Raw genomic sequence first — 72089 nt, forward strand, 5'->3', positions numbered from 1 at the left:
TATTTGAATCAAGTCATGGTTTGGTATTTTTAGATTGTGTGTTTTTTCATGATTAGGTAAAGAAATAATTGACAAAAGAAATTTCTATGGGATAGTTGGTTCCATTTAGATCTTGTTGGTATTGACCAAATCTTGCCCATACTCACTTTTTTTTTACTGTGTTTGATGCTGTTAGTAGTTGTGTTCTCTTTCTTAGCTATTATTCTAGTCTCACAAAGTTGATTTTGATTGAGAAAAAATTATCATAGGATCCTCTCTTAATTTTGATACATATCTAATTTTACATACAACTTGTCCTCTCTCTACATATAATAATTATTTAATATACAAATTTTTTGAACATATTTATTACTTTTTACTTTTAAGATAATTACAAATTAATAAATGTAGTGTAGAATTCACTCTAAATATATATCATATTAAGAAAGTTTTATTTTTAATTTTTTAAATATAAAAATATTTTATATATTAAATTATTGTAAATTTAAATTTTATGCATTTAACAAAGTTACCTTAAATAATAATTATTAAATTTAAAATTTTATAATAATTATTTTAATTGAATATTAATTGATGTTCAAGTTAATTATATCTTGAGATCCGATAAAAGTAAATATTTAAGATTCAAACCATCGTAAAATTTATGAAATTCAATAAAATATAATTTAACTTAGATTAAAATGATCCGAAAAGATCACAATTTAGATACTCGATAATATTATACCATATCATATTATTTTAGAATATATGAATAATATAATACATTAAGAAATAATAAATTAACTCTAATAAACAAACAAATAAACAAAATTAAATACCCAAAGGGTAAGTATTTTGTGTGTGAGATTTAATATTGAGATTCAATAAAAGAATTTATTAATATGATCTTAAAATACTCAATTGTAACAGCCCGGTTTTTAGTTGTGTCAGAAATGGTAGTTTTAGAATTTCGTTTTCTGATGATCGAGTCATTAATGTTTACTAGCCTATTATTGTGTTATATTGAATTCTTGGTCTAAAAATTTTAGTGATTGGATAGTTAGTTAAAGTACAAGTGTTTCGACCCTAAAGTCAATGATTTTGGAAAATAAGGTAACGGGACCTCGATTTAGTAAACCGAGCATGTAAATTTTTTATTAAATATTTACGAAGTTGTTATGTAAGTGAATTGAATTTTGGATAAGTAATTTTATCAAATTAGTGATCAATTAAGGTGCAAGGGCTAAATATCGCTATTGAATTTTTCTAACTAAAAGGCTTAATTGGAAATGGTTCAAGGGTTTAAATGAAAAGTAATCCCCTTTTAATTATTATGGACGGTAAATGCTTGATTTTATAATAAATAATAAAATTAAATTTTTAAGTTAAAATTTTAAGTAAAACATAATAAAAACAAAAGAAAAATGTCATCTTCAACCTTAGTTCTTTATTTTCACCGTTTAAACACTTTAAAAGGAGTAGACATTATTCGATTGTAGTTTTCATCCTTTGCATGTAAGTGGTTTTAAAGCTCGTTCTTAGTCAATTTTATGTTTTTGATATCGTTCTAGCTTAATCTAGCTAACCCGAGTTTAAATCGTAAAAGCTGTTAAAGTTTTAAAAGTTTTTCATTGATGATTTTTGAAGTTTTTATGTTTAAATATCTTAGTTGTAAGGTGAAATTGATTAGCTTTGAGTTTATGGATTAAAATAAAAATAATTTGTAATTAGTATATTTTTTGTAATTTTAGATAATAGAAGGATATAGAAGGATAAATTTGAAAACGGATTGAAAAATGAAGCTTAAATGTGAAAGATATGATAATTTCGGTTTTAGGGACTAAATTGAATAAAATATGAAACTTTAGGGAAATTGTGTAAAATCAAATTAAGTTGTCATATGCCTTTTAAGGTAACTATCACTAATATTTTGAAATAAATTACCGTATAGATTAAGAATTGAATCAATCAGTAGATAATTAAGGAAATGAGAAAATTACAAATTAGTCCCTAACACTTCTATTGTTGTTGTTTGTACCTAATAAGTTCATATGGTGTAGCTATGTTTACAACTGTATTTAATGTGCTTAAATCATGAGTTTTTGTTGTATAAATTGTATTTTGAAATGTATTCAAAATGATACAAAAGGGTGAGAAATGACTGAATTGTAAAAAGTTGTTCTGATATGTGTATTGAGCTAAGATAAACATAGGATAGAATACAATTGACATGAAAATAGGGTTAGTTGCATGCTTGTATGGAATTTTCACTACGGTGCCTACTAATTCGCACTTCGGTACCTATTGATTCACACTTTGGTGCCCATTAATTTGCACTACGGTGCCTATTGCTCAAAGTTTCAGTGCCTATTGTTTAAGCACTTCGGTGCCTACTAGTTTGGTGTAGTTACCCATGTATCTATATCTGTTAATATAGTTCATCGGACTAATGATTTTAAAAAGGAAATGTATTGTCTGATTTCGTATAGTGATTGGAAATGAATGTGTTCATACGGTATATATGTTCCTATATTTTGATTGAGCAAATGATGTATTCATTTGATAGTTCTGATGGAATGATACTGAATTAAATTGTACGAACAAATTGGTGGATTATATGGTTGTATATGAAATACTCACCTTACGATTGTAATATGTTGTGATAGGAAACGTAGTTAAACTTGTTGTTTTGATATGTTTAATTAAGAAATGAGGTATGTTTACTGTTTTAACACCTATGAGCTTACTATGCATATATAATGCTTAACTTGTCATATTTTCCTGTCTTTAGTTGTCTTTTGGGGAACGTGATGATCGGATCAACTCGGAGCTCACACTATCCAGTCTTCGATTCGGTACTTTTTTATTCCTTTTAGTCTCAATTATGTGGCATGTATATAGGAAATGTTAAGCACATATGTGAACCCTTAATACATGAAGTATTGAATCATGAATGTGGTCTGGACTTTTGGAATGGTTAGATGTTTCATACTTTTATGAGTTAGTTGATAATGTTTCAAGCTATGAAGGAAGCATGTGTGTAACAAAGTTGATATTAGAATGCTTAAATATGTGATACTTGTATATATTCCTTATTATGTTTGGATGTAATCTTAAATGGTTCCAATTTTGGACCTTATATAATGCTTAATTTTAATGATAAATGTGTTACGTATTAAGATGTACACTTTGGCATGTTGTTAGGCAATAGATAAAGCATAAATGACATATTTGATTATGATTTGGTTAAGATTGGAATGTGAAAGATGAATGGTAAGCTATACTTGAGTAGTTGATGAATACATAAATTGAAAAGCTTAGCGAAATATCCATTTCATATGAGATAGCTTGAATGGTCTTGTGGTTGATTAAATGAATACGATGGTATCCATATTTAAATTGGTTTTGTGCAGGTTTGAATGGCCAAATATGTAGCACCCCTAACCTATATCTGTTGCTGGAATAGGGTTACGGAGCATTACCAGAGTTTACTTTTCAAAACTATCAAAAATTTTAAACATTTAATTCACAACATTAATCATAGTAAAAATCAATCAATAACATACATATTATCCCTTATACGAGCCATCAAGGCCATAAAAACACACTAGAAACAAGTCAAGACTAAATAAGAAACATATAGACTATTTTTTTTAGGAAAAAAAGAAAGATTTTCAAACTGCATAGGTCATATGACTGTGTGACACACACGACTAAGACACACACCCGTGTTCCAGGCCGTATGGGCATTCGAAATAGGGACACACGACTGTGTTCCAACCTGTATCCGTGCCTGTGTAACTTTTTGACTTGAGTCACACGGCCAAGCCACACGCCCGTATGCAAGCCGTGTAACTCTCGAAATGCAACCTTTAAAAACCTATAGGGGACACATGACTGTGTCACATGACCATGTGTCATACATGGCTGAGACACACGCCCGTGTCTTAGGCCGTGTGGACAAGAAATAGGTCAAATTTAAGCCATTTCTTTCACCCTAAACATACCCACACATTCTAGCCATTTTGTACCTATTTCAAGCTTTCAAAATGCACTTAAAACATGCATAAAAAAAAACTAGATCAATATGGCATATTTGCATACAACCAGTATGCCCTATAAGGCACCTCAAAAGCAAGCATACAAATTCACCTAAACATGTATACTTACCACATCTTCATCATACTTATATTATTCAATACTACTACTAAAACATACTATAATTATGATTATTAGAACTTCCACACAAACATACCATTTAGTCACTCAACATGTACCAAAAGGTAACAATATTTCATCAATCAAAATGACATATACATGCCAAACTCATCAACAAACATTCAACCATAAGTCCACCTATACATGCCATTATAACCTTGACCAACACTTTAAAACTACCGATTAATCACTGAATAGTGTGATAGATCTTCGATGAACTTCCAATCCGATCGAACCTCCGATAATCTGTAAAGTAAGGGATAAACAACTACGTAAGCAATGAATGCTTAGTAAGCTCGTACAAACTTTAAACATAATATTCCAATTCAATAATGAACTTTATATGATAAATATAAAACTATACCAATGCATCAAAATTTATCAACTACGTAACCACCAACTCATAAATGAGTAAGCTTGTCAACATCATAAATATTTTCTATAAAACTAAACCAATGCCTCAAAATTTATCAACTACGTAACCACAAACTCATAAATGAGTAAGCTTATCAATCATAAATATTTTCATTCCTAACATAATAAGATTTTATAAAACATTTTACACCATCATTAACATTTTCATAAAACTACAAATAACTTCCTTTACTTACTTTCCATTCCATTTACTAAGACATCAATTAAATAATTAATATATTTATTCATAACATAGGTAATTTCAACCATAACATACGTAATTTCTCATATATAATTACATTATTCAACTCATCAATCCCTTTTTCATCATATCGCATTTTAATTATGAACTTACCGTTTCATTACATTTCTTACTGTTTCATTTGTATAATACCAGACATAAGTATATACATCAATCATAATCTCAAGCTTCACATAAGCTTAATCACCATCATCAATACACAAGTTAGTGCATGTATGTAAATAACTCATTTAGGGTTAATCACATGATAAACCATTTTATAAGAAATTACACCTTTTGAGTCTTACCAACTTTTCATGAACATAAGCATATTTTCATTCGGCCAATTACCATTTCAATGTATATCATTAATATTAAACATGATATAATGCAACCAAAAGCTTAGCACAAACCTAAGCATCATCCACAATCTCAACTGATGAATTCATTTATGTTTAGGTCAATTTTCAATAAATAACAAATTTTTCAAATTCATTAAACAAATTACCTTACCGAGATTTTTCATACGAATAAAGACTTACGATAAGAGTATATCATCAATCCAACCAAACACACCAGATGCTCACATGAGTTAATCCCTCTAACACACCAATGCTCATAAGAGCTAATCCAGCCAACATACCAAACAGAGTATATAACACGAGAGTTCGCAACAAATACCGAACCTTAATTTAATCGGGTAATATGAATATACATCACACCATAATCATCTCCACTCTAATCCCCCGTTACACACCAAATCACGATTGTACTCTATCCGTGTTCAATCTAATCCGAGGAATCAAATTCAATATTATATCTCAAATTACCTGATAAACATGTTAATTTACATTTTTTTTGTGTTTAATTTGGTTTATTGTTGAATTGAACCTTGCTAATTAAGTGTTTTTATGATCTAATATTGTCAGGGATGCAATCAGTCAAAAATAAGCTAAAAAGGGCTAAATTGAAAGACAATCATTAAATTGGGACCAAATCAAAAAGATGGAGAAAACCAAGAAGTTATCAAATTTTGTTGACTTTGTAAAAAGCCAAAAATAGGAAGATATTATTTTATTTTTATTTTTATTTTATTTTAATTTATTAAATTAGTAGGTTATTTTTAGTAAACCCCATGTATATAAATAGGGGTATTTTGTTCTTTAAAAATCATCCATTAATTTTGTATTCTATTTCATGTTGGAGTTGAATTACTCTCTCTTATTTTTTTTCTATTTCCATTTGGAATTGAGTTATTTTCTTTTCTCTTTCAATTTGACATAGGAATTTTGTTCATTTTATTCCAATTTCTTTTTTCTTTTTAAATTCGTTCAATTGCTCTCAAAGCACTTTCAATCCCCAATTTCTTCCATTATCATACAAATTCAATCACCTTCCACAACTCACAAGCATGAATAAATTCATGCTTCACTAAATTTCATCTTAGCTTTAGGCAGGTGTTCTTTCCAGTTGGGAATCGTGAGATACGAATTCATGCTAAAATCTATCTAATCGGTATTCATTCTTTTCCTAGGTATCAAGATTGACAACTCATCCCTTAAGGTTAACTCGATTACAAGTCAAAAAGTACATGTTGGGTTAGAGTCGTGTTAGCTGACAGTTGGAGAAACGAGTAGGCCGTGTTATACTCGGATGTCCGACAACAAATCGAGGAAGAGGTGATCGGATTTAAACGACCCAAGCGGTTGAGGCCGTTAATTCGAGTTGGGTTATTCAGAATGCAAGGCTACCGAAATCTTGAATTAGGAACACGTGTATCTCAGTTAGATAATTGGTAAGGGTTGGTTTGTAGGTCATACCAGAATCAACTACGAGAGGAAGAATTGGTGGTTAGGACGTTCTTAACTGCTATAACAAGCTTATCATTTAGAGGAGAAGATAAATTTTCAAAAATCGATTCTTGATACGAAATTTACAGAGTCTAAAGTTAAAACTTATTTTATCTGTTGCAAAATTCTAAATTTATTTTCTAATTTATTTAATTAAATTATTTATGTTGTTTTAATTATCTAGCTTCTAAACATTTCAAAAAACCCCGATTTACTTTTATTTCTAATTTTTGCAAGTACGATTGGAGTCGTGGGCATGACTATTGCCACAACTTGCGACATAACAAACAATCTGATCATAAGTTATACACGGAAGTAGATTATAGCATCCAATCCTTGTGGGCAAGACCCTACTACCACTCTTACTACTAATAAGAGTTATTTTATAGGAATTATATTTGGTGGTTTCGATGCCCATCAAATTTTGGCGCCGTTGCTGGGGATTGGGGATATTCTTCTAATTTCTGTTTATTTTCCTTATGACCATATCAGAACCGGGAACTTTAGAATTTGAACCAGAAATTGAGAAATTGGCCCGACAACTACGGAAAGAAGCCATTCAACGCGGTAAATAGCCAAATCCCAGATTCGAAACTATATCGTATATTGAAGAAATTTTCTCGTTTGACAAACCAAACGAGATGGCTGAACAAACGATACGCCAACTCGCTGCGGCACCAGATGAACACCAGCCTTTACGTATAACCTATCTGGCAGGAGGAACGCCGTTCGAGTTAAAAGCTGGTTTGATTCATCTACTACCCACTTTCCGTAGATTACAGAATGAAAACCCGCACATCTTAAAGAATTCCATATGGTGTGCATAAGCATGAAGCCTCAGGGAGTAACGGAAGACCAAATCAAACTTCGTGCTTTCCTTTTTTCATTAGCCAACTCTGCTAGAGAATGGCTATTTTATTTACCTCCTGGAGTCTGACATGTCTCGTTTGTTTCTTAAAAGGTTCTTCCCTGCAGCCCCAGCAGCCGAACTAAGGAGGGACATTGTGGGAATCCGTCAAAAAGATGCTGAATCGCTCTACGATTACTGGGAGCGATAAAAAAAGTTGTGTGCAAGTTGCCTACAACATGGACTGACTGAACAACCACTCTTGCAGTATTTTTATGAGGGATTACTCCCGATGGAAATGAAAATGATAGATGCTGCAAGTGGGGGAGTACTAGTTAATATGACGCCCCAAAGAGCGAGAGAGTTGATTTCGATCATGGCTGCTAACTCTCAACAATTCCTACCGGCCACAGAACCCACGAGACGGGTTCATAGGTTAAGTTCTCTATCTCTAGAAGATAAAATTAATAAGCTGACTAACGTTGTTCAAACTTTTCTTATAGATAAAATGAGCCCAGCACGGTTGTGCGGAATTTGCGCTAAGCCAAACCACCCGATGGACTCTTGTCCAATTTTACATAAGGATTCGGCAGAACAAGCGAATGTTGTCGGGAACTTTCCAGGACTGTCCCAAATGCGATATGACCCCTACTCAAACTCGTATAATGTGGGGTGAAAAGATCACCCAAATCTAAGTTATGGGTCAAATCTTCAGTTCAATCAACCTTACCAACAAAGGCTGCCTCCGAATCAACAATTATCAACCCCAAAGTCATCTTTGGAAGCCATAGTGGAAATGCTAGTAAATAGTACTGAGAAGTTTTAGCTAAAAACTTAAATGCATTTGTAGGAGTTAGATAAGCAAGTGAGCAAGCTTGAGCTCACGGTTAGCCATTTGGAGTCCCAAGGTAAGCTGTCGTCCCAAACTTAGCCTAATCCAAGACATAATATAAGTGCTATGACGTTAAGGAGTGAGAAGGTTTTGGAGCCCGTACTTGGCATGAGTCGTGCCCACAACGTTGGTTGAGATAAGAAGAAACTTGACATAGAGGCTCTAGTAGAGTCAGCATCACAAAAATCATTTGTAGTACCACCTCCGTTCGTTTCCTGGAAGACTTGTCCAATGCAAGAAGGAGCGAGAAGAAAAAGAGATCTTTGACACCTTTCGAAAGGTAGAAATCAACATACCTCTTCTTGATGTGATTAAACAAATTCCACGGTATGCAAAATTCTTAAAAAAATTATGCACAAGTAAGAGGAAGCTCCTGGGCTCTGAAAAAATGTTCCCCCATTTTGCAAAGGAAAATACCACCTAAATGTAAGGACCAAGGTATGTTTTCTATATCTTGCAAAATAGGTAGTGTCGATATTAAAAAAGCCATGTGTGACTTAGGCGCATCAATTAATGTTATGCCTTTGTCAATTTATAAACTACTTAATGCAAGTCCTTTGAAGGAAACAAGTGTAATTATTTAGCTTGCAGATAAATTTGTAGTGCATCTGAAAGGAGTGTTGGAGGACGTTCTTGTTAAGGTAAACGAGATAATATTTCTTGTAGACTTCTACATTATCGACATGGAGGATGACAACTCGGCCAATTCGTCTGAGATACTTCTTGGGAGACCATTCTTGAGTACCGCGAATGAAAATTAATATTTGGAATGGAACACTCACCATAGAATTTGACGGTGAAATGGTCAAGTTTAATGTTTATGAGGATATGGGACATCCCAATGATAAGTTACAAATCGTTCCTTGTAGGAATTTAGATCTCGATGTTAAGCAAGATGAATTATCAATAATCCAAAAACAAATACGTGAAGTTGTCAAGAAGGCCTCGAAATTAGAGTTGAAATCGTTTCCAGAACGTACAAGAATTCCGATAGAGAATAATGCAAACTTAAACAGAGAAGCTCAAAGACACCTCAATCTGCTAATGATAAGAGAATCCAAGAAGGACTTCAAAGATAATGGGCAAAAGTCGAAACTTTTCTGCAAGAACATCTAAGTGCACGAGATGGAAAAATTAAGTTTCAATGACCCAAACGGATAACATTTATGGTCGTCGAGCTAAAGACGTTAAACAAAAACGCTTTTTGGGAGGCGACCCAAATTTATTTTCATTTATTTAATTTTGAGTTTTAGTAAGATTTAGGTTGTAAATAAATAAATTTTTATTTAATCTAGTGAATTTGCGTTTTCAGGAACGTAATTGAGGTTTTCTAAAAGTTAGATAAAGATGGTGGTGTGGGCACGCCGTGCTAAATGCTGAAAATTATTTCCCAACACCGACAACATCGATTGAAACACATGGGGAGTATTCTTAACCTTTCTCTTTGCTTGTTGTTTGAGTTACTAAACTTTATTGCATATAACACATGCTTGAGGACAAGCATAGATTAAGTAGGGGGTTGAGTTGGTAAGTAAATATGCATGACTTTTGCTGCATGTCTCTCTTTTGCATGTGTTCAATCTTACGTTGAATTCATTCAATAGTTTATTTGACATTGGGCCCTTACTCTCATACTTAGTCAATTTGGACAATTGGGCAAATTTTTTATTTTAAATGTTCAAGTGTATAGATTAGACATTTGTGTTTTAAGTTTGATATATGTAGCTAGATTTTTGTATAGATTGATTGTTTGGAAAAATATTTTCTTGTGCATAAATAAATTAATAAGATAAAAAATTTTAAGGCTCAAGTTATGAGTGAAGTTTCGAAAACGTGACCGAATTTAGTAACCGGGGTAAGGTGCTTGGGTTGTCATATTATCTCGCGTCTAAAGGTTCGAGTGACAAGTCGATAACTTACAAACATTCCACTAATTGAGTCTTCAAAAAAATAATAAATAATAAATAAATAAATACAGACTGTTTGAACTGAGTAACTGGGATAGGGTGCTTGGGTTGTCATCCTAGTTCGCATAAAAAGGTTTGACCATGTCTAAAATTTTTTGTTTTACTTATGCGTAGTTAATTAACAATGCCTTGCAAATTATTAGATTCAAACTCAATTTGATGAAATTGTTTAGTCCATATATTTCAGCTTTATGACACTTGTTGATCAAACTATATATTCTGAACATTCATTTATTTATTTTTGCCTATGTTGTTTGCATTGATTTTAGATGTGGAAAAGAGGCTCGATTTTTAATAAATTATAGAATGAATTCTAATGTTTGAAAGAACGACATGCTTGAGGGCAAGCATGAGCTAAGTAGGGGGGATTTGATAAACATGTTAATTTTATTTTTTGTGTGTGTTTAATTTGGTTTATTGTTGAATTGAACCCTGCTAATTAAGTGCTTTTATGATCTAATATTGTCAGGGATACAATCGGTCGAAAACAAGCTAAAAAATGCCAAATTGAAAGATAATCATTAAATTGGGCCAAATAAAAAAGATGGAGAAAGCCAAGGAGTAATCAAATTTTATTGACTTTGGAAAAAGCCAAAAATAGGAAGATATTATTTTATTTTTATTTATTTTTAATTATTAAATTAGTTAGGTTATTTTTAGTAAACTCCATGTATATAAATAGGGGTATTTTGTTGTTACTTTTGTATTCCTATTTTAAGTTGGAGTTGAATTACTCTCTCTTCTCTTTTCCTATTTCCATTTGGAATTGAGTTATTTTCTTTTCTCTTTCAATTTGACGTAGGAATTTTGTTCATTTCATTCCAATTTCTTTGTTCTTTTTAAATTCGTCCAATTGCTCTCAAAGCCCTTTCAATCCCCAATCTCTTCCATTATCATACAAATTCAATCACCTTCCACAACTTACAAGCATGACTAAATTCATGCTTCACTAAATTTCATCTTAGCTTTAGGCTGGTGCTCCTTCTGGTCAGGAATCATGAGATACGAATTCGTGCTAAAATCCGTCCAATCGGTATTCATTCTTTTCCTAAGTATCGAGATTGACAACTCATCCCTTAAGGTTAACTCGATTACAAGTCAAAAAGTGAACGTTGGGTTGGAGTCATGTTAGCTGACAGTTGGAGAAATGAGTCAGCCGTTCTGTATCCGGATCTCCGAGAACAAATCGAGGAAGAGGTGATCGATTTAAACGACCCACGCGGTTGAGGCCGTTAATTCGAGTTGGGTTCTTCAAAACGTAAGGCTGTTTGAATCTTGAATCGGGAACACGTGTATCTCAGTTAGATAATCGGTAAGGGTTGGTTTGCAGGTCGTACCAGAACCAGCTACGAGAGGAAGAATTGGTGATTAAGACGTTCTTAACTACTATAACCAGCTTATCGTTTGGAGGAGAAGATAAATTTTCAAGGATCGATTCTTGATACGAAATTTACCGAGTCTAAAGCTAATGCTTATTTTATCTGTTGCAAAATTCTGAATTTATTTTCTAATTTATTTAATTAAATTATTTATGTTGTTTCAATTATCTAGTTTCTAAACATTTCAAAAACCCCCGATTTACTTTTATTTCTAATTTTTGCAGGTACGATTGGAGTCGTGGGCACGACTATTGCCACGACCTGCGACACAAAAAACAATCTGATCATAAGCTATACACGGAAGTAGATTATAGCATCCAATCCTTGTGGACTCGATCCTACTACCACTCTTACTGCTAATAAGAGTTATTTTGTAGGAATTATATTTGGTGGTTTCGACGCCCATCATAACCATTAATTATCAAAAATTAAAAATATATATACAAGTTGTGCTATGTTAATCTACTAAAAAATATTCATATTGATGTTAAATTCTAGCCGTACAAACTTACCTGGCTAAATTGTAGAAATGTCAAAGTACAAAGGCATTTTGGTAATTTTCCATTCTCCTCTATTTTCCACTCGACCTTTATCTAAATTAATAATTTCATTCAATTTATTAATTCAGACAGTAAAAAAAAATTGTTTTATGAAATTTAGTATTTTTTAAATTTTTACAAAATTATCCCTAATATTTTACTTTTATTCAATTTGGCCTCTAAGCCTAAAACATGCAAATTAACCATTTTTAATGCAAACCCATGCTAGCCAAATATTCATGGCATTCAATAGATCCCATTTTTGCAATAATTTCACAACAAAACCTTGTATTTTACTATTTTAACAATTTAGTCCCTAATCAAAAAATTCATCAAAAATCCCTTAACAAAATACTTTTAAATACCAACCAACATTTCAAATTCATAATTTCATTTCAAATTCATAATTTAACATAAAAAATCACTAGATTCATCAATGGAAACAATTAAAATCTTTGACAATTTCAAAATCGATGGTACGGGCTAGCTAGATCTAGTTGCAATGATCTCAAAAACATAAGAATTAAAAGAAATAGGACTAAAATGACATACCAATTAAGCTTTTGAACATGCCGAAATTCCTAGGTCTAAAATAGCTCCCTTTTCTTCTTTACAATCGGTGAAGAAGACATGAAAATGGTGATAATGGCTTTTCTTTTATTTAATTAAAGTTTACTTATAAAATTACAATTTCGTTCATTTAAAATTTAACCAATTTTCAAGCTTTTAATTACCCAAAATTGTCTACTAACTCCTTAAATGGTTTAATTACCATTTAAGTCGTTTTTTTAATTACCCAAAATTGTCTACTAACTCCTTAAATGGTTTAATTACCATTTAAGTCCTTTTTTCTTTATTCAATCAGCCATTTAATCACTCAAATAAAAAAATGATTAAATTTTACATCTTTTACAATTTAGTCCTTCTTAATTAATTAACTATCGAAATGTTAAATTTTTTTAACAAAAATTTTATACCACCTTAATGGCACTCTGTAAATATTTTTATCAGTTTATAGAAACAATGTCTGATACCACATTTTTTAAAACCACTTGACTTTAGGGTCTTACCACTCAAACTTAACAAATTATTTAAATAACATAAATTATCAAATCAAAAACCTTTTTAAAATCACATTTGACTCATAAATATTAAATAATAATATTTACTAACTTACTTGTCGAATTTGGTGGTCCCGAAACCACTATTTTGGACACCACTAAAAAAACGGGCTGTTATAAAATATGCATCATTTGAGCATATGGTTTGGCTTGGCACGAAATAGGTATCAAATGATCTTATTTTCCCAAAAACAGAGTGATCGTGATTTTGTGTGATAAGTTTTATAAATTTATAATTAATCGTTCTTGAAACTAACTATTATCACGATGTAGGCAAGTGTACCTATCTAACAGTAGTATAGTTTTAGCAAGACCGGATTGTCGAACCCAAAGGAACTAAAAGTACTAGTAATGACTGTCTTTTTATTATTTAGCCTAAGAATAAGGGGGTTTGTTTTAACTAACTAATTAACTAAACTAAGAACTCACAAAAAATAGAATTGGGGGATTACTTTTGGAAAACGATTGAATTAAGACAATACCTAAAGGAGAATCCACCTAGACTTCACTTGTTATTCTGACTCCGAATCGGACGATTTATTCATTGAACTTGTTCCGTAGAGATCCCTAAGTTATGTTATTATCCCTCTCGAGACTAACAACGTCTAACCCTAGGTTGAATAATTGAAATCATTTTCTAATTAACTCCCTAGGGTTGCATTAACTCGATCTATAGATCCCCTTATTAGGTTTCACCCTAATTCGGCAAAATCTTTTCACCCTATCTCTAGGTGCGCAACCAACTTCGCTTAATTATGACAAATGTACTCTTAGACGGGGTCTATTCCTCCTCTGAATAAAAGATTAACTTGAATCAATATCCTGCAATATTAAGACTAGAATTAAGAACACATAATTAAGAACAAGCCAAATATTTATCATACAATTTAGAAAATAATAACAAGATTCGTCTTAGGTTTCATCCCCCTTAGGTATTTAGGGGATTTAGTTTATAACTAAAAAGGAAAACATCTCAGAAGAATAATGAATACAAAACATAAAGAAAACCTAAAACTCCTGAAGGGAAATTGAGGGGAGATCTTCAGTCTTGATGATGAATCCGGCTTCTGAGATGGATCAATCGGCTTCCTTCGAGTAATTCCTTCCTCCCACCCTGTGCCTCCTCTTTTTCTTCCTCCTCTAGGGTGTATTTATAGGCTTTGGAATGCCTAAGAACCCTCAAAATTGGCCTTTTCTGAATTGGGCTAAACTTGGGCTCGATAGGGACACCCCGTGTGCGATTACTTCAGGCCATGCTCGAGCCTATTAGAATGGTACGGGCATGTGTTCTACCCGTGTGAGTCGTGCTTCGATTCTGCCAAATTGACACGGCCGTGTGGTCTACCCGTGTGAGGAAGTCCAGACTGTGTTGATTTCGTACGTTGGCCCATTTTCTCCGTTTTTGGCCCGTTTCTCGTTCCTTTCGCTCTCCTATGCTCGCCTAAGTATAAAACATGAAATTAAGGCATTAGGAGCATCGAATTCACCAATTCTAAGGAAAAATCATCCATAAAATGTGTTAAGCATGGGGTAAAAATATATATAAATTACGGTTTATCAAATACCCCCACACTTAAGCATTTGCTTGTCCTCAACCAAAATTCTCAACTCATAATCAAAATAAATTCTTCTCAACTTATAATTTCTATCGAAAATATCTCAAATTAATTCATGAGTAGTCGTACATTGAGAATTCAATTAAAAGAACATTAGAGCTTCAAACATTCCAAGTTTAGTATTTAATCATGCAAAACTTAGGCATCTCCCCTTAGCTAAGTGGTTACCTCAATTCGAAATCTCACGGAGTTTAACATCCTCATTAAAAATTCACTCAAATCACTCAAAGTGTTTAAGGACAATGAAAGTAGCACTCATCAGACAATATGAAAAGTTATTACCATAGGCTTGCATGATAACCAAATCTCCACCACAATAAATTGAGATGATACATCAATCAAAAAGGTCTTTAGAGGGTCGTAACGAGGCTTGGTTAGGGGGTGTAGTTACAAGCTGAAAGAAAAAGTTAGAATCGAGATTGAATTGAAAAATTACTTAACTAGAAAAAAAAATTTAATCATTACTTGCATACAACAGAGCTTTTTCTTAGAATATGGAGTTAGCTCTTTTTTTTTTAAGAACAAGTCAAATAACATAGACTAACTATTAAAAACAAGACATAACTAAGTATTTATTCAACTCAAATCTCGAAAAAAATAGAGATCAAATTAATTTAGGGGATTTCAACAATAATGAGTTATGGGTTAATATTAAGGGTAAACCAATGAATGGGTTGTTAGGCTTAAGGGGGTTCACTAAGGGTTAATTGTGAAGGTAGGCTTTTCATGGCATGAGTGGGTTAATCCTAAGTGCCTTTATCATCTTGACATATCAAAGCAAATGTTGTGGTCTTGACTGCATAATCAAGCAAGTTCTAGAATAACAATTCAGTACTGACGCACTCATAATGAAAGTGAGCATGAAAGAAATAACAGATGCTCTAAAGGCTCAAGATCTCACAAAAATTATGGCTTTTTTATGTTTGAACTTGTGAATTTCAACTCAAGATAATACCTAAACTTGGGGAAATAACCTAAAATTTTAAATTCTTAAAAATCAACTTATCATACTTAATTCTCTAATGTCTTAAAGTTTAAAAAATCAATGCATGAATGCCTATGTTTTAATTTAAGATATATCAATAAAAATCATAAATCAATCAAAATTTATCCTAAACATGATATGAGAGCTTTTCAAGAGAACAAGGCAATCCATTCAGGGATTTTTCTGATAGTGAAAGGAATACCCCCCCACACTTAAGATGTACATTGCGCTCAATGTACAAAGATAGATATATAGAAAAGAATATAAATATAAGATAGGGAGAGAAGTGAAACTTTCTGAGTGATGAATGAATTTCCTTGAACTGGAGTTTGGAGAATAATAAGCGTGAGGGTGGAGTAGGATACTCCGGTGGTGGTAGAGGTCCGTTAGGCCATAAGTCCTGCGCGAAAAGAATATTATATCTAGTGGTAGCTATGATCGTGGTCGAGTAAGACATGATAGTCGTGGAGAACCTTTCCCAGTGGAGTTTCGAGTCCGTGAGCAATAGTGAGCTTTGGAGCTCTTTATAACTGTGATAGAATCAGGAACTCTTTAAGAGGTATACTGAAGCATGCTTACTCATAATGAAATAGCCGAAGAATAGGAATTGCAAAAACTTAGGATGAAATAGTATTAAAAGGAAATAAATAAAAAATAATTTCAACATATAGAGATAAAAATAAAATAAATAATAGGTGTTTATAGAGAAATTAGGGCACACGGCCGTGGGGCACGCCCATGTGCTCTAAGCTCAGACCGTGCGTTTCGTATTTTTCGAAATTAGGCGGATTGGTGTACACGGCCATGTTGTACAGCTGTGTCGCTCTCCGTTCGCTTCTCCCACGCCCGTGTAGGAAGGCGCACGCCCGTGTTAAATTGACAGGTTTGATCACGGTTTCAAAACACGGGCGTATTGCATGCCGGTGTTATTTTGACAGTTTCGCCTACAGCCATATCGCACGGCCGTGGTCATTTATCGCATCCCGTGTTGGGGAAGAAATTTTTGCCCTGTTTTCACACGGCCGTATCGCATGGTCATGTTGCATCCCGTGGTATGTGCACAGCCTACGGTATGCCCGTGTGCCTGGCCGTGTGGTTTTGAAAAGCCTGTGTTCAATGATTTGTTTACTATGTTAGATTTTAAAAACTAAAATTTAAAGAAAGTAATATTGTTAGTGTTCGGGTTGCCTTCCGAGAAGCACTTATTTAAAGTTTAAGCTAGACTTTACCGTGTGAGTATACTTAAGGAGATTCGTGGAGTCGTAGCTCCTTCTTGTCATCTTTAAATTTCTCACCGTTGTAAGGTTTTAGGCAATGTCTGTTTACTTTGAAAGTACCTTGCGATGGGTGACTTATTTCTACGGTGTCGTATGGGAAAACTATTTTGACTATGAACGGACCTGACCATCGTGATTTAAGCTTCCCAGGGAACAATTTGAGTCTCGAGTTATATAATAGTACAAGATCTCCAACTTTAAATTGTTTATTTTGTTTTAACCGAGCATCATGGCGTCGTTTCGTTTCTTCCTTGTATAGTCTTGAATTTTCATATGTATAGGTTTGGGATCAACCTGTTTTCACCTGCAAGTTTGGGATCAAAGTTTAAAAATTTTATAGCCCAGAATGCTTTGTGTTCTAACTCAAATGGTAGATGACAACTTTTTCCGTAAACGAGTTTGTACGGTGATGTTCCTATGGGGGTTTTAAAAGCAGTTCTATAGGCCCATAGTACGTCATCTACTTTTATTGCCCAATCTTTCCTGTTTAATCCTACCGTCTTTTCTAGGATACGTTTGAGTTCTCTATTTGTCACTTCGACTTGGCTACTAGTTTGAGGGTGGTAAGAAGTAGCTGTTCGGTGGTAAACTCCATATTTCTTGAGGGTCTTTTCAAATTGAGCGTTACAGAAATGAGTCCCCCTATCGCTGATGATTAATCTAGGTGTTCCAAATCGAGAGAAAAGTTTTTTAAGGAAACATACCACTAGTCTAGCATCATTTGTAGGCAGAGCTTGGGCTTCAACCCATTTAGACATATAATCGACAGCTACTAAGATGTATTTATTTCCAAATGAACTAGGGAATGGACCCATGAAGTCGATACCCCAACATCAAATATTTCACATGAAAGCATATATGTCTGAGGCATTTCATCACGGTTAGAGATATTACTTATCATTTGGCATTTGTAACAAGAAATAACATACCTGTTGGCATCTTTGAATAAGGTAGGCCAATAAAAACCTGATTCAAGTATTTTATGTGCGGTCTTATTTCCACCGTAATGTCCTCCAGCTAGTCCTGAGTGGCAGTGTTCCAAGATTTTTAATGCTTCTGTTCTTGTAACGCATCGCCGAATAACTTGATCTGAACATATACAGAAAAGAAAAGAATCTTCCCAAAAGTAGTTTTTCACATTAATAAAGAATCGTTTCTATTGCTGATGTGTCAACCTTTTTGGGATAACGTTAGCGGCTAAAAAATTCGCGATGTCTGCAAACCAAGGTATCTCCGAAATTGGTTCTTCAAGGAACGAATCATTTATTTCCACTTCATCTAGCTCTTTAGTACTTGAATTTTCAAGCCTGGATAAATGATCAGTTGCGAGATTTTCTGCAAGTCGAATTCCTACAATAATAAAATCCATCGAATGAGTCGAGGTTTTGCATCAGTCTTAGTTAACAGGTAGCGAAGGGCAGAGTCGTCAGTATAAACGACAGCTTTAGATAATATTAGATATGACCTAAATTTATCAAATGCAAAAGCCACAGCTAACAATTCTTTCTCCATGGTCGTGTAGTTCTCCTGTACGGCTGTCAAAGTTTTCCTAGCATAATAAATAGGTTGAAAGTGCTTGTCCTATTTGTCCCAAAAGCGCACCTCTTGCAAAGTCACTCGCATCACACATTAGTTCAAAAGGTAAATTCGATCAAAAGCTATTATAATTGGAGCATTAATCAATTTATCCTTTAGAGTATTAAATGCTTATAAACATTCCTGATCAAAATTAAAGAGCATATCTTTTTCTAGTAATTTGGTCAAAGGCTTAGCTATTTTAGAAAAATTTGTAATAAATCTTCTATAAAACCCAGCATGTCCTAAAAAACTTCTAATAGCCTTAACCGAACTAGGAGGTAATTTTTCAATGATTTCGACTTTAGATTTATTAACCTTAATCCCTTTACTAGAAATTTTATGTCCTAGCACAATACCTTATTGAACCATAAAGTAACATTTTTCCCAGTTAAGTATAAGGTTCGTTTCCTCACATCTTATTAGAACTCGTTTTAAATTTTTAAGGCAAAGATGGAAAGAGTTACCGAATACTGAGAAATCATCCATAAATACCTCCATGATATCTTCTACGAGTTCGTCAAAGATAGCCATCATGCAGCGCTAGAACGTAGTAGGAGCATTACATAATCCAAAGGGCATTCTTTGATAAAAAAAATGTACCATATGGACATGTGAATGTCATTTTTTCCTGATCTTCAAGAGCTATTGGAATTTGAAAATAGCCAGATAGTCCGTCCAAGAAGCAGTAGTACATGTGCCTTGATAGTCTTTCCAACATTTGGTCAATGAATAGCAAGGGGAATTGATCTTTTCTCGTGGCATCATTTAGCTTCCTATAGTCAATGCAAACTCTCCAACCTGTAATTGTCCTAGTTGGAATTAGTTCATTCTTCTCATTGGCTACCACAGTCATGCCTCCTTTCTTCGGAACAACCTGCACTGGACTTACCCAAGAACTGTCAGAAATAGGATAAATAATTCCAGTATCTAGAAGTTTAATTACCTCGGCTTTAACAACTTCCTTCATGTTAGGGTTCAGTCGTCTTTGAGCTTGCACAACTGGTTTATATTCACCTTTTATTAAAATTTTGTGGGTTAAAAAAGAAGGGCTGATCCCTTTAATGTTAGAAATTTTCCAAGCTATGGCCTTTTTACGTTCTTTTAATAATTGGATTAATTCCCCTTTCTCCTTGGGTTGCAAGTTATACGCAATAATAACTGGTAATGTAGAATTATTTCCAAGGAATGTGTAGTCTAAGTGATTTGGTAATTGTTTGAGTTCTAGTTTGGGAGGTTCTTCAATAGAGGGTTTTTGTTTAAAATCATCATTCCCTTTAATGTCCTCATATTCTAGTTGTCTTTGGGAAGATTCATTGTCATCTATTTCCTTTCCTTGGGCATGGCACAGTTCCAACATGTCTTTATGTGTGATTTCCTGAAAAGAATCTCGAGCAGCCTGATCAATAGTGTCAATAAAATAACATGAGTCATCTTGTTCCCTAGAAAATCTCATGGCATCATAAATTTTAAAAAAAAATTCTTCGTCACCTACTTTAAGTACCATTTTACCATCACCCACATCAATAACAGCCCTAGCAGTGGCTAAAAATGGACGCCTTAAGATTAAAGACACTTTAACATCTTCATCCATATCAAGCACAACAAAGTCAACAGGGAATATAAATTTATTTACTTTTACAAGTATGTCCTCTATAATACCCTTAGGATATTTAACAGATCTATCAGCTAGTTGAATACTCATCCTAGTGGGTTTAGGTTCCCCAAGACTAAGTTGTTTAAACATTTTATATGGCATCAAATTAATGCTAGCACCTAAATCAGCTAGTACCTTATCGACATTAAAACTACCAATTAAGTAAGGTATAGTAAGACTTCTTAGATCTTTTAGTTTGGTTGGCAGTTTGTTTCAGAGTATAGCCAAACATTCCTCATTCAGTTCCACTGTAGATAAGTCTTCAAACTTCCTTTTGTTTGTTAGAAGTTCCTTTAAAAATTTTGCGTATGTAGGCATCTGCGATATAGCTTCAACAAAAGGTAAGTTAATATGTAGTTGTTTAAAGAGTTCAAGGAATTTACCAAATTGTGCATCCATGCGGTCTTTCTTCAACTTTTCTGGGTATGGAATTGGTGGTTTATATTCCTTCGGCATTGGATTGGCATTGCTTTCGAGTTTTACCTCCTCTCCTTTGCTTCTGTCAGCTTCTTGTTGTGGCTTATTTTCTGATTCAGCTAACACTTTCCCACTCCTTGCTTTTGGATCGGGTTCGGTGTTACTAGGTAGATTTCCTGGTGCTCTTTCTGAAATCATCTTAGCCAGCTGTCCAATTTGAGTTTCGAGCCCTTGGATCGATGCTTGTTGATTTTTGAATGTCTTCTCGGTATTCTGAAAATGATTCTATGACACTGAGATGAATTTGGTTAGCATCTCCTCAAGGTTCAGCTTTTTCTCCTGCTGGTATGGTGGTTGCTGAAAGCCTGAAGGGGGTGGTGGTTTCTGATTTTATTGGCCTCCCCATGAAAAATAATTTAGGTGATTCCTCCAACCTGTATTCTAAGTATTGCTATAAGGATTGTTTTGAGATCGAGGATTATTACCCATGTAATTTAATTATTCGTTCTCCATACTGTGGCCATAGGATTGATATTCTGAATTGCTTGATCCACCTCCACTGACTTCACAGTGCATTACTGGATGAACCTACGAAGAACCAAGTAAACCATCAATCTTTTTATTTAGAAGTTCTACTTGGTTTGACAGCATAGTAACCGAATCGACGTTATAAACACCTGCTGTTTTAGTTGGCTTAGTCCTCATGACTTGCCACTGATAGTTATTCAGTGATATTTCTTCAATAAATTCGTAAGCCTCTTCAGGCGTTTTGTTATTGATGGTTCCCCCGGCTACTGCATCAATCATCTGTCTTGTCGAGGGGTTCACACCATTGTAGAATGTTTGAACTTGTAACCACCAAGGCAATCCATGGTGAGGACACCTTCGCAGTAGGTCCTTGTATCTCTCCCATGCATCGTAAAGAGTTTCTAAGTCCATCTGCACAAACGAAGAGATATCATTATGTAATTTGGCCGTTTTAGCCGATGGAAAATATTTTAATAAAAATTTTTCGGTCATTTGTTCCCAAGTAGTGATTAACCCTCGTTGTAACGAGTTCAACTATTGTTTAGCCTTATTTCTTAACAAAAAGGGAAACAACCGAAGACGTATGGCATCATCAGAAATGCCATTGATTTTAAATGTATCGCAAAATTCTAGTAAATTTGCCAAGTGAGCATTGGGATCCTCGTCCTGCAAACCATCAAACTGAACAAACTATTGTATCATTTGAATTGTGTTAGGTTTTAGTTCAAAATTATTTGCAACAATAGCAAGTCTAACTATACTTGACTCAGTTCCTATTAAATTAGGTTTAGCATAATCATACATAGTGCGCGGAGTAGGATTCTGATTAACAGCAATCGTCGGGGGTAGTAGATTTTCTTGGTTTTTAGCCATCTCCTCGGTCGTGGTTGAAGTATCGTCCTCTTGCTCGTTTTCTGTGTATCTTAAGCTTTGCCTTATTTCTCTTTGGTTTCTATGAACTGTGCGATTGATCTCACTATAAAAAAGTAATGGTCCTGATGGGTTTCTTCCAGTCATAAACTATAAAAACCTGCCAAAAGAAAGAAAAAGTAAATTATTAAATAATAAAAAAATAAAATTAACTTGCAAGAAAAATAAATGGCTAAAGTAATAAAAATTGAGTTTTCCTAATATCTTAGTTCCCCGGCAACGGCGCCAAAAACTTGATCGTGATTTTGTGTGATAAGTTTTATAAATTTATAATTAATCGTTATTGAAACTAACTATTATCACTATGTAGGCAAGTGTACCTATCGAACAGTAGTATAGTTTTAGCAAGACGGGATTGTCGAACCCAAAGGAACTAAAAGTACTAGTAATGACTGTCTTTTTATTATCTAGCCTAAGAATAAGGGGGTTTGTTTTGACTAACTAATTAACTAAACTAAGAACTCACAGAAAATAGAATTGAGAGATTACTTTTAGAAAACGATTGAATTAAGACAATACCTAAAGGAGAATCCACCTAGACTTCACTTGTTATTCTGACTCCGAATCAGACGATTTATTCATTTAACTTGTTCCGTAGAAATCCCTAAGTTATGTTATTATCCCTCTTGAGATTAACAACATCTAACCCTAGGTTGAATAATTAAAATCTCTTTCTAATTAACTCCCTAGGGTTGCATTAACTCGATCTATAGATCCCCTTATTAGGTTTTACCCTAATTCAAAAAAATCTTGTCACCCTATCTCTAGGCGCGCAACCAACTCCGTTTAATTATGACAAATGTACTATTAGACAGGGTCTATTCCTCATCTGAATAAGAGCTTAACTTGAATCAATATCTTGGAATATCAAGACAAGAATTAAGAGCACATAATTAAGAACAAGCCAAATATTTATCAAACAATTTAGAAAATAATAACAAGATTCGTCTTAGGTTTCATTCCCTTTAGGTATTTAGGGGATTTAGTTTATAACTAAAAAGGAAAACATCTTAGAAGAATAGTGAATACAAAACATAAAGAAAACCCAAAACTCCTGAAGGGAAATTGAGGGGAGATTTTCAGTCATGATGATGAATCCGACTTCTGAGATGGATCAATCGGCTTCCTTCGAGTAATTCCTTCCTTCCTCCCTGGGCCTCCTCTTTTTCCTCCTCCTCTAGGGTGTATTTATAGGCTTTAGAAAGCCTAAGAACCCTCAAAAGTGGCCTTTTCCGAATTGGACTAAACTTGGGCTCGACAGGGACACACCCGTGTAACACGCCCGTGTGCGATTACTTCAGGCCATGCTCGAGCCTGTTAGAATGGCACGAGTGTGTGTTCTACCCGTGTGAGTCATGTGTCGATTTTGCCAAATTGATATAGCCGTGTGGTCTGCCCGTGTGAGGAAGTCCAGGCCGTGTTGATTTCGTACGTTGGCCCATTTTCTCTGTTTTTGGCTTTTTTCTCGTTCATTTTGCTCTGCTATGCTCGCCTAAGTATAAAACATGAAATTAAGGCATTAGGAGCATCGAATTCACAAATTCTAAGGAAAAAATCATCCATAAAATGTGTTAAGCATGGGGTAAAAATATGTATAAATCACGGTTTATTACAGAGTCATTGTCACAACGTTGGCTAATAGCTTGTGACATCCTAACATCAACTGGTTCGATGTCGTAACATGAATCATTGTCTGGCGACGTCACGACATGGGATTGGCTCATCCTGAAGTGGAGTCCAAATTTTCTAAATTTTACAATTTGGTCCTAATTTATACTCAGGTCATTAATAGAGCTTCCGTAAGCTCGATTTAGTCTCGATTTCTATTTGAATGACATCATATTATTATGATGAGATACGAGTGATTATTTCATGATTATTTTAATATTTTTAGTTTTGATTACAATAGTAACATCTTGTAGCTCGGTCCAACGATCGAATCGGGTAAATGGTGTAACACTAATAATAACATGCCTCATCATTCTTTTTAGATTGTATGAATAATATAGTATATCAAGCAACACCAAATTAACTCTTATGACTATATTTTAATTCTATTAAATAAAGAAACAAACAAATAAAATCAAATACTAAAAAGGGTTTGTCTATCCTCATCATCCATAAGTCCTAAGAGGAGTTACAACTAAATTTTAACCAAATATTTTTTTTTGGTGTAGTTTTTAAGATTGAAATTTAATAAAATTAATTTATTTCTTAATAAGATTCTAAAACCCTAAAATCCTAGACACGTGAATACAAAACCCTAAAACATATACTCTAAATATTAAATCTTAAATTTTATCCTCATTAAATCTTAACCCCAACCTTAATCTAACATTTTCTTAAAAACATAGTTCTTAAAATTCAAAATTCTAAAATATCATAAACCATAAATCTAGTTTAACATAAAAAAAGTAAAAATCTTGCATTATTATAATTATTTTTATTTTATTTTTTTAGATAATATTAATGGATAATTTATTAGCAAAATAAAACAAACAAAACATAAGGGCCCAAAACAACAGAACATGCCAAAAACTATAGAAACCCCAAACGATAACCAAAGTAGCATAAAAAATGCATAAAGGAAACCTTGAAAAGCAAAACAATTAATCATCCCAGCCTAGTTTGAAACCTATTAGATCATCTTCATTTCTATAACTCTCTTTTTGCTCTATAAACAAATCAGCTCCCCAAGCACAGGTTCCTTTTCAAATGAACTCCATTTCTGCACTCCTACACAGTTTCAAAAATAGTGACTCGCTTGTTTAGTCTAGTTCACGTTCCTAATGAGTCCTGAGGCCCCGTGACATCCTAGCAAAATTCAGAAACACATCCACTAGGTACACTGCTACTTTTTTTAAAACTTTCAGATGCAATATCATGAGCCAAATGATTAGATGATTTGGGTAGATATTTAAAATGTATTTCTTTGAAGACTCCCTTATTTTGTTGGATATCATTGATTATATTACTGATCTCAAATCTATCTACTTCATCTGATATGCATTTTTTAATAACTTCTAACGAATCCCTTTCTATCTCTACCTGCCCAACGCTACAGCTTGAGAGCATGCAAGTGTTTTTATCGCAAACGGAGATACAACTCCCCATGCAAAGTCAATTTAAACATAATAACTCCCCCTACCATTTCTGGCAACTACATCTGACCCCGACCTATACTCTTTGGGGTCAAAAGAAGCGTCAAAATTTATCCGAATAAAAAGATCTAACAATGGAACCCATTCCAAAGTGAAACAATTCCTGGTAAATACAAGATTTGCTAACCCATCTAACTCTAAAATGTATTTGTCTACAGCTTCCGTTGCCCATCGTCTGGAGTATTTAGAACCCTCGTGAAGAGCTTTGTTTCTTTCGTTCCAAGTTACCCATAGCGCACAGCATGTCTTCCTACACACATTATTCGAACCGTTCTAGAAAACCCGGGTTAACCATTCCTTAATATTGAATTGTGATTGAGATAGAATCAATAAAATATTAAGCCTATTCCACAATTCCTTTGATACAGGGCAATCTTGAAACACATGGTCAATCGTCTTTAGACCTTCTCCACATCTAGGACAAACTAACTTAACTCCAGTTCTTCTGTTGTAAAGATTGACTAAAGTAGGTAAGTAATTCCAAGAAATTTTCCATGTAATTTTCTATTTTGTAATTAAGTTTAAGTTCCAAAATTTTCTATAAAAGCCCTTCATGGAATTTTAAAGAGTTGTAAAATGGAAATCTCGATTACAATCAAGAAGTAACATATAAGCGCTCTTTACCTAGAAGACTTCTAAAGGTTCCCCTCTCTGCACGATCATATCCTCGTGTTCCAACCTAGCTAAAGGAATTCTCAATATTTTTTCAGCAACACTTCCCTCAAAGGTACTCCTTATTAGATCCACATTCTAATTCCTACAAGAATGGTCAATCAAATCGTATACCTTAAATAAGCTACTATCACTAATATTCCCATAAACATTGTAATTTGCAGCCCTAACCAACCACATGCCCTCTCAAATTGAAATTCGGTTTCCTTTTTCCACATGCCAACTAAGGTCATCTCGAAGTAAACCCTTTGCAGAGCATATACTGAGCCAGTATAAAAAGGAAGTCCCCCCTAACCTTGCCTCAAAAAAATCACAACTTGGATAGTGTTTTGCTTTTAAAACACGACTCAATAAAAAATACGGATTACTAGTAAGGTGCCAACCCTGTTTGGCTAACAAAGCAAGATTAAAAGAAGATAAACAGTGAAAACCCAAACCTTTTATTCTCTTTGAGCTCACACAGCTTCACCTATTAACACCAATGAATACCTCTTTTACCATGACTTTTTTGCCACAAAAATCATGCTATTATACTTTCCAACTCACTGCATAATGACTTAGGCAACAAAAAACAAAACATCGTATATGTTGGAATAGCTTGTAAAATTACTTTTATGAACACATCTTTACCTCTTTGCAACAAGAGCCGAGTACTCCAATTATCAATTCTCTGTTTGACCTTGTCCTTTAAAACTAAAAAAGAAATCTTCTTCCGTTAGCCCACCATAATCGAAAACCCTAAGTACATTTCTATCTTATTGGATTGACGAACCCCCAACAAACATGAAGCTCGAATCCAATCCTCTTTAGAAGCATTTGGACTGAAACACAGTGAATTTTTCATAATTAATGCACTGACCAGAGTAGACTTCATATTCCTTCAAAATTTGTTTCATAGCAATAGCCCCTCTATCCGTAGCTTCACCAAAAAGAACACAATCATCTGTAAATAAAATGTGTGTTATTTACGAACCTCTTCTACTAGCTTTTACACCCTTAATCAATCCTTAATCTAAAGACAATCTCATAAGAGTAGATAAGCCCTCACTACAAATAAAAAAAAATGAATTTAAAGGATTACCTTGTCGAAACCCCCTACTGGGCACAAACCTCTCCCCCATGATCCCATTTAATATCACCGAGTATGAGACTGATGAGATACACCTCATTATGGTTTCCAATCATCTACTAGCAAAACCCATACGTTTCATCATCTGCTTTAGAAAATTACATTCCACTCGATCATAAGCTTTACTCATGTCGAGTTTAAGTTCCATAAAATTTTTCTTCCCTACCCTCTTCTGATGAAAAGAATGTAAAATCTCATATGCCAATAAAACATTATTTGAAATTAAACGTATCGGTATTAAAGCACTATGGGCCTCATCAATACAATCCTCTAACACCCTTTGGAATCGATTGGCTACCATCTTAGCAACGACCTTATAAAGAACCTTGCATAAACTAATAGGCCTAAAATTCACTATATTCATTGGGTAGAGAATTTTAAGAATAAGCATAATATTTGTAACATTTAAAGGAACTAAAGTTTTACCTTCATTTAGTACCTTCAAAAAATAAGAGGGAATATCATTCCCAACAATATGACAACACCTCTAATAGAATAAATCCGAAAGCTCATCTTCCACAGAAGCCTTCGTAGGACTCATACCATTCAATACCTCAAATACTTCTTTGTCTGTTAATTGTGCCGTCAACATAGTATTTGCGTCTTCAGAAATGCATTTTCTTGCCCCAAACAGAATATGGTCTATATTACCAATCCCTTTTGACTAAAAAAGGGATTGAAAATAATTCTACCAATGCATTCCATCTCAATCTCCCCTCTCATTAATCGACCATCCTCTCTGGTAATCCACCAATTCTATTTGTTCTCCTTCTGTGCGAAGCAAAATTATGGAAGAAAGTCGTCTTCTTATCCCTCAATCTCAGCCAATTTGCCTTTGCCCTTTGTTCCTAGAAAATTTCATTTTCATCAATCTTCAAATTTAACTGAACTTTAGTATCAATCAACTCCACAAGATTATTGTCATCTCTTTCCCCTTCCAACAAAACTCCCAGTTTCTTTGTTAATTCATTTTTTATCCCCACTTTATTCCATCTAATTTCCATTACCTATCTTCCCAAGCCAACCCGAACCCTCTCCAACCTAGTAAGAATATCATCATCACCCCCTAAAGATTTTAAATCTCTTATTCAAAAGTTTCCTCCAACATCTACCATACCTCGAAACGAAAATGTTTTGGTTGAAGATTGTATATTTCTTGCTTTAGCTGAATAAGAAGTGGAAAGTAATCAGAGAAAGAGTGTGGAAGCTGACATACCATTGTATTAGAAAACAGAGCCATCCAACTTTTATTTGCTACCCCCTATCAATCTCTCTCTAATATTCGTTTACTAGAGATTACCCTTTTTCCCATGTAAACCACAGTCCAGAATATCCTACATCCACCAATTACAATCATTAAGAACCTCTCTAAAAGCCTCCTTTCGCCTTTCCTCCTTAGGTAGCCCATTTCTTTTCGAAAGAATATAAAATCTTATTCAAATCACCTTCCACAAACCAAGATAGATTTTGGGATTGACCTAAAGTCCTAAGTAAATTCCATATGCCATCAATACAATGCGAATTTAGAACCCCAATGAAACCTTTAAATCTCAATTTATTACCTTCCTTACCCTCATGCACTTCAATATCAATATGATATTTTGAAAAGCTCCGTAGAATGATCGTGGCATTACCTTCCAAGTAAGATTCAAAACCCGTCATGATCCATCAATTGCAACATCAATTCCATTCAAAAAATCACATCTCCTACGAAAATTCTCCATCTTTCTTGAATTTAGTTTTGTCTCCATTAATAAAGCAATTTAGGGATTATACACCTTTAGCATGTACTGAAGTCTCCAACAGCCCGTGACCTCCTCAAACCACGGATATTCCAATAGAATGTTTTCATTGTGACTGGTCAACTTGCCCTCTGGCAGTCGCTGATATAATATGATTACCTCCCAACCCCCTCTTACTCCTAATAACAAGAGATCCCAATTCCTCCCCATCAACAACTTTATCACCCTCTCTTTTAGGTCTCTTTTTCTCATCACTCCCTTCAATTATGCTCTTTTTCGAGTCATGCTCTATATCTATCTGGTCATGTATTTTTGACAATCCCTCGCCAAAATGAGATGCTGGATTCAAATCCCCTTCCAAATTTATTCCTAACATAGGATCAATACATCTACCCAAATCGCAATCACCAAAAAAGTTCCCCACTTAACTACTTCCCCATCTTCTTGAAGCCACACGCTACTCATTGCAATGGCTCTTCTAGATTAGGCTTGTAGTGACAGATCCCAATCCATCTCAGCTACTTTAAACCCTAATGCCATTTTTGCCTGACAGAAGGAATCGATGTGTCCGAGTCGTCCACAAAAAAAAAAAAGAAAAAAAAAGTGTCAATGTTTGTATTTAAAACTAACATAGGAACAAACCCCAGTCGAAAACATAAATTTCTTCTTTCTTTTTAACGGTTTTCGAACATCCACTTATATCCTTATAAACAAATAAGAACATAACCATTTTCCCATATTTATGCCATCAAACTCAAAAAAATTCCCAAGAAAACCCCCGATTTGACATGCTAAAATATCATTGTAAAAACCTGACGACACTCCATGAATTTGTACCAAGAAATACGCAAAAATTAATGGCACCTTAAGTGATGTTTCCTTCTTCTCCTACCGATGTAGCATCAAAAGATTATTGAAAGTCCATATAGAACCCTTTAGTACTCTATCTAGAACCATCTTATGAAAAAATTTGAATAAAAACCTTTTATCCCCCAGGTCTGAGATTTGGACCCCTTTTACCAGATGCCATAAATTTTCCATTGTGTTTCTCATCGCCGAGAAGTGTATAACACTTTCCATAAAAAAAATCCAACCAGACAGAGATAAATTTCCACAGGTACAAAGTCAGGATCCGCCTATGCTTACAAAATCTCATCTTCCTCATCATCTAATGATAACTCTGCGAACTCTCTTTCCATATTCAAAAGATCAATAGGAACCAAAAAAGAAGACGAAAGAAAACCCAAAAAAACTAGCTCTGTTAAAAACCACCGATGAAAGATCACTAAAAAACAAACAAAACCTAAAAAAACAAGAACATGTTAGAAAACAGTAGACAAAAGCGTGCTAGGAAAGTAGACTACTGATTGACTAATATTTTAAAATTTTTAATTTATTTAATTTATAAAAATTGATTAAGGTTAAAATATTGCTAAAGAGAATTAGTCTAGTATTAAAAAGTGAATGATATTAATTAAAAAAATTCAAAAAATACTAAGTAGCACATTTTTATTGAAGGCCTAAAAAATGACTTTTTAGGATCATCTCAATATAATTTAGATTTATAAAAATATATTTACAAAGAAATTAAAAATTTTAAATATATATTTTTTAAAATAAACCGGGCTGGACTTTATAATAAAACAAATCAAAGTACAAGCTAAACCATTGAAGACTGGCCTACGAGAGTGAAGAAAAAAACATAATTAAAAACAAGAACCAAAATAATAAAAAAAACGAAATTGAAAAAGAAAACAAATTAAAAGCCAGCCTAGACTTAACTGGCACCCATTCTTCAAAAGTAAACCCTAGAAGCTTGTGTTGGTGCCAGATTCTTAAAAGGCAAATGTTCCCAAAAAACTAATCTTTTACATTTATTTGGCTTTCCTTCTACCCAAACGTTCCCCTTTCTGCTATCAATTTGGTTCTCTTGGTCTGATGAGCAAAGATCCCACTCCGGTGTCATTCATTGTTCTTAAGTCCAGATAACCTTTTTTTCCTATTTTTAGATATTTTGTTGCAAGGTTATGAGTGAAAATGTTTGCAGATCTAGGAACATAAGCAAACTTTAGTTGTTGAAATAATGTCTTTGTCTAATGTATATCATCAATGATAGCCCAAACCTTCGATCTGTCTCTAACACTTCTTTTGTTTTTGTTTATGATGGACTTTGCACCTCTTTCTATGACCACATGTTAGAGCTCCAACTAGATGTTTAACCATACTGCTAATAGACAGGCAAGGCTTTCTGCCGTGAACAGAGAAACTACACGATCATGTAGTTTCTATTTTGTGACCAGAACCACCCCTTGGGAGTCACAAATGACTAGTCCCGAAATAAATCTATTCAAGTCTTGATGGAAAGTGGCGTCAAAGTTTACTTTAACTGACTGGGCGTTTGGAGGTACCCAGGCCTTTTCGCTCGTAGATCTGGTAACATCCCTCTGTTCTAGACCATTTATTTCTGAAATATATATTTAGATCCAATTTGTGATCTATTTTCCCGTACAAAAGACTTATTCATGCTTTCTTATACTGTTCTTCAGTGTACTGGGAAAAAACCCAGTTGAACCATTCTACATCAGGCATTTTAGGTAACGATAGTACCTACTGTAAGTTTAAGTTATTCCATATAGTTGCTGAAACTTACCAATCTCTAAACACATGATGTAGGATTTTAGGACTACTACCATATTAAGGACAGAAACCATCCCCCCCACTTGCCTATGCTACAAATTAACCATAATGGGAAGGAAGTTCCATGTTGCCTTCCACATATGAATTTTTACTTTTGTGGGAATCTCTAATTTCTATTATTTTGTATAGAGGTCTTTAAGACCATAATCTATATAATTAGAGCTAAAGGTACCTTCATGTAATAGTTTATAGGTGATTTTGACTATAACTCGCCAAATGAGTCCCCTCGCCAAACCAGGACATCCTCCTTTCTCTCTTTCAGCAAAGGAATTTGCGAGATTCCGTTCGCAAGCTCATCAGGGAAGGTACTTCTGATCAGGTCTGCTTTCCATATCATGTTGTCATTATCAATATAATCTGTTACCACATTCAAACTCCTTAAATTAATATTTTTATGGATACGATAGGATGGTGAACCTGGTAACCATGCATCCTTCATTATGGAAATATTAGCCTCGGAGCCAATTCTCCAACAAAGCCCACTCACCAGTAGACCCTTCGCTGACCACATACTTTTCCAAGTAAACGAAGGTAAATTTCCCAAATTCGCATTGAGAAAACTAGAATTCGGATAATATTTTACTTTTAAAACACAAGCTAATAACGAATTGGATGATTAATCAAATGTCAACCTTGTTTTGCGAGTAAAGTGACATCAAATTTAACTAGGCTGCAAAAACCCAAGCCTCCCAATTCCTTCGGCTCACTAAGATGCTCCCAAGAATACCAATGGATCCTACGTTTCCCTGGTCCTTTTTGCCACCAGAATTTAGCCATGATTCCTTACATCTCATTACAAAAAGGTTTTCGGAGTAAGAAATACACCATAGAATAAGTAGGAATCACCTGCAATACTAATTTAATGAATACTTCGCGTCCCCCTTGGGATAAATAGCTAATACTCCATCTTTCAATACATTTTCTAAATTTGTCTATTAAAATCTGAAATGACTCCTTCTTGCATTGCCCCACCATGTTAGGGAGGCCAAGATACCTCTTTGAATCATCAAAATGTTGTACACTTAAAAGCCCAGAAACCAATTGCTTGTCATATGTAGAAGTGTAGGTACTGAAAAAATAGTAGACTTGTTGAAATTTATGAACTGATCCGAGCACTACTCATACTCTCGCAAAATAGTTTTTAGTACGTTTGTCCCTTGAGTTGATGCCTCACCAAACAAAATGGAATCATCAGCAAAAAGCAAATATGAAATCAAAAGTCCATTCCTACTGGCTCGTGCACCCTTTAACTAGCCGTCTCGAACAACAATTCTCATTAATGAAGATAATCCTTCACTACATAGTAGAAAAAGAAATGAATTCAAAGGGTCACATTGTCGGAGACCTCTACTAGGATGAAAACATTCCCCTACTCGACCATTTAGAAGAACTGAATATGATACGGTTGAGATACATCTCATTATAAGCTTCACTCAACGATTATCAAATCCCAACTGAATCATCATACCTTTTATGAAACCTCATTCAATGCTGTCATAAATTTTACTCATATCTAGCTTTAATGCCATAAATCCTTTCTTCCCCAGTCGCTTTTGATGAAAAGTAAGTAGAATTTCGTAGACAAGTAATACATTATCAGATATTAATCTACCGGGCACAAACGCACTAAAGATTTTAAATATGAATAACTTTACACCACAAGAATAAAAAAGTTAAAAAAAATTGTTAATAAAATGTCCACAATTTGAAAAAAAAAATATCTAATCCAAATTTATTGGGCAACCATAATAAAAAATAAAATTGAAAATTTTAGGGAAAAATCTTAAAATTATACATAACTTTGGTCCAATGTACAATGTTATACATGAATTTTGATTTGATCCATTTTCACAAATCACTACAATCATTATTGAGATAACACCATTTCGTGTTTACATGTTATATATACATATAATTATACTTATATAATATTAAAATGAATTTATGTATTAATTTCTTTAAATGTGTACAATTGAATCAAATCAAAGTTTTATGTGTATATTTCAACCAAAATCAAACTTTAATGTGTATAGTTGCACAAAATCAAAGATTATGTATCAAATTGTAAATTAAATCAAATTTTATATATAATATTAATATTTATCTCCAAATTTTATGATGAAAAAAATTGAGAGAAATAAAATATTGGTAAAAAATTTAATGAGCAAAAAAAATTACAATGAAATAAAACCGAGGAAAATTAAGATTGATTGTGTGAGGAAAGTGAAAGTATTTTTATGAAAAGACTTATTGTTCTTGAAGTGTTTTTATAAGTTATTTTTACCTTGATTTTAATTTTATGGTGTCGTCTCTCTTCTTCTATGAATTTTTTTTCCACTTTATGTATGAAAATAAATTAATAAAATTATTTAGGATTTAAAATAATTTTAAATGTTTAATATTATATTTTAAATTTATCTTGAAATTTCTAATTTAATAATCTAATTATTTAGATATAAAATATATTATTTGTGAAGTTGAAATTAATTCTTATTTAATAGATGTATATTTAAATTTTTAAAAATAACAAATTTTTCCGCACACCACAACATGGATTATGAGAATATTCATGGCCAAATGGGCCTAACAAAAATAAATAAAAATGTATTTTACTTTCTAATACACATTTTCTTTCTTATCCAACTAATACAAATCTTTCTATATATAAAATAAAAATAAATATATCAAAGGATCAAAATAAACATTATACCTACACAAAAATACTCAAATGAGATAAAAAAATTACCATGAAAAAATAAATCCGAGGCTGTTTTTTAGTATTGAAGAGGTAATGTTATATAACAATTTCCAAATAAAAATGACAGAAAATCTCAATTATTCATTTACGCATACCATAATTTCATGAGAAATTCATACATACAAAATTTTAGATGTGTTGATAAAACCACCTTGATAACTACTAACAAATAAGGGTCCAAAAACAGTGAAGCGTATAGGTTAAGGAGGGATAATGAAAAGCAGATAACAAGGGATAGCTGAAGTTGAATTAGGTTATTTCAAGCTGTCAGTCTTAACTTGTAAGCAAATTTTGGCCTTCACACCCTAAACATTTCACTGCTTCTAGTTGACCATATTCAAAACTTTTTTATATTTTTATTTTTGGTGTCCTGCTTTAGCCTGTTAAATAATAAACCAATTGTATCCTTACTTGGCAAGGTAAGTTGTTCATAGATTATAGTGCCATAATTCCTTCATTACCGTAGAAAGAAAGTAAGATTTAGGATTTAGAGCCACCAGTCTGCTGCAGCAAGGAACTGTATATAGAAAGAAACAAAAAAGAATAAAACTATGATTCTGATATAAGCAACCTTAACATGATGAGATTAGGGTTACTTCAAGGTTAAAGGAAGATTACCATAATAAAGCAAGTTGTTTGCTTACATTGGCATACTGTTTACATGTGAAAGCTGCCGTTTCATCAAATTTAGCTAGATCTAAGGCTTGGTATTTCAGGTTCGTCAGAAAGATAATAATAAAAGTAAGGAAGGCATTGGCTCTCTTGCAAAAGGGATAATTGCACCTTAACTTTGATCGTTTGGGCCAATTTTTTTAACTTGAAACTTTTTTTCTCAAACTGACCCAATATTTGAAGTGGGCTTGGACTGACAAGACTGTTGGGATTGGTCCTAAAAACTTGAAGATTGTTATTATTAAACTTTGTTTCTTTTCTTTTGTAATCTTTCTTTGAGCCTTATATATTTCCATAATTGGATGCTTAAATATGTTGTAACACATAAGTATGGGGTGGTTTGGTATTGCAGAGAGACGCTATTTTACTCTTAGAAGGGTCGAGGGACGCTTGTGTTGAATCAAGAGATGATGATAAAATCATGAAGCATCCCTTGGGGCTTGCTTTGAAGAGACTGTCTACGGCTCTTACCCCAAATGATTGTTTTGATAAAGCTTTAAGGGCTATTTGTGTTGCATTCAATCATCAATGAAGGGTTGTGGCACATTTTTCATTCACCATGAGAGTGGCCGATGAAAATTCCTTGATTTTTACAAGTTACTCGCATTATGTTGACATAATGGTGCATTTCACATCCAAAATTTCATGATTTTTACGGCATACTGAAAATTACATGATTATCCAATTGAAGAAGCTAAAAGCTTCTAAATATCAAATGTTGACAATCTTTCACTTCATATTGTCGTAAATTGTTAATGTCAGAACCATCCCAAATGCAAATCTCCAACGTCCAAAGACATGTCATAATCACCTTAACAATTTTTTATTTATTTTTTATTACATCAACTATTCTTCTAGTATACTTTTTGGTCAAAAATATTTAATGGTGTTCCATTGACTTTGACCAGCCAAAAAGTATTAAAAACATTAAAAGTGGTAAAAAATATTAAAATTAAATAATTATAAAATCATAAACATTATTAAACACTAAATTTTAAATAACACGAGTAAATATATGGTTAAAGTATCATGGAGGCCTCTATATAAAAAGTTGAATTGAATTTTGTCCTGCCTATTTAAAAAATGTACAAATTAGTCCATATATGTTAAATCAAATATTAAACTAGTCTTTCTATTAAAAATTCTATCCATTTCTACAGTTAAAAACTAGTCTATGTACATCAACATGAGGTACAAGTGGCATGTGTCATGTCACATGTCTCTATTGGTTATTCCATTAGGCATGTTAGTTTTTAATAGTATAGATCAATGAAATTTTAACAAAAATAATCAATTTACTATTTGTTTTAACATATAAAGATAAATTTATCTATTTTTTAATAAAGAAATAAAATATTATCTAACAAGACTTCCATAATATTTTTACTGTAGAGAACATTAAAGTTAAACAACCTACTTAGAACCTTGAAACCATCCATTATATAAAACAGATTGAGATGACATATTCGGATTTTTTAGTGCAGGTATGATCTCTAATTTAGGGTTTAAGTCATAATTAAAATAAAATAATACAACAAAAGAACTAATTTCATATTCGTATCATGTTCTACAGCAGGTATGATCTCCAGCACAGGCAAAGATAGAAAAATATTTTAAGGTTCGAAATTAAATTTTAAATTTTAATAGTTTATATTTTATAACTTTTAAAGAATTAAATTAAAATTTTATTATTTTTAGGGCATAAAGTATAATTTTATTTTTATTAATTTAAAATTTTAAATTTTTAAAGAGCATAAATAGATAAATTTTCATTTTAAAAGGAGGGGTTCCTACCAGCATGTAGATATCTCTAATAACATCTCTATGCATCAAATGAATTCTAAACACAAAAATGGGAAAGAAAATTTCCAGATTCCCGGTCTTCAAGCTTAAATTTCTGAAAATTGAAATTATTTATGAAATTACTATCAGTAATTAAGAAAAGGAAAATCCCATTAAAATTAATTATGCATGCAAATGGGTTTTACGTTTCCAATTGAAGAGAGGTGCTCTCAGTAATTTACTTTATACTTTAAACGAATCCTAATTGTTTAATAAAAGGATGTTGAAGTGGTTGATGTGAAATAAGTGGCATTATTAAGAGATGAATTCCACCTTTTGCTCATTCATATCAATAGTGTCATCCATCAAACTTTTATTCCACCACATGAAATATATGCCCACTGTCTAATTCTTACTTTTTTGGGTATATGAATCTATTTCATATTCGGCCCAAAACCTACTCAATCCACACCCCGGTGAGGTCTCATTAAATTTTTTTTTTTAATTTAATTATTGTACAATTAAAATAAAATTAATATTTTTTATTTTAAACAATAATTTACAGAAAGCTTTTATGATTTTGTAAATAATTTTGCAATCTAATTATCGTTAACAAAATTATTGGTTATACATTAATATTTTATAATTATTAATTTTATATTGTGAAATTTGCTATCAATATTTTCTTTCTCGTAGCTAAATTAAAATATTATTTTTAAAATGCTTGCAATTCTAGAAACATGACTTGTGAATTAACTTGAAAGTGTAAAATTTATGTTACAATAATGATGACATTTGTTAATGCCACTTATGAAATTTATCCTTCTTATCCTATCTATCATCATTTACTACTTTGTAAAGAATTATTTATTATATTTTAATTAATTACTAATATGTGACTACAATCTTCTTTTAATTATTTTTCAAGAAATTTTTATTTACTTAATATTTTATTAATTTAAAAGTTTTAAATTAAATTGTGAATTAATTGGTTAGGTAACTTATACAAAAGTTATTTAACATCTGTAAATATAAATGTTTTTTATTTATTTATTAATAGCTTAGGTAACTTATACAATTATAATATGAAGTTGACCATTACATTGTTAATTGCTTAATATTATTTTTATATCATTAATGAAGTTAAAATGCTTAATATTTGTCTCTTAAAATATTATCTTCTTAAAACTCAATTTTTTTATCATTTACATTAATGAATAATATTTGATACACTATCATTGGAATTCTTAAACTCTACAAATAAGATCGGGGTTTGACAAGTGTTTTATAAGAATATATGATAGGTGCTAAAAGTAACATGTTTTAGTCTCATTAGTAATGTGTTTTTGGGTGATTATTCGATATTAATGGTGAATTTTATGCTTCTAATTCTTTAAATTCATGTTTTTATACTTAAGAGAGCATTTGACAACAAAATGAGCGAAAAATGGAATTTTGAAGTAAGGTACAAGAGCCACACGGGCTAACCCCTTCCACATGGCCTGTCCACTTTGCAATTTGTACTCTAAACTTGCAGTAAAACACGATTTTTTGGTTTTTTTTGGGCATTCTAAGACATATATGTGACAAAAATAAGAAGATACGAGTGAATCGTCATATAATACTCAAGAAAACAACTCGAAAAATACCATTGAAGCCGATTCTAAAACATATTTCTGTCAAGATTGAAGACTCCCAATTGATTTCTTAAGAGATTATCATGAGTTTCTTTATTTCTTTCGGTTATACTATCTTTGGGATGTTTTTATTTGCAAGTATGAACTAATTTTCTGAATACCTAGGGGAAACGAACCCTATGAGAGATTATGTCATTTGATTTTTATTTTACACAATAAATACTTAGATATTCTTCTCAATTATGTGTGTTTAATTCTTGGTTTGATATTTCTAAATTATTTATCCATGTTGATGTACTTAAATTAGAGGAGGAATAGACCATGTTTAAGAGTAGATCTTATGTAATTTAGTGGAGTTGCATGCTATCATAGAAATAGGACAACTTAAATCTATCGGATTAGAGTTAAATCTAATAGAGAAATCCATAGCTTGAGTTAATGCGATAATAGAGGTTTTAATTAGAAAGAAATTTCAATTAATCAAGCTAGAGTTAGTTGCTCTTACTCTCGAAAGATATATTAACATAATTTAGAGATTTCTAGAGATCAAGATATTAAGTAAAAAAAATTGCGTAATTTAGATTGATAATGCTAGATGAAATCTAGGTGAATTCTTTTCTAGGTATTATTTCGCTTCTTGGTTATTATTCGTTTATTTTCCTGATTTGTTCTTTGTTGTGTTTGTTATTTAATTAATTTTAGTTTTTAATCAATCACTCAAATTTATATGTTAAATGATAGAAATACGATAATTACTAGTACTTTTAGTTTTTGGGAAGGGTATCTGTGCTCACCGTAGCTATACTATCAATTGATATGTGCACTTGTATTAGTGAGATTTTTAGTTAGCTTCGTGGACATCAATTTTTGGCACCGTTGTTAAGGACTAAAATATTAAGAAAACTTTATTTCTATTAATTTAGTCATTTTTTATTTTTATTTTTATTTTAATATTTTTGTTTTTAATTTAATATTATATTCTTTTTTTTTTGTTTGTTTAATTCTGAAAGGTTATTTTGGTTTATGACTAAAGGCAACTCGTTGGAACTGTTAATTTTTTATAGTGAGATAGAAAAAACTGCTTGAAGAAATCTGAGAGAAATTAGAGAAGCAAAGCAAGGTCAACAGGTTTTAGTAGACGGTCAAGAGGAAAATGATATTATCGTGGAGATGGAAGATAATCAAATTAATCAGCAGCCTCTTGCAGCTCTTGCTCCTCAGACAATGTATGATTATCCTAAGCCCACTATGATTGGGGTTGAATCGAGTATTGTCAAACCGACTATTGCTGCAAAAAATTTTAAGTTGAAGTCGAATACAGTTCAGATGATACAACAGTATGTTAAGTTTGATGGGTTACAAGATAAAGATCCGAATTGGCTAACTTTCTAAATATTAGCGGCACATATAAGATTAATGGTGTTACTGATAATGTCATGCGCTTACGATTGTTCCCATTTTCTTTGTGGGGCAAAGCAAAATAGTGATTGAATTCACTTCCACGGGGTTTTATCACGACTTGGAATCAGATGATTGAGAAGTTTTTATTGAAATATTTTCCACTAGCTAAAACAACTAAGTTAAGGAACGACATCTATTCGTTTGCCCAAATTGAGCTTGAGACACTATATGATGCATGAGAGAAATTTAAAGATCTTTTGAGAAGGTGCCCTCATCATGGGTTTTCTTTGTGGTTACAAGTTCAAACCTTTTACAACGGTTTGAACCCATTAACTAGGTAGATGATTGATGCAACAACTGGAGGAACATTGAATAACAAAACACCTGAGGCAACCCAAGAATTTATTGAAGAGATAGCACTGAATAATTATCAGTGGTAAGTCATGAGAACAAAACCGATCAAGGCAGCCAGTGTTTTTAATATAGATGCAATTGCTATGTTGGCAAGGTAGGTGGAAGCACCGAGTAAAATCAATTCAGGAATTTATAATTTAATGATTTAATTGTAAGTTAACAAATTATATTTAAATTATTTTATTTTATTTTTTAACATACTTAAATTGATAAATTATATAAATAAATTAAAATTTCATATTTAAATTTTATTAATCTTGAAGTAGGTTAACTTTCAAATCTATTTTTAAAAATTAATTTAAATTGAAATTGAAATAAATTAATAAAATTATACATTTAGATAACATAAATTTTATTAATTTTAAAAAACCCAAATTATGATAAAATTTGTTCCTAAATTTCAAATCATTCAGTTACATCCTTAAATTATTAGAGTTCTTTCATTAAGTTAACACATATCTATATTATATACTATTTAAGCTTTTGATACCAACTCAGTTGAGAAATGATGTAAAGATTATTCATTTTACAAAATTATATTATCTAATGGTTTATTTGGTTCATAATAATTTTTAATAGATTTACTTTCTTTTTTTTTTACTCTCATACTTGGTGTGCCATATAAATATATTAATTTTATTTAAGGAATATAATAAACTTAAAATTTTTAATGCCTCAATCGTTCTCTAATTTTAAACCCCTGTTGAAACCAAAGTCAAGGTTCTTATGTCTCCCTTGTGCTTCTTCTCGATTATGATTTGGACTGCTTTGGTTCTCAGCGCTAAACACTCTACAAATGCACTCTCTTATTGCTCTTATCTCACTCGCATATATGCTAAAACTCTTTCAACTATCATCGATTCATGCACTGATCATTTCTCACACTCTAATACACCATTAGGTGTGAAACGAAGTAAAAAAAAAAAAAAAAAGTAGCATTGTTTATCAATAAAAACTGATTCCATAAATGAAGCTTTGTTTCAACCAACATTCAAAACCAAAAAACAAAAGTCAACAATATTAAGTATTTCCTTCCTTTTTTATTTTATTTTTTGTATCCAATTAATCCACATTTAATTTACAATTTGAGGAAGGAAGACAGAGCACAGCTTTTGAATTCGGCCCTTTCAATGAACACACACTGTACAACATTTTGACACTAACAAGCCTTCACCATCTCTTCTAAGAGCTATATATATGTTTACACAAAACACAGTTCTGTGCCATTAATCGTTCCATTACACTTCCCTCTTCAACCACTAATTTGCTACTTTGCTTATTCCAGAGATGTACTCCATATGTTTGCCTCTTTAGCTGCTGCACCTTAACCTCTATCCATCTCGAGCCTGCCCTGTCTTTAGGCATCTTAAACAGACCTCCTATTTTAATCCAATCAACAGGATAAAAAGCCATAGGTGGTAAGATTGTAAAATTATAACCAGGTCTGCCTTCTACTCTGCGAACTACCCTGGAAACCATATAGGGCCCATTATGTCCCCATTTGTTCCCATCAAAAGTTAAAGCAAATTCCTCAATAAACTTGAGTACAAGTGGATGTTTCATATCAAAGACCAGTACTGCATTGTTCAATCTTGTCCAGTTCTTAGATACCACATCAATGCTTTGTGCTCCAATTGTGTTCTTCAACCCTTTAAAACTCCTCATCACTATGAAATCCGTATCCAAGTAAACACCTCCGTACTTGTATAACACAACAAGCCTCATCAAATTAGATAGATTCTGAGCCAACGGAATCACACCAGGGTCCTTTTTCCCACTCTTCATATCATCAAGCCAAGCTTCAGCAGGTGTATTCTTGACCAGAAATGGAAAGTCCGGTGCCACTGCTATAACTTTGAACCCAAGATCAAGCAACGGTTTAAGGATCCTGTAACCTTGCACTGAGTCCATCGTTCTCGATAGAATCATCAAGCAACCATTAGGGTGGGATTTGAAAACGCTTTCAGCAGCCAGGATTTCCCTTCTCCCAAAGGACCCTACCTTTGAAATCCATGTCATGAAGAAGTGAACCTCACACCCACGGTTGAAGAATTCAAGAACTCGGCCATGGAACTTCTTTGTCAACTCATCTGACATGAAAATCTCATGTTCTGGCAGTTTTCTCCTGAATTTCCCAATCCCATGTTTTTCTCTAACACCCAAGGAAGAAACTAGAGAATTCTGATGTTCACTATTACCATCAACGATGTTGTTTTTTGTGGAAACAGTCAGTGATAGAGGAAGAACAACATCCGACTTGATATTTCTTGTAACTGTTAGAGTCTGCAACGATTGGGAATCTTCTTTTTGAGTAAAGGCAGCCGATTCCAGCGATATATTAGAAACGATACTATCTGTTAACATAAGAAACATCAGAAGAGCAAATAAGATCATAAAAGCAACAGGGGATTTAGCTGGAATAACAACCGGGCAGACGAAAATTTTGGCTGTCATCATACTGAAATATGGGTTGTTGAAGAGCTTAAAGGTATCTAAATATTAAGAATTTCAGAAGTGTGGTAGAACTCCCAAGATAAAACTTTCATGGCGGTCAACGGGAAGACATTGGTTACAAGTTTAAAAAGAGACACGTTACAATAATATAATATATTAGGATGGTTCCTTGGCATTCATTGGTATTCACCTTTTAATTATTTTGGGTCTAAAACTTATGAAATAAAACTACTCTAAGAAAGCATTTTATTTGTTTAATATATTCGTATCTGGTAAGCTTGAAAAATGCCATAAACCAGTTGAAAACGAATGATATGGTTAACAATTTCTACGGTCGTTTCTTCTCTTAGATGAAGCCATCATTTTACGGAGAAGGCCGAGTGTTATAATCTAGACACTTCCCTCTATTCATGCCGATTTATTTTATTTTTTATTCAATAATTAAAATTCAACCCATATCTCCAGTAACAAAATTACTCGCATACCTAATATTACATACATGAAAGGCTAAATAAGCAAATAAAAATATTGCATATGAATTTATAAGGTTTTTCCTATGGTTTTTTTTTTTTACCCTTAATATTGTTTAGAGAACGTAAAGTAAAAAAATCAATCTTTTTTCTCACATGGCTTCCACTAGTTTTGAGTAAAATTTGTAATTTTAAAAAGGCTGCATGATCCATAATCCATTTGACAATCTTTAAATCAAAAAATAAATAAACAAAAAGGATTAAAATTTCAAATATACAAAAGTAGAAAGAGCAAAAGGAGAATTAAACAATGTTGATATCCATTAGCGACGTGGGGATGTGGGTAGGGATTGTCGACGTATGACAGAGGCAAGTTGCCCCATGTTCTAAAAACTGTTTATTGGCTTAACGTTTCTCGTGTCATTTTAAAGCAAAAATTGAAATTAAGAAGCCCTTGATTGAAACCTTAACAAATTTTGTTTATCATTGAATTTGGATGAGCATTCAGAGTTGGTTCATCTCATTTCCATATTAAATTTGTTTGACTGCTTGTGTAGGTTTTTTATGCATTCTAACAATCTATTGGTTTTAATTACAACAACTTGCTTTCATGTGCCTAAAACCATCCAGGGGATTTAGAAGAGGATTTTTTTTTTTTTCTTTTAAAGAAATTACAAACACAATTACTCATATATTTTTATAATTAAAGTATGATGGAATGGTGGTAATTAAAATAAGACCTACACATCTATATATGATTTATAGAGGGTAAAACTTGTGATATCTCAAAGTTCCAAGCTGTTAATATTGTCATTAACCTAAACACTCATCGACACCCATACAAAAATTTTCACAACATCAAACAAAAGTTGTATATATAAACTCAGTTTTTTTCTTATATTACTTTCGCCAATGTTTTGTTGTTTGCAAATCTTCAACTCATACTTTATTTGAATTATGTGTGAATTATTTCTAAATTTATTTTATCTTAAATTTTATCACATGTAAGTTCTCTCTAAAAGAATTCCGTATATTAATTTAATTATCCGATCTATAATATTTAATCTTAATTATAATTGATTTAGATATGTCTAACATGTATAATTTTATTTGTAAAAGGAAAAACTTTTCCTTATATTTCACAATAAAACGTTGTCCATGATGAGTGACCAGATTTGGTTCAATTCTACTCATTAGTTGTTGAATTATTATTTAGTTTAATATTTATAATGGTTGAATTTGATTGTATCAATTAATATAATTGTAAATTAGGAATTTTTTTTTAACTTGGATTGAATTTTAAAATTTTAATTCTAATCGAAGACTAGCAATTAAATTCATTAGTTCAAATTTTGGTATTAGTCCCATATATGTTAAAATAGTAGATTTAGTTCATGTTCTTTAATTTGATTAATTTTAATATCTTTATACTTTTTGAATTTTGAGTCTAGACTCAAACAATAGGATTAAATTTATTAATTAAAATAATGTATTTTTTTGTGAGTATAATGTGAAAATAATAAATTTTCATAACATTACATATGTAATAATATGTTTACCGCATAAGGGTTTGAAAATAACAAAATTTAACTTATTGAACTTAGAGCTTACTGTTTTGATGAGGATTAAAATTTGAAAATTTTAAAAATTTGAGCATAAGGAGTAGGAGAAATTGAGCAATTTTATATGATTCCTCGCCGACAAAACCAGTTAATAAAATTATTCCTAACAGGCCAAGCATTTCATTTTCACATTAAAATCACAGTGTTTATATTGTTTGCAATCATGATAGAAGATGAAATTGTTAATTGTGGGAAACAAATCTGGGTTTTTGACTTTATAGGATTGGATCAACATTTGAAAATGAAAATCAAGAAATTTTGTAGAATAAATTATGAAATGAAAACACCGTCGGGAATGTCTTACCTATAATATTTAAGTCATATCCAAGTGGGAAATTTATGTTGCAATTCCATCAGCTCAGTAAATGGAAAATTCATTTGGAAACCAATACATCACTTTCATACATCTAAAATATTATTTATTAATGAGCAGATGAGAAGTCACTTCCTATATCCTTTTAAGTGTTGTACTACGCAGGATTATTTTACGAAATAAATTATTAATTATTGTTAAAACTACTCACTCATCATGGCAATTAATATAATAATTACATCAATTATTCTTATGCTGTGATTTTTTTAAAAATATTTGTAAGGTTATGTCACAGTACAAAATTATATTTATAAAAGATTCGGTTGTTAATTAAATTCTAAGTAAATATTAATTTTGGATTTCATCCTTACAATTTTGATTTTTTTATATATAAAAATAAGAAAAGACAAAAGCATCTATATAATATCATTTATTAATTTTTAAAATAATTTTTTAATTCACATAAGTTCAATCAACCACATTACAGATATGCCAAATTTTATAAACAAAAGAGTTAATGTATATTTTTCCTTTGAAATTGGTCACTTGTATTTAGCAGGCATTTAATTTTATTTTGAATTTAGTTCAGTATTTAAATTTGAAATTTGTCACACACATTATCTCAAATAGTTAACACAATAAAATTCTTGATAGCGTGACAATTATACCCTATTATAAATCATCACTTGTATATATATAGATTTTAAATTTTTTATTTTTCTGTTTCACATCTAAAATGAATCTAGACATCATTTATTTATATTCATTCTAGTTATGCTCTTTTCAATAATTTTATTTTTATAATTTCAAAAATAATAAAAAATTAGAAAAAAATCAAGTATTTTTAGAAATTTTTATTTTTAAAATTTTTATAACCTTACATTTTTTTAAAAGATTTTTACATTTTATATTTTTACTTTAAAAATCTAATAAAATTAAGGGTACATTATACCAATAGTCACTCAACTTTGGGGTAACTAACAAAATAGTCACCTTGATTTCATTTCAGTTACACAACTTTAGAAAAATGACAAAACAGTAACTAACGTTATCAAAAAGTGACAAAATAATCACTTAGTAACATTTTCAGTTAGTGTCTTAACGAGACCGCTAATGTGGCCAGTTAACTTGCCACGTTGGTGAGGCAACTGAAGGGTCAAGGTTTAGGGTGGGTTTAGGGAAAAATCTAAAGGGTTGGGTCGGTTTAGGGAAAAACAACAGAAATTGGTTGTGATTAAGGGAGTAGGAAAAGAAAATCTAAAGAGCTTGACTCTCAGCAATGAAGCACTGAAGCACACGACTCAATCGTCTACACTCCTCTTCTAAATACCTACTTTTCATCTCAAGATCCTTGATATACATCTTCTTCCTCTCCCTTGATCTCACAGTTGCATCACCATTTCTCAGTTGCCTGAAAAAGAAACCATTCAGATCCATCAATTGCAGTAATACCCTTTATTATCTTCAGTTTTGGGTATTCGCAAAATACTTGGGTTTGTATGAAAATTGGGAAGATTAATCAAGCTTTAAAAGTAAAACTAGATTGAGCTTGAGTTCCTTAGGTAAGTCATTACACCTCTACCTCAAATTAGACATGCAACTAACAAAATTGAAACAAAATGAGGTTTCAAAGAACAATAGACAAAGATGATAAATTGGGAATATCAATTTATACCTTCTCTATTTCTTAGCAATGGGATCGTCTTTATTGACGTCAGTATGGGTCTGGCTATGTTTGTGCAAATCACCACTATCGGCGCCAACCACATCGTTGCTGCTACAAGGAGGTGAATCAACTAGTAAATCGGCCAAGAAATCATTATTGGGGACAAGCTGAGTCTCAACTCTATGATCAAAATTATCATCCTCCATCAAAACCTTTTCAATCTCCCTAATCCACGAAGACACCGCCAATTCCTCAACGGGATTCTGGGTCAAACAAGGTTGAGGAGGAGGTTTTGTTACTTGTTCCGATTCATTATATAAGATATCCCGGAAATCGGGTAAGTCAACCTCGAGCAAAAGTTATCCCAATTGTTTTCCTCCATGAAAACCCAAAGATTTATGAAAGGGAAAATGAAGTCTAATAGGATTTACAAAGGAGGGGAGCATGTTTTTCATTTGTTTAATCTCTAGGCATCTTCATTTTCTCTTCTTCTTCTTCTTCTTCTTCTTCTTCTTCTTTTTCTATTGCATAAACCCTAAATTGCTATTGATATGGCTATTTAAATTGGTGCTAACTAGCCAGCAAGACGGTTAATGACACCAAGCAAGCCATCATATGGCATGTCACTTTTTCGTTACGTTTGTAACAAAAAAGGCAAGAATGATTATTTTGTCATTTTTCTAAAGTTGAGTGACTGAAATGAAACCAATGTGGCTGTTTTTTCAACTATCTCAAAGTTGAGTAACTGTTGATGTAATTTACCTTAAAATTAACTAAAAAAAATATTTAATGATTTTCAAATTTAAATATCAATTAAATTTTTAAAAATAAGTAGTAAATGAATCCCAAAAAGCACTAGACTCCTCTGGTTAGAAGGTACTTTTAATTTGTTTTTTTAAATTTGTTGGCTAAGAAATCTTCTTCTTTTTCTTGTCTTTTGTATGGAATGAAAAGAAAACATGGCAGGATTATTTTATTAGGAAACAAGCTCGTGTGATTAAATTATTGTATATCTAACTTGGAATTTATCCTGAAAATGGGCTCCATTCAATTTTCCTTTGCTTGCATGAGAATTACGGCGGCCTACGCAACCATTGCATTGACCCATTCAGCAACAAAAGGAGTAGGCTGCAAAACTAGATTTCAACTTTATTATTGCTGGACCCATGGCCGCTTCACAAAATAAATAAATTAGGAAATGGTTTAACCAAATTAATATCACAATATCAATTTTTTTTAAAATGTTAATAAATTCATATCAAAATTTCTTGCATACCAATATTTTTAATAGACACCAAAATTGAAGACAAATTTATGGGGAAACACGCATCAACAAAAACAATGTGTATTAACCCCAACATTAATATCCCTTACATATTTTGGTATTTGGTTAAAATTTTGTATACAAATTAGTGCCATATTTTGATATCTCAAAATATGTTTTAGTATCACATTATATATTTAAATAATATTTAAATATGTTCAATTTTGTTTATTATATATTATCTTAATAACTTCTGTATCAAACAAATTTTGAATTTTGATATAATAATATTTGTTTATACTAAAATTTATTAATAGTCATCAAAATTTCTAAAAGATACCCAACTATCTAAAGAAATATCGAAATTTTTGAAGAGGTATCATAATTTCTAATAGCGATACCAAAATTCTTAACCAAGTATCAAAATTTCTAAAAGTATCTTGTTAGATGTTTTGGTATTCATTAAAAAATTGGTATCATGTTAGAAATTTTAGTATACCAAAATATCTTATGAGATGTTAGTAAAATTTTGGTATCGCATTAGAAATAAATGTAGTCATTTCAATACGACTTTATATTTTCTCTTCTAACAAACATTACTTTAATACTCCATTCTTTTAAGATACCTCTAAATTATCAATGTCAATAATTTTTTTTATTTTTTGTAATTTTCTTTAGATGATACTTGATCGAAAATGCTTAAGCGTTAGATGATATTTATATTATTAAATCTTAATTTTAATCAGTATGTAACTTTAACACTAATTAAGCAATAATTAATCTAAAATAATATCTATTATTAATAGTTAATATGATTTATTGTTAATAAGATGAATCCAACTTCAACTCAATTATATAGATAAAATTAATAACAACTCTAATATATTAATATAAAATAAAAAATACTTTTTAACTTTAATTTAATACTTTAATAAACAATAAAAGTTATTCTTTGTCGATTCAAAAGTTTCTCTCAAACTCATGCTTATATATATACTATTATTTAAGTCTCTATTTAAGTTGGTGTCATGAGTCAACCCGGCACCAACTAACATTTGTATTCTAAGTACATTGTTTCCACACACATACGCGTGTGATAGAATTTCTAATATCAATAATTTTGTTGATTGAGTTGATGTCACAAGTTAACTTGATATCAAGTCAAAATTGATGACAATACCATGATAAATAATTGTAGTGCATTTAGTATTCTTAATATAATTTATGTGTTTAAATTTCGTTGTACTCAAAATTTAATCTATTTTTTCAATTTAATATTGTACATATTGCATGTGCTATTATTAATTAATTATAAATTTACATTTTAGTTATTTATTGAATATTATATTCTAAATAGATGATTTTCCCACGCATTCATATGTGATAGGTATACTAGTATATATTATAAATTTAATGTGAAAAAGAATGTTAACATATTGGATTACTATTTGTTCGGGTTTAGTTTTCAATTTCACAAGTAGAATTAAAAATTCATTATGTGTCTCACATATTTTGTTTTTAGATACTAATTAAAGATTATAATGGTTTCTTAATCTTATTAGTGGAGTTAGAATACTTCATCAACAGTGTTATAACATTCGTCACGGGTCCCAACGTGTAGTATGGGTGAAAGGTACTATAGGAGCACTTTTAGACTTGAACAAAATAAATTATTTTATAAAAGTATACATTTCACAACATGTTAATGTTCCTTGAATCAAATTAACCAAGTTTAGAAGAATGCAAATTGATTATAAAAAATTTTGGGTCATTGAATACTTGTGGAGACACATCAAAATTATAAAACAAATGTTTGTAGCTCATCAGCTGAAAACGATGTTATTCGGGTTGAGAAAAATAAGAGTTTTATCATGATTTAAAACCTTAAACAATTTATATAAAATCATAAAAAATATTATAAAAATATTTTGAAGTCTTTAAAATCATCTTAAATGTAACACCCCTTATCCGACTCGATTGTTGGGTCCGAGATACGAGATGCCACATATGTTGCCAGAGCAATTACAATTTTTTTTTAAACGTGTACTAAACAAATTACGCAATCACAATATGTTTTTCAATTGTATTTGGGTCTTATACGAGCTTACGAAAGTTTTTTTGCTAAACGGAGGTTGAATTAAGACTAAAATGTAAAGTTTGCAAATTATCGAGTTGACATCGTGACTTCGGGGGTTCCAGGTCGTGACACAACTCATTGTCGATTCCTAGTCACGACGTTAAGGTTCCAAAGTCACGACATGACCCAAATTGTGGAATATGTTTATATATATGAACCAATGGTGGTTACCAAATGATTAAGCTAATATTCTTTCTCGCGCGTAGGGGCTGCAAATCCAAACTAGCCGGGGTTGGGGGCTCACCCACAACACGTGGACAATGTAAAATGTCCGGGCCGATTGGGCCCTTCTAGGCCTGCGACAAATTGAAGTTAATGTCTCTTTTAATTCATACATTAATTTGGGTTTTAATAGCTCCATTAGTCAAAATTTCCAACCAAAATAATCAGAAGGAAGAAACACACTGAAATTTTTCTCTATTTTTTCTGTAAAAAATTCGAGATCTTTTCCCTACATATTTCGAACCTGTTTTCTGTGATAGAAGAAAGTTTGGCTACAGTTCGTTGATCACTGCAGTCGTGCCAATACCATGCTCATCTCATTGTTGTATCCTAGGAGACAGTCGGCCAACGTTTCTCCAGCACCAAAGGAGTGACCAAATATGTCTTAAGAAAACTGTGAAAACAGGCCTCAACTACCAATTGATTTTCTACCTACCTACAAGTACAAAATTTCGATCCAATTTTATTTCCAATTTATGTTTTTCAGATTATATATATCTATATTGTTCTTGTTCGATCTTGTGATTTAAATCAATATTTTACATTACTATTTATTTCACTAACGTTTGTGCAACACTTCAATCCTCTAAAATCATAACATATACTATATCATTTGACCATATCAACTAAACCATTACTAGCTTAAATACCAATATGACTATACATTATACGAAACTAACTCAAAACCTAGGTACATGTCATATATCAAAATAAAAAAGGGTTGTCCAAACATTTTTTTAGTCGAGAACTACTAATTGGATGTTGTATTACGTCTCAAAATCTTGAGATCGACTATAAACTACGGATGGAAAGAATCAACTGTATACTAAGCGATAAAGCTCAGCAGTACTTTCATGATTCAAGTCAATGCAACATTAGTATTAGCAAATGAACACAATGAACTCAAGTTCAATGTTTAACCATTTCATATTCCATCATGCCAAGAGTTTCAATTATCATATATATATATATATATAGCAAATTTGCATACCAATTAATTTAACATTTGCAATAAAATTCACCATATAATACCATCAATAAATGTCAATCTATGTACCATTTGAAACATTCAATACCATGCCTTATAATAATATGTATACAAACAATCCATTTAAGTTCCAAATACATGTACATTTAACAATATGCTACCCAATTTCCATTTTCAATCAATGTCATTTGATCTTTCAACTTATGGTTCAATGCTCTTTATGGAGTGTTAAATATGACTCCTATTTTCAGTCAAATTTGAAAAATAATCTTTTAGTTAAACTCTGTTTACTTGTTTCAATCAAATACTGATTAGTTTAGATTATTTTACTATTATTTGATCTATGAATTTAGCCTATAAATAGGCTCTTTTACAACCTTAGAAAATACACCTATTAGAGATTAGAACTCATAACACATTTAGAGAATTTTGTGTTTACGTTTTGTGGGTTCTTTGTTTTCGGGTTTTCGGGGTTTAGTTTTTTATCTCCATCTTTTGTACTCTTCGTTCTTTTTCCATTATAGTAAAATTATCTTTGCCTGTAGTTTTTTATTCTCTTTGGAAGGGTTTTTTCATGTTAAATTTGTGTGTTCAATTTCTCAATTTATTCTGCTATTTTCTTGTTCGTTACTTAATCGGGTTAAAATCCTAACAAGTGGTATCAGAGCTAGTTCAATTTTCATAGATCAGCCCGTTCAGAGATGACAACAACAAGATTTGAAATTGAGAAGTTCGATGGTGAGACAAATTTCAATCTGTGGCAAGTTCGAATGATGGCAATTCTAGTTCAATCAGGCTTGAAAAAGGTTGTTATCGGGGAAAAGCCTGAGAATCTAAATAAAACAGAATGGGAAGAGCTTGATGAAAAGGCTTTATCTGCAATCCAGTTGTGCCTCACGAATACGGTATTGCAGGAGGTATTGATGGAGAAGACCTCATCTGCTTTGTGGAAAAGGTTAGAAACTCTTTATGCGACTAAGTCTCTGGCTAACCGTTTTGTGTTGAAACAACGTCTATTTACGTTTCGCATGAACGAAGGTGAGCTTCTTAGAGATCACATCAGTCAATTCATTACTCTTTTAAATGATTTAAAGAATGTTGAGGTTCATATTGACGATGAAGATCAGGCTATGCTATTATTGTGCTATTTACCCCCTTCATACAAGTCTTTCAAGGAAACCATGATTTATGGTAGAGACAAACTCTCGTTCAAATATGTGAAGGGTCATTTGTTGAGTAGAGACAAACTCGAAAATGAGCTTCATTTGGATAGCAAGACAGATAGGCATGCTTCCGTTTTGGTAGCATCAAAGAAACGAGATAAAAGGTGTCGCTATTGTAAAAAGTTAGGTCACATCAAAGCAGATTATTATAAACTGCGAAATAAAAAAGCTGCTGAGAGTAACGAGGAAGATGTAGCTGGTGTTAATTTGGCCGATGAAAATAAGGATGATTTCTTGTTAGTGTCAACAAGTGATAACACCAAGCTCACGTCCGAGTGGATCCTAGATTCAGGATGTTCTTTCCACATGTGTCCCAAATAGAGAATGGTTCTCCACATACAGTTCGATTGAAGGTGGAGTTGTGTGCATGGGAAACGATTCATCTAGTAAGGTAATTGGTATTGGTACTGTTAAAATTAAGATGCACGATGGGACGATTAGGACACTCTCAGATGTCAGGTATGTATCTTATTTACGAAAGCATCTTATCTCCTTAAGTATTTTAGACTTGAAAGGATGCAAAATCAACATCGAGTCGAGTGGTATTAAAGTATCTCGTGGAGCTCTCGTTTTGTTAAAAGGTAAAAGAACCGGCAGTCTTTATATTCTGGAAGGTTATACAGTGACCGGTAAAATCAGACGTCCCTCATCCGTTACGGAGTTGAAGTCAACTTGTTTGGAGCAAAGGCAACTTGGTCATAGGAGGGAAAAAGGTATGACTATTTTGTTGAAGAGAGGTTCTCTTTTGGATGCAGGTTTTGAAAAGTTAGGGCACTGTGTTCGTGAAAATCAGACCCGGGTTAGTTTTGATTTGGCAGTGTACAAGTCGAAGGCTAGAAGTCTTCCAATTTCTAAGCACAAATACGACTCAGTTAATTCCCTTCATAGTTCAAGATAGGCTCGTGGCGGGCTTTGGCAAAGATGGCGTTGTGGAAATATGAGTCAAGGTGGAGATTTGTTAAATATGACTCCTATTTTCAGTCAAATTTGAAAAATAGTCTTTTAGTTAAACTCTGTTTACTTGTTTCAATCAAACACTGATTAGTTTAGATTATTTTATTATTATTTGATCTATGAATTTAGCCTATAAATAGGCTCTTTTACAACCTTAGAAAATACACCCATTAGAGATTAGAACTCATAACACATTTAGAGAATTTTGTGTTTACGTTTTGTGGGTTTTTTGTTTTCGGGTTTTCGGGGTTTAGTTTTTTATCTCCATCTTTTGTACTCTTCGTTCTTTTGCCATTATAGTAAAATTATTTTTGCTCGTAGTTTTTATCCTCTTTGGAGGGGTTTTTCCACGTTAAATTTGTGTGTTCAATTTCTCAATTTATTCTGCTATTTTCTTGTTTGTTACTTAATCGGGTTAAAATCCTAACATGGAGTCTACTGACTCATTCACATTTGATTCGGTCCCCACGACTCGTTTCTAACCTGTTCGCATAATATTTTATATGCTTTCTCTATCATGAATTACTTATAAGCACTTATGGTTCCATATCATCATATCATTTCAATTCAATATCATTTATCAAGCTTATGTATTATAATCTCTACTAATCTGACTCGAATTTAGACGGATACATAGATCGTTCAACCAACACACCAATCTGGCACTAAAGTGCATCATCGAAGAAATTGAAGTAGGGGAAACTGGCACACATAATGCATACTAGCACACGAAGTGTATCCTAGCATACAAACTGCATCCTAGCACAAGAAGTGCATATTGACGCATGAAGCACATCTTAACACACAAAGTGCATACTGGGAAAATCAGTTGTATTTGACATGTTTAGTTGAAGTTTTTTTGTATATAAGTCATGTATTACAATTTACAAGAAAGCTTACTGGGGAGTAGTTGTATTAGGTAAATTAATTTACAAGAAAATTTAGTTTTTCTCTCTCTTCTAGCTATTTTACATTCATTTTTGCACCAACAAGCCAAGACAGACTAGGACTCTTCAAGCATGGAACTCATGTAGAAGACACGAAGGCCAACTAAGATTCTTCAAGACTTTGCTGCACATACTTCCTTCTTGATAAAAGACTCTTTTAAGGACGTACTACATACATTCCTCGTTGAAAACCTTATCTCATTTTTATCATAATATCCAAAAAAATCAACTTGGAATAGGACTCATCTCTTCAACTGAAACAATGTCATGATTGCATAAGACTCTTCTCCTTTGTTGATTTATGCTTACTTAAATAAGGATAAATGTCTTCTTTAATTTGCAGATAATAAAATCACTTCCTCTTTTTCTTTTTTTTTTTTTTTGCTGAAATCATAAACGATAAATTACATAAGTTAATTTTAATATTATGTTGACTTTATCATATTAAAATTTATATGTAAATTTATTTAATTATCCAAATAATATTCAACTAAGATAATTATTTAATTTATTTTTATTTTAGAGTCAATTATTTTATTTATTCATCCAATTAAATAATAATCTAAAAATTAAATAAACTCCAACCCATCCCTTATTTTACCTAAAAAATGTGATTATTGCAGATAATAATTCATGAGATTTGTAAATTTATCTATTAATTCTAAGTTTGTCCAAAATTATAATCATCAAGCTGATATGTAAATTGGACATTATACCATGACTCTACACTACAAACAACACCGTAGCAAGAACATTTGGAGAGATTAGCAATGACAAATGAAGCATGTCCCAAGAGAAGAGAATTTGTTGCCCATTGGCTCGTCAAGTAGAGTTTGTCGATCAATAGGAATTTATTTGTGTATAATGAGCCATTGCCAATTGATATCTATTTGTGTTGGTGTTTTTGGAAGAGGAGCAGAGGAAGAAAACAAGACAGAACAAGGCAGTATCTTGCTCACAAATGTGCAGCAAGGGAGCTATGGCTTCAGCTCATTTAGCTCAAATTTTTAATAAGAAAAACAATACATATACAGTCAACTACATCCCCTAAACATCCACCTAACACCACTAAGTTACATTGGAATTTATGAAAACATTACTTGCACACATAGGTAATTAAACTGATTTATCAGTCTATCAGCACCTAATTACATTAAATGCTATACCAACTTAGTTCATTTTGAACTAAAAAACTAAAGTAGTGCTTGAAGTAACAAAATGAACACCAACTTGAACTTTAGCCAACATAAAAAAAAAAAAGAAAAAAAGAGTTAGCTATAATTTATTTGAGGTGTCCCAACAAGAGAGTATCATGAGCTTTAACTAGACCATTTCATTAAGAGAGAGATTAAAGATCACAACTATATTTACTACTTTCTATAACTTACCCTTACCCGGTCTCGATTCACATTTAATTTATAATGAGAGGCCCTTGAATTGGGGCACAACATTTTGACGCTTAACTATAGGACAATCTGTTTTGATTGAATAAGCTTCACCATCACTTTCTTTTTAAGAACTATACACATGTTTACACAAAACACAATTTTCTGCCATTAATCTTCCCATTACACTTCCCTCTTCAACCATTAATTTGCTACTTTGCTTATTCCAGAGATGTACTCCATATGTTTGCCTCTTTAGCTGCAACACCTTAGCTTCTATCCACCTCCACTCAGCGCTATCGTTAGGCAGCTTAAAGAGGCTCCCTATTTTCATCCAATCAACAGGATAAAAAGCCATAGGTGGTAAGATCGTAAAATTATAACCAGCTCTCCCTTCTACTCCACGAACCACCCTGGAAACCATATAGGGCCCATTGTGTCCCCATTTGTTCCCATCAAATGTCAAAGCAAATTCCTCAATGAACTTGAGTACGAGTGGATGGTTCATATCAAAGACCAGCACTGCATTGTTCAATCTTGTCCAGTTCTTAGACACCACATCAATGCTTTGTGCTCCAATTGTGTTCTTCAACCCTTTAAAACTCCTCAGCACTATGAAGTCCGTGTCTAAGTAAACACCACCGTACTTGTATAGAACAGCAAGCCTCAATAAATTAGATAGATTCTGAGCCAATGGAATCTCACCAGGGTCCTTTTTCCCACTCTTCATATCATCAAGCCAAGCTTCAGCGGGTGTGTTCTTCACCAGAAATGGGAAGTCTGGGGCCACTGCTAGAACTTTGAAACCACGATCAAGCAACGGTTTCAGGATCCTGTAACCTTGTACTGAGTCCATGGTTCTGGATAGAATCATCAAGCAACCATTAGGATGAGCTTTAAAAACGCTTTCCACTGCCATGATTTCCCTTCTTCCAAAGGACCCTACCTTGGCAATCCATGTCATGAAGAAGTGAACCTCGCACCCATGGTTGAAGAATTCAAGAACTCGGCCATGGAACTTCTTTGTCAACTCATCTGACATGAAAACCTCATGCTCTGGCAGTCTTCTTCTCCTGAATTTCCCAATCCCATGTTCATTATCGACCCTGATGATCTTGTTTTGTGTAGAAACAGTCAATGGCAGAGGAAAAACAACATTCCTCTTGAAATTTCTTACAACTTTCGGACTCTGCAACACCTGGTAATCACGTTTCTGATTGAAAGCAGCCGATTCAAGTGATATTTTAGAAACAATACTATCTGCCAGCATCGAAAACATTAGAAGAGCAAACAAGATCATAAAAACAACAGGCGATTTGGATCGATTAACAACCCGGCAGCCAAAACTTTTGGCTGCCATCAATATGGGGTGTTGAAGAGGGTGAAGCTATCTAGATATTCAGAATTTCAAAGGCTTGTTAGAGCTGAAGATAAACCTGTCTGGAGGTCAATGGGAAGAGATATTTTATAAGTTTACAAAAGAGACACATCCCAAAGGAAGCGAGTCCAATAATATAATATACGAAGCATCGTGTGTTTCTTCACTTTCATTTGTATTACCTTTTTGTTATTTTTTGGGTCTAAAAGAGATGGAAGAAACAAGTGTAGGAGTAATTTTAATTGATAAAAATTTGACATATGGTATGCCTGAAAAAATGCCATAAACCAGTTGAAAAGAACCAAGTGAGATGGTTAACAATTTCTTTGGTCTTTTTCTTCTTTTACGGGAGGCATCATTTTACGGAGAAAGATGGGTGTGATAGTGTTGGGACCTTCTTTATGATGTATGACTACAAATTTTAGATAAAAAAGTCTAAACTGGAACGGTCTTTATATCAATTAGCGACGTGGGGGCGGTGTGGCTAGAGATTCTCGACGTAAGGTAGAGGTCAATTATTGACAACTTGCCCATGTTCTCAACACTCTTTATTGGCTTAATGTCTCATGTGTTATTTTGAAGCAAATGTTCGAAATATGCAGGCCCTTGATTGAAACCTTAATAAAATTTGGATGAGCTTCTGAACAGTTAAATTTTAAAATCATATTTGGTAAAAGTTGAAATGTGTGGGTTAAAGTTTCATTATATATATATAAGAAATCATATATTGTGTCTTCGGTCCATATTTATTCTAATATAGATATAGTTATATTCTATCTATTTATTTATTTATGTATTGTAATAGTTTGATTTTTGTCATATAGATATATCGATATATTAATTATAATTGTAATTTTATTGGTGCTTCCTACTTATTCATCATTCTAATATAAATAATATGTGTGCTCCTAATTTAATTTGATGTCATTTGGATATTAGTTTGACTGTGTACAGAAAGTTTTCAAAAGGAAATATACAGAAGCATCATATATTTTATTATTATATGAAATAAAAATATTACATAATAATTAATTATAAACCAACACTAATAACTTTCAAGTTTTGAATTTAAAATTTAAAGATGAAATTTATTAATATTTATTTATAATCAAGTATTATTTAATTATAAATCATCCATATAAAATATCAAGTTAAAACAAAGAAAAGGCAGCCAAGGATTTAGAAGATTGCATGCATGCGACCGAAGGTTTCTGTGTACCTTTTTTTTATTTTTTAAAAAAAAAAAAAAGGCCCTATATTTGACCCCCACAATTATCATAACATAATTAGGAATTAGGATGTTGGGTTGGTGGATTTTACAGCACAATTTTTTTTTCTCACCGACAAAACCAGATAATAGTTATTCCTAACAAGCCAAGCAAACCTTTTTCACATAAAAGGAAACCTAAGGCCCTGCCTTCCCTATCATTCCCTCTCTTTCATTTTATTTTTTTTCTTCTTAATATTGTTTCTAACTCAAAATGGATAATTTTTTGACTTTTTAAGTCTTTTTGAGGTTTTCTTTTATAATCAAATTTTAATTCTGGACTTTTATATTATACCCAAACTTGAGATTTATGTCATATATTTGTTTTTTTTTTTAATATAATTATTTTCTATACATTTTTAAAGTCATTAACTAATTTAAATAGTGAATATCTTTAATTATTTTAATTAAAATGTTGACATCAATTTTAAAAACATCATTCCAACAAAAAATTTATTTTATCATTACAAGTTCAAATATGTGTTTTAAGGAAAAAGTCCACATTGGCATTTTAATTTTTTTTTTTTGTTGCTTCATTACCAAGTGATTTTTTTTAATTCAAAATATCTTACTAGTGAATTTAATTGATGATATTTAACAGTGGTAACAATCAGATGTGTTTTTGAGAAAAAAATATTTACTAAAATTTATAATATTATTAGCTAGTACAAATACTAAGATTTCATTAGGATGGCAATTTAGTATAGGTTAGCACAAAGCTGGGGTCGAACCAATTAGAGCAATTTAGAAGATGAATCTAGGTTAGAAAATTTTAAGAATAATAAGATTAGTGTATGAGACTTTTAGGTATTTAGTTTAATTAGGTTCTTTTACAAAAAAAAAAAAAAAAATTGTGGCATGAATTTAAAAAAAAATTATTTTGACATGATAAGTTGAAATAAGTGTTTTTTTTTTAAAGGTCCGTGCCTCCTGTTGAAATTATTAAGGATGCTAATTAATTAGAATAACTAATGACTCAATTCCTTTTTTTCATTTCTTCTTTTAGTCATTATAAGATAATGGTAAAACCACAGTTCCAATTTCTCTATTTTACTCACATTTGTGATTTAATCTTTATATTTAATTTGACAAAACTTGGTCCTCCACTTTTACTATGACAATAGTTAAACCAATTAATTAGCATCCAATTAAAATGATGATGTGAATTCCTTTTAAAACATCTCTATATATATGCATGAAGTTGGAATAGAGACTTTTAAGAAAAAAAATGTGACATCAATATTTTAACTGAAATAATTAAGGGTATGAACTATTTAGATTAATTAATGATATTATGTAGAAGAATCAAAATATATAAAAGTAGTATAAATACCAATCCTAAAGTTCATTTTTAGAAAAAAAATTTCATAGTTTAATTTAATTAAATTGGTATAAGTGATTTTATTTATATATCTATATATAATAAAAACACCCTTGTGGCCTTCCTTTTGATGACTCAGTATATGATTATCTTCTTTTCTTTACATTATAAGAAAATATCAAATTTCAGTTCGACATAATTAAGTCTTTTATTTTATAATGTTATTAATTAATCTAAATAGTTAATAATTATAACCAACTTGAATTATGTTCTAAATGTCTTAAAGACTTTGACACATCTTTTAGGTTTGCTTTTTTTTTTTTCTTTTTTAACATTATAAGACTATAGGAAATTTTCAATTTTGGCCCTTATATTATGCTAAAACTTGGTTTTAAACTATATACTTAAATTTTTATATTATTTGATCCATCTACTTTTTATAATATAATTGGTTAGTCTAAATAGTTAATATTATTAACTTTTTAATTACAATGCCTACGTTTTCTTCTTTTTTCAAAACACTATTCCAACAACAAAAAAATATTTTATAATAATGAGTTCCAATGAATGTTTTAAGAAAAAAATCTATATTAGCATTTTCAACGTTATTTTTTTATCACATCACTATCAAGTGAATTTTTGTTATTTTAAAATGTCGCACTATTGAATTTAATAGAAGAAGCTTAATGGTGATAACAAATATACAAAATATATAGATTTCCCCTCCTTTGCAATCAGTTTTGCAACAACATCCACTACTCTAGTTAATTGTCTACCCCTTCCAAGTGTGATTTCTATGTTATGTATAGCCGTGCCTAAGGGCATATCGATTGAAGTAGATTCTTCTTTTGATCGATCAATCAAAAACCCTTTTGAAACTTTAATATAAATATAATAGTATTTTGTATAACAAATTTTATATGTAAATTATTTTTCTTATGTTTCTACTATAAAAAAATATATATATATATATATATATATATATATCAAACGTATTCTTGTTTTCATTATTGAAAATATTTTAATTTATTTACCAAACTTATAATATAATTTTCAAAATATAGATAGAAAAGCCAAAGGGTTAACAATATAATAATTGATATTGGTCCCTAATCTTATTCAAGGTAGATGAGAAGTCACTTGGTATATATAACATTTATGTATCATACAATTATTGTACTATAAATTATAATAAAAACTAGTGAGGGATGATTGCAAAATAACATATATTTGGTACCAAAATTATTCGCATGCAATCATTTTTTCCTCCTCCATTACTTTATCATATATATGTATATGAAGTTGAGTTGTCCCTTTAGTAATTATGATCAACCCATGCCTCTACTTCAAATTGTCTATCTAATCTCTAATTTTATAGACCAAAAAACACAAGCTTTTCCATTAGTAGGTGTTGATGAGTTTGGTGGTGCTAAAATGTGAATTAAACCAATGTTTCGATTTCAGGTTATCTTTTGAGGTAGATGGATATCCGGTTAATAAATTATAATTTGAGATATCTTTAAACAATTGTTAATGCATTTTTCTTTTATTTTCCTAATTGGTAGGGATGGATATGACTTGGTTCGATTAAAATTTTTGAATTAATTGAATCAAGTTGTTTAATTTTTCAAAATTATTTTGAATAATTAATTCTATTTTTTAGTTTAAATCAAATTGAATTTTTAAGATCAAAAGAAACTAAAAAAAAAACAAATAAAAAATTGATCTGTATACCTCTTGAGTTCCTATCAATTTCAAAAATGAATGAATTGGTATATCTAAAAAATTATAAAATAATTCAAATGAATTTGTTTGATTAAATTTAATTCAAATTTCATTAATAAAAATTAAAATTAAATTAAATAATTAAAATCAACATTATTGAGAGTAATTCAATATTTTGATTCAATATCAACCCCAGTATAGTGTTTTGGTAGGATAAGCCCACACCTCACTGCACATTCACGATGAATAGCTTTTACAATTTGTCATCTTTTCCAATTATCTTATAGAATGGGAGGGATGTTGGGTTGTTTTATTAGGAAACTAGGTCGTATGATTAAATTATAGTGTATCTAACATGGAAATTATCCTGAAAATGGGGCTCACACAAATTCCTTTTGCCTGCACCTTTCTTACTTACGGCCACCCACAAAATATATATAATGATACCACACATTCATCAACAAAAGGAGTTGCCTACAAAACTTCAATGTAGATGATGAAAAAACCCTAAAATTACGGAATAAAAAATATAATTTTTCGTAAGTGTAGTTTGTAGGAACGATAAAAAGATGGGTAGATTTGAAAATGTATAATTTTGAATTAATACACAGATTTCTTTCATTTTTTTTCTTTTCGTCATTTCAATTGTGAATGATTGATTTTTATGCATTAGGATAGAAAATTATCTTCCCTCCTATTTTCTTTCATCGCTCTTTTTTTCTCTACCAAGCACATTTAAAATTTATTTTCTTTCCATTTTCTTCTCTCATCCTTTTAGTTTTTCACCCAACCAAACACACCAAAAAAAAAAAAAGTATGAATTTAAAAGTATTTACCATGGAAAAGAATGTTGAGAACCATATATATATATATATATATATATATATTACAATGAATTTTTTAAAGAAATAAAAGTTAATTGAACCAAACATCTAAACTGTAACCATCATTTTAAATAGATCTCTAAACTTCAAATCATTCTAATTACATTGCAAACTATTGAGATTATATTAATTAGTTCATTTCATTACTAAAATAGCTAATTTAACTCTTAAATGGTACGTTAGATCTTATATGACATAATTTAAAATGAAAACTTTAAGAAAAAATGAATATTGTAAAAAAAAGATTTTTAAAAATTTTAATTTATGTGGTTTTCAAAACTTTTATATAAGTTTTATCATTCATTTTTTTCTTTTTTATTTTCAGTTTTGTTTTATTTTCAGTTTTAGTTTTTACTTTTGAAATTATTTGTCAACATTTTAATTTTTAAAATTTAGTTATATAATATTTGACATGTCATTTAACAGTTGAATTACTAATTTCAATAACGAAAGGACTTAATTGATATAATATCAATAGTTTACATTTTTTGTCTTAAATAGAATTAAATTAGATTGTGTTTAATTTTAGTTTCAATTAATTTGAATTTTTTAATTTAATTTAAATTTTAAAATTTTGTATTGATTTATCCACTCATGTTTGGTTTTGAATAATAATAATAATAAATTTTTTATTTGAAGTAAAATTAGAATTTTTTTAGACAAATAAAAATCAGCTTTAAGTAAGAATCAGTTTGGAGTAAAAGGCTTAATGTAAAAAATTCAAAGCTCAAATAGATTATTTGTTTTAAAAGCCCAAATTGATTTGTTTTTGAAGCCCAATATTTAATCTTAAACCCAATTGGTTTTAGTCCAGTCCAAGGCCCATTTTTGAGTTATATTGAGCCCAAAGGCCCATCTTTTGTTGAATTTGGAGCTAGGGTTCTAAACCCTAATTTAATGTGGGCATCCATGTGGGGAGACATAATGAACCAGTCTTCATGTAAAACAGAAAGTGGAAGTAGTTAAAATGGACAAACAGAATATGAAGGTTCCTAACAGATAAACAACATCAAAATTGACTAATCAACTCCAATATTTTACAGACCATATGAGATGAATTAACTTCATGGAAAGCAAGTTGCGAATCCATTAAGTCAAGATGGCATCATAGAGTTATGCAAATGTTGGCTGAGAGTCAACAGAAGTTAGTAGTTGTTGTTGAGATTATTAGAGTAACAAATTATTCATTTATGTTAGATTAATATAATTTGATTGTGTTTTATTCAAAAAAAAAATTATTGACTAAACAAAAAATTTGCATTTTAGAAGTTAATAATAAATTTTTAATAGTTGACCGTTAAATTTAACTGTAACTAATTTTTTCTAGTTAAAGCCACCTCATATCACAACCACGTGTGACATGTGGTAAAAATTATAAAAATAAAAATCAATAAAAGTTATAAAATTATTATTTTTAACAAAAGAGTTAAAATTATAAAAAAATTGTAAAATCTTATAAAAATCATAATATATATATATAATGCATCAAAAGATCCTTTAATCATTGACTATTAAAGTTAACTACCACCAATTTTTATTTAACTAAAGCCATCATGCATTATAGCACAGTGTGACAAGTGGTGAAAATTGATAAAAATTAAAAATAATAGAAGTTATAAAATTTTATAATTTTTTATGAATTTTATATTTTTTCTTTACATTTTTATACTTTTCTTACAAATTTATAAAATTTTTATATATTTTTTATATTTCTATTTATTTCTATAATTTTTATAATTTTTATAATTTTTAAAAAATTAATTATTTTTATAACTTTTATTGATTTTTACTTTTTATCTATTTATTTGCCACATGTCACATTATGGTTGTGACCGTGGTGGCTTTAACTAAAAAAAGTTAAGGGCGATTCAAGTACCCAATTGAGTAAAAAAAAAAAAAAGCAAGGGCTTAATTATTTTTTTTGAAAAAGTTTGAGGGTCTTTTTGATACATTTTGAAAGTTTAGATATCCAATTGAGTGTAAAAAAAAAAAAGCAAGAGTTTAATCAGGGGCGTAGCTAGGGGCTGGCAAGGGCTTGACCCCTAAAATGAAAAATTTTCCATTTAGGCCTTTTAAATTTTTTAAAATTTTAAATTAGTAAAGGTAAAATTACACTTTGACCCCCTAAAAATGATTTAAAAAATTTGATTCAATCTTTTAAAAATTATAAAGATATAGGCTATTCAAATGGTAAAATTGCATTTTTTATAATGTAAAAGTTAAAATTTAATTTCGGCCCCCAAAATTTTTTTGCCTTCACCATTGGGTTTAATTGTTTTTTTTTTTTGAAAAAGTTTGATGGTCTTTTTGATGCATTGTGAATGGTTAAGTACTCAAGTGAGTGCAAAAAAAAAAAATAGAGGCTTAATTGCTTTTTTTTAAAAAAAGTTTGAGGACTTTTTACACAATTAAGTCTTTTTCTTTAATTTTTCATATCAATTTTATGATTCATATTTGAGATTTGTGATTCTTTCTCAATAATATTATTTTCTTAAATTTGAACAAATAAATTATTTTATTATAAGGATTAAATTAAATTAATTAAAATTAGAATTAAAATTTATTATAAAATTTACATGAAAATTATTATTTTAATTACAATTCAATTCCAAATAAAAAAATTAATTAACACAACCATAAAAACTTTAAAAACCTCTTGCCTAATTAAACAATTGATTTTTCTTTGAAATGAATGGGAAAAAGTTAAATGAATGATGTCTTAAGCATTGACGTAGGGGTTAGGTAGAGCTGTTTAGGGGCTTGGTGGCCCATTTAGCCTGGTCCAATATTGGAACCTGCTTAGATGAAAGGCTCGGTTGATGTGATCCGAATATAAATAAAATGGTTTTTAAGTATTTTATTTAATTTTAGCTATAAAAGTATATTATCATTTTAAACAGTAATATAGTTTTTTTTTTGGCATGTTAAGCTAGCCTCAACTCAGTAAGAATGTACAAATTTCGGGTAAAATCGAATTGATTCGGTTAATTGATCGAATTTGGTTAATCGGTAATAAATAATATTATAATATATAAGTATTACGTTAGTCAGTTCGGTTAATTTTTTTAAAATATAAATTAATCTATCGGTTAAGTCGGTTAATTTTTGATATGTTTTATACTTGTTTTAACCAAAAATAAAAAAAAATATATATATAAATTTTGGTTAATTCGAATACCTGACCGGATTAACCGAAAAAATTCGATTTGGTTAATTTTTTTAAAAAATTTTTGATTCGGTTAACGATTAATAGTTTAAAAGGGTTGATTAATTCGGTTAATGATAGTTCGGGTCAGTTAACCGGTCGGTTAACCAATTAAAACCCCTACAACTCAGCCCCAAACATGGCATTCTTTTTTTAAAATTAAGTTTTGATCAGGTCGAGGGTAAAGATAAATTTCATAAGTAAAACTATAAAATTTTAAGGCTAAAATTAAATAATTTCATGTTAAAATATCTTAAAATAAATTATTAATTTTCTAAAGGAGTCAAATATAATTTTCCATTTAATCAACAATTAGAAGAATAAAATAAACGATTGCTAAAAGAACAGGTGAAGTGATTAAATAACCTATACAAAATAGAATAGCATTTTACGAGGTAGTTAATATTTTATTTCGGTGGATATATATAGTTATCAATATGTATTAATATTGATCTATTTCAATGTATGATTTTGAATTTATCCTATTTTTGAAAAATATTATAAGAGCCTTTGTTCAAATGAATGGGTTTGAGAAAGATTAATTATTTTGTAAATCCTTTTAATATTACTTATTTGTTAGTTAATCCTCTAACTTTGTTACTTAAAATTTTAAATAAAAAATTTATAAAGGTCATATATCTCTATTGAAATTGTAAAAGACTTTTTAATAATAATGTCTCACCTTTATCTTTGCACATTAATATTTATAGTTAATTTTCATTTAGATTCAAACTTAAAGATAACATTATTAAAAGGACAAGTTCAAACCTCGAATATGAACTATAAAACATAAAAGATACCAAAAAAAAAATGTTTCAAGGTGAATGGAAGTTCATATTTTTTTATAGCAAAACTTCCATTGATCATATAACATAGACAATAAATTGGATGATCCAATTCGGAAGAAAGATTTTAAGTTCTGAGTTGGGATTTGGGAGAATAATTCCTTTTTATACCTTGAGCAAGGTAGGAGTAGCATATCTAGTACCAGGAATCAAAGTTTTACTATAAAATAGTGGTTCTTTTTTCCCCCTCAAAATCTAAGCTCATTCTTACATTAATGTACTGAAGTACTATCCCTGCACTAACAGATTACATAAATTTGAAATGCTCCATTAACCATCAGCTTCTTTAAGAAACAGGTTGTTTCTTCATCATCATGCTGCCTGAGCTTCCCCCGACATATATTAATTTGGATGGAAGTGTTTCCCTTGCTCAGCTAACATGCTGGCTGGTTGGAGAGGAGATTCCTCTCTCGCTACTGATATCATTGTCTTCCATTTCACTCCCATCCATAAAGAATGAATTATTGTTGACACTTGGCTCAGAGCTGGCAGTGCTGCTCGTGGCAAGAGGAGAATCACAAACACTTAAAGTCCTGCTCTTTGTGGATCCGGATCTCACACTATATATGGAGGAAGCTGGAACATTTGTCATAAGCTTATGACCTGAAATACTTCGCCTGATATCCTGCACGAGAAAAGATCGATATAAAAAATCTTACTATCAACAAGAATCAAGTAAACAAAATGCATTGATGTAATGCAAGAGATCTACCATGTGTCTCATAGCCATATCCAGAGACTTTTTGGAGAGTGTTCTCCCGAATCCTGAGCTATCGAGAGAAGTAGATAATTTTGCGGTAGGGTTGTTTCGATGATTGTCATCTTGTTTTGGGGGTACCAGTTTCCTCATATTTACCACTCTCTCAACCATCTTTGTCCCAATCACTACTGGACTTTCGTTGTCACTGCCATTGGCATCTGCTCTACGCACAGAACGAATGGAGCTCCCATTACCAAAACTGCCACTTGATGCCCTACTTCTAGCAGGCGAGCAGGACTGGCGTCTTGGTCTTCCACTAGAATTGGCCTCAACAGAAGATGATCTGGCACCAGGTGCTGCTGGCCTCCCCCGTGAGGCTGATACCGGTCTTTCTGGCAATGATGTCCTTAAATTTGGTGGTGTTTCAAGCGAAAATCCAGGCATCTCAGATGCTTTCCAAGGCCTAGACTTCACGGTTGGAGATGTGCCCCGTGATTGTACTGAGCTTTTTGATGTAGTGGCAGCTGATGGTTTTGTTATGGAAGACGCAGCAGTACCTGATTTTGTAACAGAAGATGTAGCAGGAGCTGATTTCATAAGTGAAGAAGTAAGGGAAGCTGATTTCGGTATTGAAGATGTAGTGGAAGCTGATCTTGTTACTGAAGAGGATCGACCAGAAGGTGCAGATGCAATAGGCGTGGTAGATGAGGAAGCTGGTCGACGTGTTGGCGTAGATGATCTTGATGTCGACTTGGAAGCAGGCAAAGAGGGCCTAGCAGTTGGCGTTAAAGAACGTGGAGCAGATCTAGTTGGAGTTGAGGATCTTGCTGTAGAAGCAGCAGGCTTTATGGAAGGCAAGTTGGCTCGTGATGTAGGAGTAGAAGACCTTGAAGGCTTGGTTGTCATGGGAAGAGTGGGCCGACCAGTAGGTGTTGCAGGTCTACTAGCAGATTTTGAACCCCCGGAAGAAGATGGCCTTCTATTTAGAGTACTGGAAGAGATTACTCCGGCTGACGGAGCTTGTTGCTTTAAGGCAAGAGTGCTCTTCAAAGCAGGTTCCTCCGGGAGATTTGCCAGCTGAAACCCCAAGGCAAGATAAATTTGCAAGATATGACAAATAGGGAAGTAGCAAAATCTCTAACAACCAAAGAGCAAAAAAATCCAGTAAATTGTCAAAACTTGACAACCATAACACATGCCAAAGAGATTTAGTGCCCCAGTATGACATGATAGAAACTGAAACTCCTATTACAACTCAATTTTGGCAATCTGGACAGGCTCATCACAGCAGAAGGAAAAGGGTTGAAAGCATTCAGAACTCAAATCACATAAGAGTTCTTACCCTTGTTTTCAGTGCAACTGGACGAGCATTAGACATCCCAATCTGGCTCATTAGAGTCTTCTGTGATTCCATTTCCAAAGAGGGAAATAGTGGTGTACCAGGTGGAGTAAGAAGCCTGAAGACAGAAGATATCTCCCATTAGTACTGACTACAGAGCAAAAGAAACAAATCAACATTGAACCACAGAATTCATACGGCAACCATAAGGAAATGTAGACTGTCACAGCATTAAAATATAATTATCAAGTTTTGAAATGTCTGTTTCTCTTTCAGGGAAAAATATCTTAAACAAATTATGTTGCCAAAAGGTAAAAGCAAATTTGAAAGAGGGAATAGATCATATGGATGCCAATAGAGTTATTAGTATTAGAGAAACAACAAATTTAACATTAGGCCACATCCTTCACCTAAAAACTTCAGCCACTGGATTTTGGGATATTTACCATATCTAATCTTTTGCACTCTCACAACTTACTACCTGATGTATGATTGATATGGAGACTATAAAATAAAATCAAATAATAAATTTTAATTTTCCATTAAAAAAACCTTTTTCATGTCAAAATCCAAATTTTACAAAAAGCAAATGAATGCTTTCTTTTAAAGATTTAGAATGATGTCAAGTACTTCTCTTTATGGCTTAATTGGTACCCACACCTTTCCCCCTTAAAAGGAAGCTTTAAGATAAAATTCAAATTATTGCTCAATACAAACTTCATATTCTTTCTTTTGGTTAAAAAAAGCAAGAAAGGATATTTGATGAGCACGTAGATTCAATTATCCAAAACCTAGAGCTCCATAATAAACATCTCACTGCTCAAAGCAGAGATCGATCGTAAATTATAAGGTTAAAATGAACCAAAGCAGCTAGAGAGATATAGGATATCTTTAGCATTTACCAATCATAATCAGACTTTTCGTTCTCCGAATTCAAAAAATTATCTGCTGCAGTCTTTCGTACAGGCAAGGCCGAGACGATCTTCGATACCGGAGAACCTCCGCCACCGACGTTTCCGTTTCCGTTTACTTTTACGTTAGATCCTATTTCAAATCCAAGAACATCACTTTAGTCAACAGTCAACAAACATACAACCACTTCAAAAAAATAAAATAATCTTCCACAAGGAAGAACCTGAAAATGAAGTTAAAATCATTTAGTTTACCTAAAGGAACATTGAGTTGTTGTTCAGAGTTGTGAATGGAGAGAAGATTGTTGCTCTTCTCTTTCTCCTTCTCTCGTCTCCGCATTTCCAGGAACAAAGCTAGTTCTTCGTCTCTCTCCTTCATCACCATTATCGATCTCTAAAAACTGATCAAACACACCATAAAAGTCACCACCAAATCCTTTCTTCTTAGATCCAAACCTGAACTCCAAATTCCAAAAATTTTATAAAAAAAAAAAAAAGGGTTGGTTCAACGAAGGAGGAACTTATTAGTATTACAACGTCATTTCCGTGTGAAAGAGGGAAATGTTTAATTTTTAAAGAAAAAGTATTATTTCTTTTGTTATTTCTTTAAATTTTATTTTAGTGAATGATCTGACAACCAACAGGTGCTTGTCTGGGTTTTAGCTCAGAAGAAATTTGAAAATTTGAAGGAGGGTGTTTAGCCATTGTGAGATGTTTATATAAATTACCCTTAATTATAGAGATAATCACTAAAATGCCATATATCTTGTAATAAACCCCTTTTCATCTATATTTATACCTTAAATCTTTAAATTTAAAATTTCTTTCTATTTAAGACAAAACAAATTTCTACTGGTTTTTACATAAATAAATTAAAAAATTTATATTTTAAAATAGGTTGTGAGCTCTTTCTTTTATATTAAAATATTTTTTGTTTTTAAAATAAAATTTTATTTTTATTAAAAATATTTAAATTTATATACAGTAAAAATACGATTAATGGATCAAAATACAAATAAAAAAACCCGAAACAAGTCGCACCTGTTAAATAGGAGCGATTGCTCCTGCACTGCGTTGCCTGCATAGTCGCAAACATAATGGCATTAGCACGCAAACATAAGATTAGTTGAATAAATTTGGACAAATGATTTACCAAATCCACTAGAAAAAAAAATGAAAAAGAAAGGCCGCTGTAAATGTAAAACAAAGTATTTCAGTCGACAATCTTTAATATTACCATCAACCAAACTGGTACAGAAAACAAAGCAAAGAGATCATAAGCATCACTATTACAGGGGGCATGCAGCAGCAGATGGCGTGGGGGTGGGGGGTGTGCGATTGTGTGGGCAACGTGGGGGGCAAGAGCATTCGTGCCTACCTAATGAGCGACGACTGACAGACGCGACTGCTTTGGTATTTTTACTCATATTATGACTCGTTGACTGTATTTTTACTTGTATATAAATTTAAATATTTTTTATAAAAATAAAAAGTAATATTTTATTTAAAAAATAAAAATAGTTGTGCCTGTCAAATAGGCGCGATGAAAACAACATACTATTTTCGTAAATAATTTAATTAACAACCTATTTCAGTATATAATTTTTTAAAATTTTATTTATGTAAAAATCTTCTTTTACTTTGTTCAAGATTTTTTGGGTAAAATATAAGGTTTTTTTAAGATTTAAGAGAGGTTTGGATGGGTAGTGAAATGTATTTAATTTATTTTTATTTTACGCTAGAGTATCATTATAGTATTTAATTTTATCATTATCCTTATTTTACACTAATTATAGCTAAACGTACCATTCATCTAAACTCACCCTTAGAGTAAATTTTAGTGAGGATTATATAATATATATATATATATATATATATATATAAATTAGTTGAATTAGAAAAAGGATTTTGATACCTTCATTTGAATTCTAGTTGGGATAAACTTTTTCTATTTTAAGATTAAGTAGGGTTGGGGATAATGAATGTAGACTTTATATCTAACCTAAATAATAAATATATATCATATTACTTCACCTAATGAGTTGGGTAGAGATGCATTTTTATTAAAAGCTATGATTGCCCATTTTGTTATAGGATTTAAAATTTATTATTAGGCTGTTTTTGTAATTTGTCATAAGATAAATAAAAATATATTTAAAATTTTATTTATGTATTTTAAATATGCTCCTTATCATACTCGAATTAACATATAATGTTTAAAATGACATTAAAATTGAATTGATTCACAATTGAAGTAATAATTTAAAGATGGCTGAGTGGCAATTTAAGTAATTATGTGATAGAAAGAAGTCGAATTATGAATCATTTGAATAGAACATTCTTGAGGCAGCAGCATGGCACATGGTGGAGGA

The 72089-nt window shown here is 31.6% G+C and overlaps 3 protein-coding genes and 2 non-coding genes across 10 annotated transcripts; 1 reads left to right on the forward strand and 4 right to left on the reverse strand.

The window, feature by feature from the left end:
* Positions 1-21839: 21839 nt before the first annotated feature.
* Positions 21840-21945, forward strand: LOC128292424 (small nucleolar RNA R71). The gene has a single exon (XR_008282409.1). It is a non-coding gene; the product is annotated as a small nucleolar RNA R71 (small nucleolar RNA).
* Positions 21946-40259: 18314 nt separating this feature from the next.
* Positions 40260-40366, reverse strand: LOC128292039 (small nucleolar RNA R71). The gene has a single exon (XR_008282023.1). It is a non-coding gene; the product is annotated as a small nucleolar RNA R71 (small nucleolar RNA).
* Positions 40367-41435: 1069 nt separating this feature from the next.
* On the reverse strand, positions 41436-43126 carry LOC108459467 (uncharacterized). Its single transcript, XM_017758840.2, has one exon. It carries the CDS (start codon positions 42952-42954, stop codon positions 41680-41682), a length of 1275 nt encoding a protein of 424 aa, XP_017614329.1. The 5' UTR covers positions 42955-43126; the 3' UTR covers positions 41436-41679.
* Positions 43127-56070: 12944 nt separating this feature from the next.
* LOC108458268 (uncharacterized) lies at positions 56071-57941 on the reverse strand. Its single transcript, XM_017757601.2, has one exon. The coding sequence runs from the start codon at positions 57500-57502 to the stop codon at positions 56270-56272; it is 1233 nt and encodes a 410-aa protein (XP_017613090.1). The 5' UTR covers positions 57503-57941; the 3' UTR covers positions 56071-56269.
* Positions 57942-66852: 8911 nt separating this feature from the next.
* Positions 66853-70442, reverse strand: LOC108457832 (uncharacterized protein PB18E9.04c-like). Of its 6 annotated transcripts, none has more exons than XM_053026471.1 (5): positions 69973-70442; positions 69709-69850; positions 68810-68924; positions 67480-68604; positions 66853-67384 (listed from the first exon to the last, which is right to left on the reverse strand). In XM_053026471.1, exons 1-5 carry the CDS (start codon positions 70100-70102, stop codon positions 67364-67366), a joined length of 1533 nt encoding a protein of 510 aa, XP_052882431.1. In that variant the 5' UTR covers positions 70103-70442; the 3' UTR covers positions 66853-67363. The 6 variants fall into 6 exon arrangements, with proteins under 6 accessions (XP_052882431.1, XP_017612482.1, XP_017612484.1 ...); XM_017756993.2 differs by having other exon boundaries at positions 66853-67392; positions 69973-70441; XM_017756995.2 differs by having other exon boundaries at positions 66853-67392; positions 67480-68544; positions 69973-70440.
* Between the last annotated feature and the right edge of the window lie 1647 nt (positions 70443-72089).

Source organism: Gossypium arboreum, chromosome 4 (genome assembly GCF_025698485.1).
Source record: "Gossypium arboreum isolate Shixiya-1 chromosome 4, ASM2569848v2, whole genome shotgun sequence".
Taxonomy (NCBI): Eukaryota; Viridiplantae; Streptophyta; class Magnoliopsida; order Malvales; family Malvaceae; genus Gossypium; species Gossypium arboreum.

Excerpts from the sequence above, each read along its gene's own strand:
- LOC108458268 (XM_017757601.2), bottom strand. The coding sequence starts at position 57,502 with ATGGCAGCCAAAAGTTTTGGCTGCCGGGTTGTTAATCGATCCAAATCG.
- LOC108459467 (XM_017758840.2), bottom strand. The coding sequence starts at position 42,954 with ATGATGACAGCCAAAATTTTCGTCTGCCCGGTTGTTATTCCAGCTAAA.
- LOC108457832 (XM_017756993.2), bottom strand. The coding sequence starts at position 70,102 with ATGGTGATGAAGGAGAGAGACGAAGAACTAGCTTTGTTCCTGGAAATG. Across the intron at positions 69,851-69,972 it reads ACAACTCAATGTTCCTTTAG|GATCTAACGTAAAAGTAAAC; the intron begins GTAAACTAAATG and ends GATTTGAAATAG. Across the intron at positions 67,393-67,479 it reads ATATGGCTATGAGACACATG|GATATCAGGCGAAGTATTTC; the intron begins GTAGATCTCTTG and ends TTTCTCGTGCAG.